General features: G+C 45.4%; 2 protein-coding genes across 2 annotated transcripts; one reads left to right on the top strand and one right to left on the bottom strand.

Moving 5' to 3' along the window:
- The first annotated feature begins 16,377 nt into the window (after positions 1–16,377).
- On the top strand, positions 16,378–18,061 carry LOC123166689 (uncharacterized). Its single transcript, XM_044584488.1, has 2 exons — positions 16,378–16,522; positions 17,463–18,061. The coding sequence occupies exons 1-2, from the start codon at positions 16,408–16,410 to the stop codon at positions 17,663–17,665; spliced, it is 318 nt and encodes a 105-aa protein (XP_044440423.1). The 5' UTR covers positions 16,378–16,407; the 3' UTR covers positions 17,666–18,061.
- A 14,536-nt stretch (positions 18,062–32,597) lies between these two features.
- LOC123166683 (ent-copalyl diphosphate synthase 1, chloroplastic) lies at positions 32,598–47,691 on the bottom strand. Its single transcript, XM_044584480.1, has 14 exons — positions 47,390–47,691; positions 46,361–46,447; positions 36,462–36,860; positions 36,206–36,389; positions 35,885–36,099; positions 35,663–35,783; positions 35,436–35,548; positions 35,075–35,301; positions 34,775–34,890; positions 34,555–34,653; positions 34,226–34,468; positions 33,756–33,882; positions 33,416–33,661; positions 32,598–33,057 (listed from the first exon to the last, which is right to left on the bottom strand). The coding sequence occupies exons 1-14, from the start codon at positions 47,481–47,483 to the stop codon at positions 32,833–32,835; spliced, it is 2,496 nt and encodes an 831-aa protein (XP_044440415.1). The 5' UTR covers positions 47,484–47,691; the 3' UTR covers positions 32,598–32,832.
- Positions 47,692–72,089: the final 24,398 nt, after the last annotated feature.

Below are 72,089 nucleotides of genomic sequence, written 5' to 3'. Positions count from 1 at the left end.
TCGAATCTCGGGCAAGTAACATACCGATGACAAAGGGAACAACGTATGTTGTTATGCGGTTTGACCGATAAAGATCTTCGTAGAATATGTGGGAGCCAATATGGGCATCCAGGTCCCGCTATTGGTTATTGACCGGAGACGTTTCTCGGTCATGTCTACATAGTTCTCGAACCCGTAGGGTCCGCACGCTTAACGTTACGATGACAGTTTTATTATGAATTTTGATGTCCCGAAGGAGTTCGGAGTCCCGGATAAGATCGGGGACATGACGAGGAGTCTCAAAATGGTCGAGTCGTAAAGTTCGATATATTGGACGACTATATTCGGACATCGGAAAGGTTCCGAGTGATTCGGGTATTTTTCGGAGTACCGGAGAGTTACGGAAATTCGTATTGGGCCTTAATGGGCCATACGGGAAAGGAGAGAAAGTCCCGAAAGGGTGGCTGCACCCCTCCCCATGGACTTGTCCAAATTGGACTAGGGAGGGGGGGCGCCCCCTTCCTTCCTTCTCCTTCTCCCTTCCCTTCTCCTACTCCAACAAGGAAAGGAGGAGTCCTACTCCCGGTGGGAGTAGGACTCCCCCCTTGGCGCGCCCTCCTCCTAGGCCGGCCGCCTCCCCCTTGCTCCTTTATATACGGGGGCAGGGGGCACCCCATAGACACAACAATTGATCTATTGATCTCTTAGCCGTGTGCGGTGCCCCCCTCCACCATATTAAACCTCGATAATATCATAGCGGTGCTTAGGCGAAGCCCTGCGTTGGTAGAACATCATCATCGTCACCGCGCCGTCGTGCTGACGAAACTCTCCCTCAACACTCGGCTGGATCGGAGTTTGAGAGACGTCATCGAGCTGAACGTGTGCTGAACTCGGAGGTGCGTGCGTTCGGTACTTGATCGGTTGGATCGTGAAGACGTACGACTACATCAACCGCGTTGTGTTAACGCTTCCGCTTTCGGTCTATGAGGGTACGTGGACGACACTCTCCCCTCTCGTTGCTATGCATCACCAAGATCTTGCGTGTGCATAGAATTTTTTTTGAAATTACTACGTTCCCCAACAAATACTACTTATAATATGGTGGTCTACTAGAAATTTTGATCGGTGGAAGACTCCATGATATCCGCTCCAGCTTCGTCTTCGTAATCATCATCGCTACTGTTGGGGTTGGAGTCGGTGTCGGTGTCGTCGATGATGATGTAGTCCTCGGGATAGTCGTCATCTCCTCCCGGCGCGGGGTCTCCCATGAACACTCCTAGCTTCCTTGTCAGGCCATCATTCTTCTCCACTAGTATTGCGATTTACTCCTCGTATCCGTCGCGTGTAGACTTGAGTTCCTCTTCTAGCTCCGTGTTCCTGGTCATCACCTTCTTCAATTCTATCATGCTTGCGCACATCAGGTTCTCCTGTCGACGAATGTGCTGGTTTAACTCCTGGATGAAAGCTGCAATGGACCTGTCCCTTCTGGTGTTGATCATTTCCCATTGCTCATCTCGGCGCCCACATATCTGGTAGATGGTGTCCTTAAGATCCTTGTGATAAACTTCGCCGATGCGTCCCATGGCAATGTGGGCTGCCATGCTCTTACCTAGACTCCAAGTTGGTGCATCAAAGGAAAACTCTATGGGCTCAGTAACTGGCGTGAATGTCCTTCCCGGAACTTGAACTCGAATCATCCAACACTCCTCTTCTGGTAAAGTGGTGGTGTAGGTCCCGGTGAAGCTTGGTATTCCTATGTTCAGGTACCTAGTGACTTCCTTCAAGTGTCGTCCAAAAGGTGTGTCCACATCTGGTTGTGCAAACTTGTTCCTTGAGTCCGCCATCCTATAGAGTAGAAAATGGAGAGGAGTCAGAAATGAGTAGAGAGGAGTGATCTATGGCTCATCTTAGTGGTCGTGTCCTACAAACAGCATGTGCTCTGATACCATCTTGTAGCGATCCGACCTCAAACGGTCAAATCTCTGTGTATAAGTGGCATCCCTGGATCGGTAATGCTGACACACACAGTACTTGAAGGATTTATAACAGAGTGCAATGACACACTTATTACATCGAATGTCTCAAAAGAGAACTTATTACAATAAATATGGCTTAAGGCCATCTAAATAGGATAACAGCGGAAGGCTTGGAAGATAAAGTGAGTCCATCAACTCCAATGGCATAGCTGAGTGCACGACAATGACCTAGCGCACCTTACTCTTCGTCTGAAAAGTCTGCAACATGATATGTTCAGCCCGAAACGGGTCAGCACATGGAATATGCTGGCAATATAACACAATAGAGCAATGAACAGAATAAATGCTATCACTACATGCGTATTTGGTTGGTGGAGGCTCTATGGTTATAATGTTTTGCGAAAAGCCAATTTTTTCCTACATCAAAGGAATATATTTTGTTTAACTATCATGGTAGTTGTTAAACATTGAGAAGGTTCCTCCAACTCAATCCTAATTAAGCAGTATTAATAACCCAACAAATTAATTTAGAGTGATGAGATCAACATGATAATCCAAGAACCAGATACTCAAGATGTCCATAACCGGGGACACGGCTAACCATGATTAGTTTGTACACTCTGCAGAGGTTTGCGCACTTTTCCCCACAAGACTCGATCTCCTCCATTGGATTTCTCGCACTACATGGTGTTTGACAAACGGATGACTGAGACACAGTCTTTCGGAAGCATTAACTCTTTACTCTGGGTAGACAGTTACACCTACTTTCCCCTACATCTGCTAGCCTACCACTGAAATAGGTCATGCAACATACTCAACTATGCTAGAGCCCATAATAGATTGTGGCTGCACACGGAAGTTTCTAGCATGAATAATCTTATGATCCCTTTGAGCCTGGGTGACGAACCATAGGATGATCACACGGGTACTCCGGGATATCCTAGGACAACACTGGATTCTCCAGGTGCCCGCAACCAATCCACCCAGATGTATTTAAGTAGCCACCTTAAGTTAACCATTAATTAATAATCTCACATCTGTCATGGACACACTCAAACCCAATCCACGTCTACGAGCATAGCATGGCAATATAAGCATAACGTAAAAGTAACTCCCATGGGTTTGATAATAAAAAGACGATAGGTTCTACCTCATCATCTACTTCCCAATACCCACAAGTTAATCACATCCTAATCATGCAATGTTTGAGGATTGTAACTAATGCATAAAACTGGGTAATAAAGGGGTATGATCAATGTGTTACTTGCCTTGCTGATGATCTGCAAACCCAAGAGACTCGTAGTAGCACGCTTCGCACTCCGGAAATTCTATCGCAAACAAACAATAGCATACATAAGAACTCAAGCATATATGCAAGGGTAAAACTCAAATAAAAAGATCCAATCTGAAAGTCCAACTGAAGAACTTCGATTTGCAAAAAAATCGATCAAATCGGAGCTACGGAACTGAAACTACGGTCAAAAGAACTTCGAATTCAAATCTGCTTGAAACCAAAATTTAAATTGTCAAAACCATGTTCAAGTTGATTAACCAGAAAGAGAGGTTCGAGACAAAGATTTTGGCATTGGTTTCACTGGATTTGGACAAACGGTTAAAAAGTTGCGAGGGTTTGAAGATCAGGGGCTAATCTGTGATAAAAATAATCGTGGATAGGTCCCTGGCTGAAAATAAACGGAAAAAGAAAAAATCTGTTGGACGAACGTCCGCTAACAAAGACTAACGAACGAAAACGTTCTTTAAAACGAGTTAACGAATGAACATTCGCGGAATAAGCTGAACCGAGAAAACCGGACCGATCTAATAAAAACCAATCTAGGGTTTAAAAAAAACCCGGCGGTTTTACCTAAATTGAAAAAACACCGAGGCGGCGAGGTCAACGGCGGCGGCTCGGATCTAGCGGGCAGCGGCTCGGTGGGGCGGCGGCGGGCTGCGATGTGCGGCGGCTGCGGCGGCGGCGGGCGGCGCAGGCGGCGGGCGGCGCAGGCGGCGGCGCGGCTCGGAGTGGCGAGAGGGGCCCGGGGCGGCGGCTTAGAAAGGCCCCCTCGTGGTCTCCGACTTGGGAGAGGGGGCAGCGGCGGCGGCGGCGACCCGGACTCCTACCGGAGTCCGGCGCGGAGGCGGCGCCCGAACGGACCGGCTGGGCTGCGGCCCAGTGCAGTCCGGGATTTAAAAAAATAAGTTCCGCCGAAAGAAAAATCCTAAATAAATATATAAAAAATTCTAAAAATGCCAAAAACAATCTTCACCGTCTAAATAAAATATTTAGAACAAAGTGAACATTTTTCTGGCCTAAAAATGCAATTTTGAAAAATGCATATTTTCTAATTCAAATGAAATAGCAATAAAATCTAGAATAAAATTATTATTTGATTTTAACATTTTTCCTCCAATATTTCTTTTAGTTTTGGAGAAGTCATATTATCTCCTCTCGTATATTTTTATATTGGAAATATTTATGGAGAGAAAAATAATTAAAACCAAAATGATCCTCTTTTCAATATTTGAGAAAAATTCAAATATGAAAATAAACGAAATCCCCAACCCTCTCCGTGGGTCCTTGAGTTGCTTAGAATTTCTAGGATCAAAACCAAAATGCAAATAAAATATGATATGCATATGATGACCTATGTATAACATTCCAAATTGAAAATTTGAGATGTTACATGTGTACACTTACAAACACATTAGTCTCTTAACCTATAAGTCTTCAATACACCAAAATCACTAAGGGACACTAGATGCACTTACAAATTTACTTTCAACTATTCAATTGGCCCGTGCTGGTTATGATTCGCATTTCGGTGAATTCCATGTGACCGTCTTTAAGAGAAGCAATCTCAAAGTGGTCTTTGTTGGGCATGTTGAAGACAACCTTTACGTGGTTGATTTCTCAAAAGAGAAAACTCATCTTGCAACATGCCTAATGGCCAAGGCCAATGTGGGGTGGCTATGGCACCATAGGCTAGCCCACGTCGGTATGAGAAATTTACAAGCTCTCTTAAAGGGGGAGCACATCCTTGGACTAACCAATGTGTCTTTTGCCAAAGATCGTCCTTGTAGTGCTTGCATTGCCGGAAAGCTTCATAAAAAAGCTAATAAAGTGAAGACTATCATCACCACCTTGAGGCTCCTTGAGCTTATCCATTTGGATCTTTTTGGGCCTCCAACTTATGATAGTTTGGGAGGGAGGAGGTATTGCCTTGTCATTGTTGATGACTTCACAAGATATACTTGGGTGTTCTTTCTCAAGACCAAAGATGAAACTCAAGAAACCTTCATCAACTTTGCCAAAGAAGCTCAACGTCAACATAATTGTGAGATCAAGGCAATTCGAAGTGACAATGGCACCGAGTTCAAGAACTACACGATGGATGAATTCTTGAGTGAAGAGGGGATAAGGCATCAATATGCCGCACCATATACTCCCCAACAAAATGGTGTTGCGGAGAGGAAGAATCAGACTCTTATTGAGATGGCTAGGACCATGCTTGACGAGTACAAGTCTCCATACAAGCTTTGGGCCGAAGCCATCAACACCGCGTGTCATGCTTCAAACCGGCTTTATCTTCGCAAGCTCGAGAACAAGACCCCATATGAGCTCCTGATCGGGAGAAAGCCTAAAGTCAAATACTTTCGGGTATTCGGTTGTAAGTGTTTCATTTTAAACAAGAAATCCCGGTTAGCTAAGTTTGAGTCTAGAACTTATGAGGGCATATTTGTTGGATATGCATCAAACTCTCATGCTTACCGAGTTCTCAATAAATCCACCGGATGCATTGAGGAAACGGTAAATGTGGAGTTTGATGAAGATAACGGCTCCCGTGTGGAGCAAATTGTTCCTAGTGTAGTAGGTGATGAGGCTCCTTAACAAGCTATAAGGACGATGGGGATAGGCCACATTCTTCCATAAGAAACACCCCAAGTCCAAGTAGAAGAAGAAGGAGTAAGAGCCCCTCTTGTGGAGTCTCCACAAGGGAAGTCATCACCGGCACCTCTTGAACAAGATGCTACGGGAGATCATGTACCTATCCAAGAACAAGATCATGTCCCTCATATTCCCGAGCAAGATCAAGAGCGAGATCTTCAAATGGTGAAGAACCAATTATTGAGGCTCAAGATCAAGCTCATGTTCGTGATTAAGATCAAGATCAACCCCAACCGCAAGTGTCTTCATCATCGTCACTTCCCAATGAGCAAGAACTTGTGGTTGTGAAGAGAAGGGTGTCTCCGAGGCCAAATCAATCTCAAGGTCAAGCTTCTTCATCAAGTCCAAAACCAAGTGAAGAAGAGCTTGCAATTAAGGAGCAAAAAGTGGATGCCAAGCTAAAGCATCTTCAACATCTCACCGAGAACATCTATGGAAGCATCAAAAAGGGGGTAACTACTCGTAGACGTTTGGCAAACTTTTGTGAACATCACTCGTTTGTCTCTTGTGTTGAGCCCCTTAAGGTGGAAGATGCACTTGACGATCCGAATTGGATAGATGCCATGCGTGAAGAACTCAACGACTTTACCCACAACAAAGTGTGGACCCTTGTGAAAAGACCCAAAGAGCATCATAATGTCATTGGAACAAATTGGATCTTCAAGAACAAACAAGATGAACATGGACAAGTAATAAGGAACAAGGCAAGGTTAGTGGCATAAGGTTTCACCCAAGTTGAAGGTTTGGACTTTGGTGAAACCTTTGCCCCCGTTGCCCGTCTCGAATCCATTCGCATCTTTCTTTCTTATGCCTCTCATCATGATTTTAAATTATATCAAATGGATGTGAAGAGTGCATTTCTTAATGGTCCTCTTAAGGAGTTGGTGTATGTCAAGCAACCTCCCGGTTTTGAAGACCCCGATCACCCCTCTCATGTTTATGAACTCCATAAGGCACTCTATGGACTCAAACAAGCACCTCGTGCTTGGTATGATCACCTTACGGCATCCCTAAGCGAGAAAGGGTTCCAAATTGGGGTAATAGATTCCACTCTCTTCACAAAGAGGGTAAAAGGAGAGTTGTTTGTTTGTAAAATTTATGTTGATGATATTATCTTTGGGTCCACTAACCATGCTATTAACATTGAGTTTGAGAATCTTATGACTAAGGAATTTGCTATGAGCATGATGGGAGAGTTGAAGTTCATCCTCGGTTTTCAAGTGAAGCAATTGAGAGGAGGAACCTTCATCAACCAATCTCGCTATATTCAAGACATGCTCAAAAGATTCAAAATGCAAGATGTCAAGACAATGAAGACACCCATGCCCACAAATGGTCAACTTCATCTTGATACCAATGGTAAAGAAGTGGATCAAAAGGTATATCGCTCCATGATCGGTTCCTTGCTTTACCTTTGTGCATCTAGACCGGATATTATGTTGAGTGTGTGTATGTGTGCAAGATTTCAATCCGCTCCTAAGGAGAGCCACTATTCGGCAGTGAAAAGAATCCTTCGATATTTGGCTCATACCCCAAACTTGGGCCTTTGGTATCCCAAAGGATCATCGTTTGAGTTAATGGGATACTCTCATTCGGATTGGGCCGGAGACAAGGTTGACCGCAAGTCCACTTCTGGTTCATGTCAATTCCTAGGGAGATCATTGGTAAGTTGGTCTTCAAAGAAGCAAAATTGTACATCTCTCTCGATGGCCGAAGCCGAGTACATTGCCGCCGGAAGTTGTTGCGCTCAGTTATTATGGATGAGGCAAACTTTGATGGATTATGGTGTCAAATGTGACAAAGTGCCTCTTTGGTGCGACAATGAAAGTGCAATCAAGATCGCCCAGAATCCGGTCCAACACAGCAAGACCAAGCATATTGAGATTCGTCATCACTTCATTAGGGATCATGTGGCCAAGGGAAACATTGAATTACTCCATGTCAACATCGAGAATCAACTAGCCGATAGCTTCACCAAGCCACTTGAAGAAGCAAGATTCCGCGAGTTAAGGCATGAGCTAAATATCATGGATATAAGTAACTTGGGTTGAAAATCTTGCTCATGCACACATACTCATGTAATATCTTGCTTAGATGTAGGGCACATGTCTAGCGGGAGCTAGCTCAACTCATGAGTTATCTTATCCTAGAAGTGCATAAATTGAACAAAATCTTTCACACTAGCCACTTAGGTGGCACTTGTGCTTCAAAGGTGAGTATTGGTCTTGGTCCCAAGGTTCATATCTTCGCGGTGCCATACCAAACAAACTCAAACATGGTGGCCTCGGCCACCGCCCTCCTGTGAGGGTTGTGTCCGTTTTCGTGTGTGTTGTTGTTGTTCTTCTTCTGTTTTTCTCTCTGTTTTTGTGTCTTGGTTGTGTCTTTTTCTCTTCTTGTACAAGTGCTCCACATATTCCCTTCCTGTAGTGATAGGTTTTCTCTCGTGACGTATTCAGAAACATAGATCGAGTTCTTTGCGAAGACATGGTAAGAGTTGGCACTCATCCATCCCTTCAAAAAGTAACTCATGTCAAACTTCATGAATACCCCGTGCCCACGGGCTTGTACTGTGCGCACGGGGCCCCCATGCCCACGGGCATTGTACCGTGTGCACGGGGTTCTCTTAGCCCGTGCGCACGGGGTTTGCGGTTTCTGGACCTGAAGAGGCGGGGCGTGGGGGGCTTGGGATCATTCCCACCCAGTCGCCCCCTCCACTCCCCAGGAAGCCTTCAGCGCCGTCGCCTCCGCTCGCCGGAGCTCCTCCGGGCTCCTTTGAGCTCCTTGCTCCATGGATCTGCTTCGGGATGGGATCCTCCTCCGGTTGGTCCCTTCCCCTCATCCTCCTTTCCTCCATGGATGCCTGTCAAGTTCTCTAAAGTTCTAGGGTTTCTGTTCTTTCTTAGTTTCGTTTGGCTGCTCCTTTACCTTAGGTAGATTTCAGATGCATAGCTCCTTGGGTTCTACTGCCGCACTCACTCCCAAACTTCGATCTGGAAGTGGCTGCCGCTGGGGAACCCCGTGTCCACGGGATGTTTGACCCCCCGTGCGCACGGGACCCCCGTGCCCACAGGGTCTAACCCCTTGTGTGCATGGGGTATCCAGGAGCTTTTCATCTGGTTGTTTGCCTTTCCCTGCCATCTATCAAGCACTTGTACTCATTTGTGTTTCGTGCTTTGTGTTGTTGGGTGTTCGTGTGTGTTTCAGACTCCGCTGACAAGAGGGCCGAGCTTCGTCGCAAGCGCCCAAAGGGAGGATCCAAGGAGTTCACAGTTGCTCGTCGCCAGCCGTCTGAAGGCATGGGGCAGGGGTCTAAGTCTAGGCAGGGCCGTGTTCGCTGTGCTGCCACCAAGCGGCTGTTGTTGAGGCCTCCGATGATTCTGAGGAAGAGTATGACTCGCAAGATGATGCTCACTATGTCAACCCCAATGATGATGCAGAGATAGAAGAAGAGGATGATCATGTTGATGAGGAGGAAGAGGAGTAAGAGGAGCCTAGTCCCGAGCAAGCCATTCCAGGCGGGCGAGACCTCCGGAAGATGCCTCTTGCCAAGTGGACCAAGCCAGAGATTTGGGCTGAGAGACAGAGTCATCCTTATGCAGCTGCCACTGGTTTGGGTGTGGATCCCCGTTTCAAGAACGAGTTTCAGCAAAGAGTTTATCATGAGCTTCTCATGACCAAGTCGAAGAAGTTTGCACCGCACAAGCAAGTGAACACTGAGAGTCTGCGCGACAATGATCATCTATATCCCGGTGTGTATTCAGCTCTTGGGAGGTTGGGCCTCATTCCGTTCATCACATTCAACCACCCATACAATGAGGATCTGGTGATGCAGTTCTTTGCCACTTTGTTTTTCTCCAATGACTCTGCTCGCACGCTCACTTGGATGTCCGGGACTCATCGGTGCTCTGCGTATATGGCAAAGTTTTCTGAGATCATTCTGTATCCATTCATTGATGAATAGGCTGCATCTGATGAGTTTGGCAGGGTTCGTGAAAGTGGGAAGCACACTAAGGATGAGATTGCATTCGCTTACAAGCAGGAGAAGTCATTTGTCACTGGATCCATCAAAGATCTTGTGCCTCTCTATGACACTATGCGCCACATCTTGAGGTATACACTCACTCCTAAGGCCGGTGATTCCCACAACATTCGGAGTTCCATGTTGGATGTTTTGTGTACCTGCATCAGAAGAAGAGGGTGGATGTTCTGGACTTCATGTTCTATGAGCTCCGTCAGTGTGTGCAAGAGAACAAGTCCTTGATCTATGCTCCGTTCATTCAGGCTTTGATTGAGTCCGTCTGCCCAGCCAAGTATATTGCTTCGTACAAGACTTCAATTCCCAAGCGCAACTCCAACTGGACCCCAGCTGCTCCTGCTCCTTATGTGCCTATCAAGAAGGGGCGCAACCCTAGGCCTGAGGATCGTGCCACATTCACTCCGGGCATGTCCTCCCCTGCATGGATCCCTCGTGGTAAGGCCAAGTCCTTTGGTTCTAATGCCGTTTTTGCCAAAGGGGAGAAGAAGTCACTGTTCAAGACCTTGAGCAACATGTTCAAGATGTGCCAGTCTATCCAGCGCCGTCAGATTGAGGAGATCAACAAGGAGAAGCTTTGAGGCGTGAGCAAAAGGCAGCGAGGGCTGCGGCTGGTGAGGAGGTCGGCCCAGGGTCAGAGGACAATGACAGTGTGGCCACAGCTCGGTCCTTTCCGATGGCAGGATGGCGCTTTGATGATGATAATGATGCCTCGAGTGCTCCTCCTCTTGTCTAGTGGGTCTGTGTGTCGCCATTTGTCTCCTTTTTGTTGTCTTGATGACAAAGGGGAAGAAGTGGTGGGTGTTGGTGTTTGTGGCTGTTGGTGTTTTTAGTGTGTGTTGAGATCTCAAGCCTCGTGTTTCTCTTTGTTGGTTGTCTTTAGCCGGCTTGAGATACTCTTTTTTGCTTTCCGCTCGTGTGGTTGTGAGCTACTCGTTTTTGCTTGTGAGACTCTGGCTTTATTATTGGACCTAATGCTATGATCATATCATGCTTATTATGTGTCTCACCATATTTGCTCACCACACCAATTCATGAGATCTAGGCACCGTTATAGGTTTATTATGTTGATCTCATGTCGTGACAATAATGATCTTGGGGGAGCCTTCGATGTGTGTACTTGATGCATTCTCAAGCATTCATTTTATCCGGGCACACATATAGGGCGAGCTACCATGATCATTCTTTGTCTCTTGGCTATTCAAATATTTATATCCTCTATTCCATGCTCTAACCACGTTGTCATCAATGCACCAAAAAGGGGGAGACTGAAAGTGCAAGTGGCACTTATACTATATTTTGGTGTGATGACAATGTGGTTAGTTGAACTAATATCGGTTACTAAAGTTTATCTCAGGATATTGGTTCTAAGTGCTTCGTGATGGAGATGTGCGATCCCCCAATTCAAAAAGGTTAAAGGCGTGGTTTTCCGGCGAACCGAAGGTTTAGTTTTTGGTTTGCTTCGAGTCATAGGAAAGACCGCACTATTAAGAGCGGTTTGTGTGGATGAAAGTTGTGTGGGAATGCCATTGCCAAACCATATACTCTAGCTTACCCATTCCTACCACCTGAAATCCTAGTGTGCGTGATTGTGGTACTCAGAAAGCTTATGACAGAAAGTTAATGGGTACCCCGTGCGCATGGGGTCTTTGGACCCCCGTGCGCACGGGGTACTGCGCAACTCTCTGGTACCCCGTGCACATGGGGTCTTTTGACCCCCGTGGGCACGGGGTACTGTGTAAACTCTCTGAGTACCCCGTGCGCACGGGGTCTTTGGACCCCCGTGCGCACGGGGTGGTGTGATAGTCTCTGAGTACCCCGTGCGCACGGGGTCCAACGGGCAGAAACGGCCACCCCGGGACAAACACTATAAAATCCCCCCTTCTTCTTCCTCCATCCTTAACCCAAATGTCTTGTTGAGCTCCACCATTGCTACACCTCATTTTGCTCACTACTCTCAATCCCTCCACCCAAACTTGTCGAAACTTTGGGGATCGGGAGAGCAAGACCCGATCTACATCTTGACCAAACCAAACCACATTTTCCGCAACATTTCTTCCCCATTGACTTGTTACTCTTGGAGCTTGGGCTCCTAGGCGGCTAGAGGTTCCTCTGGAAGCTTCCTTGCTTGTGGTGTGCTCCGGAGAAGTTTGTAAAGGTGTGGTGGTCGCCTTCAAGACCAACCCCGAGTGATTCGAGGCTCATCCGTTGGGGTGACTCGAAGGAGATTACAGTGAGCCTTCGGTGGCGCTCCGCAAGCTTTGGCTCCGGCACCGCTCCAAACGAAGAGTAGCTCTTCCCCAAGGAAGAGTGATCTTCGGGATAAAATCCGTGTCCTCGTCTCACTTGTGGTTAATCCTTTCCCGCCGAAAGTCATGTTCTGCTCCCGAGCTCATTTGAGCTTGGGATGAACAGTAAAATCGAAAAAAAAGAAAAACATTTCAAAAAATTCTGAAATTTTTGGGTGGAAACATTGACAAAAATTCTCAGTGCTTGCAAATTTTCATTCAAAAATGACATTCATAGAAGTCGTGGCAAAAAAATAAACAAAATCAGTACTCCAAAATGTTTTTGGGAATAACATTTTTGGATCATCAATTTTGTTTTTTTTTGCTGCGACTTCCACGAATGTTATTTTGTGATGAAATTTTGTGAGCATTGAGAACTTTTGTCAATGTTTGCACCCAAAAAAATCAGAATTTTTTCAATTGTTTTTAAATTGTTTTTAGAGTTACTATTCACCCGAGCTCATTTGTGCTCGGGCTCAAATACATCACGTCCCTTTCCCGCACCTTACTTTGCTTTATATGCTTGTTGGCTTGCTACTTGGATTGTTGCCTAGCATATTTAGCTTGGAGCTTGCTTGTCATATAGGTTGCATTCACCTAGTTGCATATCTAGTGAACCCTATTTATCCGCTAAGCCTTAAAATTGACAAGAAAGATTAAAATTTGTAGTCTCCTATTCACCCTCCTCTAGTCGACCGTATCGTCCTTTCACACTTCATACTGGACGATGCACTTTGGGGTTGTTTCAACATCATTCATAATAGGGTGATCATAACGACAACTTATAGGTTCACCGGAAACATATGCCAAGGGACTAGATAGCTCGAGACTGGGATTTGCTCCTCCGACGATGGGAGATATTATTAGAGCCCTCTAAGTGTGATGACATCCATCATTGTCTGGCCAGACACAACGGAAATTTCTCACGGGGATGCCGGAACACAATAATGAGAAAAGAGAACCAAACTGGTAATGGGGAGACTGGTATAGTGAGCACAGGTTGGACTCACGGGGATCCTAACACATCTCACCTTGGATTTTGTAAAGTACTGCAAAGCAAAAGGAATAGCATATGATAACCAAAGGTTCACTCGAATATCATTTATGTGAGTATAGGGGTCAATATGAATGTCCACAGTTCCACTATTGATCATTGAGAAAATATCATCGAAAAAGTTTTAAATATAAAAAATTGTTTCAAGAGAAAATTAGAAGTGTTTCGGGGAAACCGAAAGCATTTCAGAGAAAACCTGGTTAAACCGAAAGCATTTCCCAAAAACTGTGAGAGCTTCCGACTCTTGCGCGACACCAAAGAACTAGCGATGCTCTATATGGACCGGCCCAGTAGCGAAGCTGTGCGTGTCTATGTCTCGTTTAATGGGTGCGAGAGAGAGCGCTCACCTCAAGCGCAGTGAGTGGGCCCGTCCACCAACTTGCATTTTTTATTTTACCGCTTTCTTCTGATTTGCTTTTCTATCTTTCCTTTTTGTTTCTATCTTGGTTTCTTTTTATTATAATTCACCCTTTTGCTTTCGTTTTATAAAAGTATTCATCGCACATTTTTTAAAAAATAATCAAGTATTTAAAAAGTGTCAAACGAGTATAAAAAATGTTCTCGATGTTTTGAAAAAAGTGTTAATCAGGTACTTAATTTTTTTCAAACAAATATAGTAATTTTTTACCGATCTAGCTAGCTTCTACCGGGCTCTTGTATTTTTCTCTTTTTTTCGAGAAAACTTTGGATCTATTCATGCTTAACCATGACAGTACAACGAATATCATAAATAACAAAAATTATATCCAAATCTACCGCGCTCATGTATGTACAAGAGTCTTTGGCTAGACACGCACGTAGTGCTGCAAGTAGAAAAATCAGCCAAGCTGCTTCTATGGTTTGCTAGGTTTGCAGGTATGCGTACAACTTCAGGTGAAGCTGAATTAGTTCTAGTGCTGTAAAACCAACAAAATCATGACAAGATGACATATAGTGAAAAAAAATCTGCAATGGGTGTGCTTACCTGGCACACCCTCTAGGTCCGCCAATGCCTGTAAGTGCTTCACGCCAAAAATGCATATATCACGCTATAAGGGAGATATAGCTCTCGCGACACGGGTGCGCCAATTAGGGAAAACAATAGAAACCAGCGTTGTAAGCGCTAAGAGCAGGTATAATAAGGTGACGCGGGCGGACTCTAAGACGTAAAATATTATACTTTTGTTGAGTTGGAGAAAGTGAATAGAAGAGAGAAGAGCAACGGGCTGCAACACGTTCTCTAGATACTATTACCTCCGTCCGGGTTTAAAACCCCCTTAGACAAGAACTCTTGTACCAAGGTAACTGCAGCGGGTTTAACTCAATATTTAAGCGGCTGCATGCATTGGCCGCATGGTTGCAATTAACATCGGTATTAAAAACAAAAATCTCGGGCTCCGCTGCGCTCGCTAGTGCTGGCTCATGCATGGCCAGTAAAAAGACAACCATAGGACATGCCACTGGCGGGCATGCATCCATACATTAACTAATCTTATTTTATTCTGCTAGTATCAGCAAGCAACTTGAGCCTAGCCGGCCTTGTAAAAATGTATTAGCTCCATCCGTTTAGGGGCCTTTTAAACCCGGATGGAGGTTGTATGTGAGAGAGTGTGGTGGGGCATGTATTAATAATGTAGTATATATTATATATAACTATTGTATTTACCGGCTATAAATTTGGTTATAGATGATATTACAACATCATATGGGAGCACCTAATTGGCGCCTCAAGCGCCAGTTCCCTAAGCTGGTGGCCATGCACCATCACCCGTGGGCTGGCCCACGTAGGCGAGCACCCGATCATTCCATCGATCGCTTGTTCGTTCCATCGATCGCATTTACCGGTCTCTACCCAAAAAAAAATAGTCAACCCTTGATTAATATGAAAAACAAAAATTTTGCAAAAAGTGAAAAACTTTATGAAATAAAATGTTCATGGATTTTCGCAAAAGTTCATGAATTTATAAAAATAGTTCACCGAATTTGAAAAAGAGTTCACTCAATTTGAAAAAAAGTTCATCGATTTTGAAAAAAGTTCATCAAGTTAAAAAGAATTCATCCGATTTGAAAAAATTTCATCATTTTTTAAAATTTGTTCATGAAATTCAAAATTTCTTCATCCATTTTTCAAAAGAAATCTTGAATTCAAATTTTGTTCATCAAGTTAAAAAAATGTTCATCAACTTTAAAATTTGTTCATCAAATACAAAAAAGGTTCAACATTATTAAAAAATGGTCATAAAAATTGTTCATCAAAATATAAAAATGTTCCTTAAAGTTCAAAAAATATTCATTCTTTTGAAATTATGAATATTTTTTAAATTCAAGAACTTTTATGGAATTCGGTAAACATTTTTTTGAATCTGTGAACATTTTTTGAAAGTCAAAACTTTTTGAAATCTTGAAAAAAAACTGGGGCACCTCGCGCCCCACATGGGCCGGCCAAGAAGGAACGTAGAGGAGCAAGTGGGTGCGCACGCCTGTTCCCCGACGTTAGGGTCGCCAAATCAGAGCACCCATCATATAGCCAGCAGCCGATCGAGAGTGGATTTTTGGAACCCACATGTATTAAAGGACCTTATTTTAAATGCTTTAAAATCACACTTAAAGTTTTAAAAATTTCTGATTTTTTTACGTGATCATATGAATGTATATTACATATGTGTAAATTTTGGTTATGAAATAAATAAACATGTAAGCTATACAAAAAGACAAAATAGTGATTTCCAAATGATGAATAATTCATGCACTACTCATCTTTCCGAAAATCATGATTTTGTCTTTTTTATGTAACTCACATGGTTACTTATTTCAGCATCAGAATTTACACATATGTAATATACGTTCATATAAATATGTTGATTTGTTTTCAGAAATTTTTGAAATTTTAAAATATCATTTTGGTACTATTTAAAATATAAGGTTCCAATGCACCCACCCTTCAAAGTGACTTCTCGAGAAGGCCGGCATCGCCAGTTGGTCACGACGATAGAGGCCCACGATTACTTGCGTGGGATTTCTGTCTATGTAAAAGTACCAACGGATTCTCAAACAAAAAAATAATGTAAAAGTACCAACGGGCGCGATAGCTTGTCACTTTCCCATTCCCCCCCCCCCCCCCCTCTTTTGAGGGGTCCATTGCAGAGAGAGAGATGTGTCACTCGCCGTCGGGATCACGCGCGACGGCGCGGTCGGGCAGGGTGGAGGAATTCGCCGACGCTGCAACGGAGGAAGGCGGCGAGTCCAAGCTCTCCGCGCTCCTCTACGGTACGCGCCCCTAAAACCCTAGCCCTCCCGTCTTTGTTGTGGCACTTGGTCGCACGCCTCGCTCTCCAGGTTCGGTCGTCGCAGTCGCGCGAGTTCGTGCTCAGGGCGTGTGGTCCCCTAGGTTTTCCATACCAGTCTGCGATCGAATCGAGGCGATTCGACACTACATTGGGAGCGCAGGACATCCAGCTCTTTTAGATCACGGGGAGTAGTTTGATTTGGGGAAAGGGGATCAAACCCTGTGGCTCGCATTGTTTGAATTGATGGGAGCCATCGGCACCGCCTGTTTAGAATTGAAATTTGGTGCTGATCCATTATTTTGTTTCCCCATTCGGATTCGATATATCCAGACCAGTTTGGTTTGATTATTTCATCCGAGTCATTTCTCTTATTTATTAAGGCAATTCGGATCAGCAGTTTCAGATTCGCGAAATTGGAGTGAGACATCGCCCGTATGAATCGCCTCTACTTCATATGTGTAGGTCGTTTGCTAGATTCCAGAACACATACGCATCATACACATGATTCAGAGAGGCATAGATGAGCGTACATCTGCTCGCCTATTTGTTTGCAAACCAATACTGGAATTTCTAACGGCATGCTGAGAATTGCGATTTGGTCCCAATTCGTTTTTCCTTCTCCAGTTCTCTCGTTTCCTCATTCCAATTTTGACACTTTCACTACTGCATTTATCTTGTAGATTTCAGTTAGCAGCATCTTGGTTCCAAAAAAATGGGAGTGAACCTTCTGTATAGATCAACTCTACTTGATGTGTGATGCGCATATATAACTTGTTAGGTTGATAGATTCCAGTGATGGATATCATATCTGCTCGCTCATTGTTTGCAACCCAACACTAAAATTCTTGACATGTAGCACGTGTCAGGGATGTTACTGATGCTATGAATTTCTAACACGTCCCATGCATTCTTCCCCACAGACGTGTCGCAGCAGGTCCAGGACAGCCTCCAGAGCATGCTGAAGATGACGGGCGAGATCGAGCAGTGCAGTGACGAGATCGAGGTGGAGATCGAGCAGGCCAAGGAGGGCGTGGCTGACAAGTACAGGGTGCTCGAGGAGGAGAAGGAAAGGTTCCAGAAGGTGGCCCTCGCAGCACTCAACATCCTGAGCGGTGGCATCTGAAGCCTGCACCACCTTGATGTCAACAAAGACAATCCTGATAACTGCCCCGCTCTGTAGACCACCGTTCATGTGCAAGCCTAGCAATGAACCGCCAGTTGTACTCCTCCATATGTGACTGTTGCCAGTTGTCAGGTCGTCACAGTGTTAGCCACCATTCTTTTGCTTGGCCTGTCAGCCACTCGGATCAAAGTGTGGTGGCAGTAGCAATAGTAGTACTAGTTTGTTCAGGGTGGCTTTTTCAGTGAAGCAGAGCATAGCCGTATAGTTGGTAGTATGTGCGTTCCTGATTCTTATCGGTGGTATGATAATACGAAATTACTGTTAATTCAGAGAGACTATGCTGTTACAGACAGGAGAGCAGAGAAATTATCTATTCAAAGAGATTATGCTGTTACAGACAGGGTTTTTATAGGGAAATGATTGGTGAAGCTGGGGTTGCCTCGGCTTCCATCAGTAGTGAGGCATGTTTGTTGAACCATGTCCAGATTATAGAGGGAGTACTATGGCTATTCCTGTGGCTTTCAGTTAATTATGTCTCTCATTAGGCCTGGTCCCATCCAGGAAAGTTGTGGACTGTCCAGGCTAATTGTTTGCTATATCAGCAGGAGTTTATGGCAATTTGATGCCATTCTTCACATTTGTGTTTTTCCTATGGCCACTCAAGCTTGGAAAGTACCAAACTGAAAATATCAGAGGCTTAAACTCCCTTGACAAATGGTTGCATATTCATAATAATAAGATGCGCAGCGGCCGGCTACAGGAACTAGAGGGGGCATCCTTTTGCTATGGGACGAAATCCTCCTTGATATCTCTGACATTGTCACCACCACCTACTGCTTGTCAGCCTTGGTGCGAATACACTCATCTGGTATTTGCTTCAAAGCAACATCTGTCTATGGACCCACTGACGCGGCGTGCAAAGATGCGTTCTTTGCGGAGATCATCAGCCAAAAGCCTTTGCCGGAGATGGCATGGCTTGCATTAGGGGACTTCAACCAGATGTACCGAGCGAGGGACAAAAATAAATGTAATGTGAGCCGGAGCAGGATCAACCGTTTCCGCGCCGCGCTGCAATCCGATGAGCTTAAGGAAATACACCTCCAGAATAGGCGCTTCACTTGGAGCAACGAGCGAAACAACCCAACCCTTTGCAAGCTCGACTCCTTCTGCAATGCGGAGTGGGACACTACCTTCAACACCCATATTCTCCATGCCTTATCGTCTTCTCTCTCCGACCACTGCCCTTTGCTCCTAGCAGATGACAAAGGACCAAGGCGACCACGCTCCTTCAAGTTTGAGAACCTATGGGTATCCTTGCCTGGATTCCATGAAGTGGTCCAAAAAGCGTGGAACGAGCCGGTAGCTCACTACGATCCATACCGGAGACTGCATCACAAGCTCAAGAAGACCGCACTTCGACTCTCGGAGTGGAGCGAGAAAATGTTCTCCAAGGCCAAGGTCCATCTCCATGCAGCTCACATGGTGATTCTTCATCTGGACATTGCTCAGGAGGAACGCCTGCTTTCACCTCAGGAGCTTGACCTTCGCTCTAGGCTCAAACGGAAGATGATCAGCCTTGCGATACTGCAGCGGGCTAGGAAACGCCAGTGCGCGAGGATTGCAAACCTAAAAGAGGGTGATGCCAACACAAAATTCTTTCATCGACGAATAAACGCTAGGAGGAGAAAGAATCACATCCACCGGATTAAGGTGGCCCACAGTTGGGTTACGGAGCATCAACAGAAAGAGAAGATCATCCATGACCACTTCACTGGTGTCATGGGTCATGGGACCTCAACCAACTTCGATTTTAATTGGGATGAGCTCAATATCCATGTTAGAATAAATCCGAGGCGCTCCATCGATCATCCGAGGACCAAACAATCACACGAGCATGGCACCGAGATTTGTTAACGAGGCTCACCGATATGGCTAAATCCCCGGGGCCTGACTACGGGCACTCCTCCCCGTGACACCATCACAATACCGCACCCCGCCCGCCCGGGTGCCGGCACACGCCGCCGGCTCCCCCGCGTGCTCGTGCTATTATGTTGGCATAGGTTACATCGTGTGTCTACCCCCGGTATATATGAGAGGTCTAGGATACAAGTGTCCTATTAGGACACAACTTCTACCCTGTCTACACACAGTCCAAAACCAAGTCCAATTGTAACCTACCTTGTAGAATAATATTCGACACAACTCTAACAAACTCCACCTTGGCGAATATTCTCCACCACCTTGGATTCATCCATGAGTCGAACCTTCATGTACATTGGACTTGAGATATGCCATGAGCACCGCTGCTACTCCCAGACTTCATGTGACTCCACTTGCAACTGTAGTCCCTTCTCGCCTTCTTCACAGTCAACACTCGAGCAAAATTAAGTTCCTCGTTACTCTACCCTGTGCTCCCAACTTCCGGAGTATCCGTCCAACGCCATCACACACCGATCACTGTCTGCATGAAAGTGAACAACTCACATATTGGACGCCAGATATAAGAGTTACCTGAACTTAACGTCACCGCTCTTTCTTGACTTCTTGTCTGAAACTTGAAGGAATTTCACTGTCGCCATGTGTCACCCTCAAATTCGCAGTTGTCTCACCCTTCCTCCGGATAGTCTCTAGCATGTTCCACAACTATAGTACTCCGCCCCCTTCTGTATTTGTCATCCGCACTTTGCCATGTGCACTGAACACCACATAATATACGGCCATGTACTCTCTCAGCTTTTGAGAATTTCAGACTTTCCGCCACTTTCTCAGGTTCTCCATGGTCAACTCCTGTCCATCAACCAGCACCGATAGACCTAGTCACCAACTTGAACCTGGTACTCATCAACACTGCTTCAACACCCCTACACACTTTGTCTAACAACATATTTGACCACTAGTGCCCTGGCCTGTCGCTGTGTCCCGTGCTTACCGCACGCCTCGCCGCTATCACCGCGTCGAGTCTTTGCTGTCCTGGTCGAGTCTCCCGGGTCGCGTACCCACACCACTCGAACCCCTACTGCAGAGAACCACCGATCATCACCGACCGATGCCGAGTATCACGTCTGCATCAGACCACTAGGCCCCAGTCCGATCCATGTTTCTCTCGCTTTTTCCGCTGAAATGGGCTTCGACTCTCCATGCATTTACGCCGTAGCCCCTCCATCAGCACAAAGTGTAGTCATCCATCAGACTCCAGCTCCACCTTCAACATGACTCCATGGTAGATGATCAGTCCACCCTCATGCCCCGTTGACTTCAAGCTCCGTGTGTACACAACCTTGAATCAACCCCGCGTTATAGTCTCGTCGAAGCCGCACAAGCCCTTAGGCCTGCACCACGTGTTTCCACGCCCCAGAAGTCGACCACCATCAGCATCACGCTCCTATGTCGTCGTCGCTGAAATCACCGCTGTCTTCTGCTTTGACCAACATCCATGTCGATCCGTCAGACAGTCTAGTCCAACCCAGCCGAAATTATCCGACTGCAACGACGCTCCACTCTGCGCCGTGTCCGCCCCGTACATCAAAATGGGCGAAATTTTACCGGGCCTGGGCGAAATGGGCGAAAATCGGTTTTTCGGATATTTTTCGGAAAAATTCGGATGAAAATGACAAAACAAAATTTGTCCAAAATTTGAAATAAACCAGAGTAAAACATATAGCAGATCTTCACCCAATACACAAGTAAAATCATACAGTCCATGCTTCAAAACATTATAGACCAAACTAGAACAAATAGTTGACCAATCTGTCATCGTCGTGCGGCACGAGCCAAGATCAACTGCTTGTGGACACGCTCAGTGTTGTTGCCGCCTTCGACCTAGTCGATGCACAAGTGCATCCTCGACCTCATGTGGCTGCGCTCTAGGGTACTGTCGCCGTCAACAGGGTCCCGTCGTCACCGCCGCTGTCACAGCCGCGACCTTCACCATCTACGACGAAGAGAAGAAGGGAGGAGTTCTTGAGGAGGTGGTGGGCTAGAGGAGAAGGAGGGTGGGGACAGGTGGAGCGCAGGGGGAGGAAGATGGGTAGAGGTGGAGCGCCAGAGGACGAGGAGGAGCTTGCAGCCGCCACAGGGAGGATTGGAGACGGGGGGAATGAAAGTTAGGGTTGGGAAAGGCTCGGTAGCAGTTTTTATACGACTGGGGGTGTATATGTGGGCTATTGTCGACCATGGGCCGGACTGAAAATTCAAATAAGGCCGAGTTTTTTGGACGGTTTGTACTAATACCGGGCCCAAATGAACTGGGCAAATTTCGGACGAAATTCGGTTTTTTGGACGAAATCCAAATCTCTGGCCGCCACACGCCGCCGGCTCCCCCGCGTGCCCTATTATGTTGGCATAGGTTACATCGTGTGTCTACCCCCGGTATATATGAGAGGTCTAGGATACAAGTGTCCTATTAGGACACAACTCCTACCCTGTCTACACACAATCCAAAACCAAGTCCAGCTGTAACCTACCTTGTACAATAATATTCGACACAACTCTAACAATCCAGACCCACGATCTGCATGATCTTGGTGATGCAATCACAGAGGAAGAGGTTTGGGAGGCAATTAAAGAAATGCCCGGAGACAAGGCCCCCGGGCCGGATGGCTTCACGAGCACTTTTTTCAAGAGATGCTGGAGTTGCATCAAGCATGATATCATGATGGTCATAAACTGCTTCAACTCCCTCCGCACCTCCAACCTCCAATAGCTTAACTCAGCCAATGTGACCCTTTTTCCCAAGAAGGAAGGGGCTGAAGGCATCTCCGACTATAGGCTCATTAGCCTTATTCATGCCATCGCCAAAATCATTGCCAAGATCCTGTCCCTCCGGCTCGCTCCTCACATGGGCGCACTTTTCTCCAATGCTCAAAGCGCATTCATAAAGAAAAGGAGCATACATGATAACTTCATGTATGTTCGCAACTTTGCCCACCGACTACACAAGTGCAAGACCCCCGCTCTCCTATTCAAGCTCGACATCAAAAAAGCCTTCGACTCGGTCAAGTGGGAATACATTCTGGACTTGCTTCAACACAAGGGACTACCGAATAAATTCAGGGACTGGATTGCCGCTTTGCTCTCCTCGTCCTTGTCGCGCTTCCTTCTCAACAGCATTCCCGGCCCCCCATTAAGCACGGTTGTGGCCCGCGACAAGGAGGCCCCGTCTCGCCGTTGTTGTTCGTCCTGGCGATTGACCCTCTTCATCAGATTCTTGAACTTGCGACACGCAAAGGTCTCATTCGCAAGATTCGTGGGCGAGGAGCCATGGTGAGAACCTCCCTCTACGCCGATGATGCGACAGTTTTTATGGATCCAATCAAGAGGGATATTGACAATCTGTCAGTAATACTAAAAGGATTTGGAGAGGTTACAGGCCTCTGCACCAACCTTCAAAAAAGCTCAGTTGTGCCCATTCGGTGCGCTCACCTTTACTTGGAGCGGATCCTCCATAATATGCCGGTGTCCCGGGCCTCCTTCCCCATAAAATATTTGGGGCTGCCCCTCTCGGTTTGGCAACTACGGAAAGCTGACTTCCAGTATCTTGAAGATAAAGCAGCTGGTAAATTGGTCACTTGGGAGGGCCAAAACATCACCACCATTGGTCGCACGACGCTTGTTAGATCAGTCATCACCTCCCAAGTTGTGTACTCCATCACACCCCTTATTGTCCCGCAAGGGACACTGCACAACCTAAACAAGATTGAGAGGGCCTTCCTTTGGCCGGGATCGGACAAGACAACTGGTGCAAAGTGTAAAGTCAACTGGGAGGTGGTCTGTCGTCCTACTGCATACGGAGGCCTAGGAGTCCTCAACACTGACAAGTTTGCCCGCGCCTTGCGATTGAGATGGCTTTGGTATGAATGGAAAGAGCTGAGAAAACTTTGGGTGGGTTTGGGAAACCCATGCACCGTGGAGGACCATGATTTCTTCTATGCCTCCACGACGATCATCTTGGGCAATGGTGCTAAAACACCTTTTTGGGACTCCCCTTGGTTGCTTGGTCGGAAGCCCAAGGATATTGCCCCACTAATCTTTTAGGCCTCGAGGAGAATAAACTGGAAAGTGCGTGAGGCTCTGACTGGGAACAATTGGATGCTAAAGATCAAGCGAGACACCGTCATCACTGGAAACCACGTTCGTGAATTCTTCACGCTTTGGATGCTTGTCCAGGATTTCCATCTTGATGAGTTTGCCGAAGATGACATTGTTTGGAAGCACTCCTTGGACGGGATTTACTCGGCCGCCACCGCCTACAAGGCGCAGTTCCTCAGTTTGACTCTCTCCCCCATGGATTTCATGGTTTGGAAGGTTTGGGCGCCCCCAAAGGTTAAGTTCTTCACATGTCTAGCCTTGCAAGGCCAGATTTGGACCGCCGATCGCTTGGAGCGCCGAGGTTGGCCAAATTGTGGCCTATGCCCTCTTTGCAAAAGAGAACAAGAAACAAGCATCCACCTCTTTGTCAAATGCCGTTTCACCATTAGGCTTTGGAACATGGTCATCGCAAGATATGGGCTTGTGCACATGGACACCACCGTTTGGCATCTTCATGAGTCGCTCTTTGATTGGTGGGATAGGAGAACCGACATGAAAAATCCTAACAGGAGAGCTATGGCCTCTGTCACCATGCTAGTGTCGTCGACTAATGGAACAAGCGGAATGCTAGGATCTTCAGGCACAAGAGCGTGCCGCCCCCAATCCTCCTCAAAATAGTTACCGATGAGGCTAGACTTTGGGTTACTGCCGGTGCTAAGAAACTAGGGAAAATTGTATTAAGCGAGCAATTGTCATGCCGTGTGGGGTGGGGTACTGTAACCGACTTAAACTCTATTCTCCTCTCATTTAATAGACGAGGCAAATCTTTTGCCTCCGTTTCAAAAAAAAGATCAATGAAAGTGGTTGTACTGTATTATGCTTCCAAGAAACAAAAAAAGAGGATATTGACCTCTCTTTTATCAGAAAATTCCGTGTTGCGAGGTTTGATTCCTTTGCTTTTTTGCCATCCATTGGAAGGTTTGGTGGTATACTCACAGTTTGGTGTTCTGCACACTTTAAAGGAGACAATGTTTTTCAAAATGAATATGTTGTGTTTGTGGTTCTGCAGTCAGTCAAATGTGGTAGCTGTTGGACCCTTACACACATTTATGCTCCTTGTCAAGATGACAAAAAACCCGAGTTTCTGTCTTGGTTAAATGGTGTATCTGTTCCAGAGGCTGTTGACAGGCTAATTGTTGGGGATTTTAACTTTCCCAGAAGCTTTTCTAGGACAGAAACAAACCAGGTGGATATATAAATGATATGCTACAATTTAGTTTAATGAAGTGAGCTTGGCTTAGTGAACATACCAAGGGTAAGAATTTCACCTGGAGCAACATGCAATCCAACCCATTGCTAGAAAGATTGGACTGGTTTTTACATCTCCCTCATGGACACTCTCCTATCCAAATACCCTAGCATATCAACTTGCCATGGCTAATATGTCATTCCGATCCAAACATCCATGCTTATGAGTAACATTTTCAGCCAATCTTGAACAATGCTATGAATAGAGATTGCATTCATCCACCCATCAGGTTCAACTCTTGCCCTGATTTCCCCATGGTGCAGTATGCTGATTACACCTTGATAGTCTTGCCAGCTTACTCAGAACAACTATCACATCTCAAAAACCTCATTGATCAGTTTGCTCTAGCATATGGGTTGAAGGTTAATTATCAAAAATCTAATCGGATCCCAATAAATGTGAATGAGGAGGATGACCATGCGCTACCTTTAATTCTTGGCTGCTGAGTTGGAACTTTTCCTTTTACTTACTTAGGGGTACCATTTGGCACCACAAAACCTAGATTGGAGCTTTTCATATATATATATATATATATATATATATTGTTGAGAGAATCCAAAAAAGACCAAGTGTCTGTTTAGAATACCTAAGCTATGATGGCATATTACTCATGGTTAATGTTGTCTTGTCCTCCTTGCCCACTTTTCTTATGAGTTGTCTCCTGTTGTAAGTATTAAGGTATCATTACTCAAATGGACAAATACAGAAGACACTGCTTTTGGAGAGGAAAAGACTCGGAAAAGAAAATCCACCTCTAGTTGCATGGGATCTAATATGCAGGCCAAAGGAGCAGGGTGAGCTGGGTATTATCAAACAACAGTGTGGTGGACTCGCCATCATCGGCGCACGTGCGGCGATTCCTTCTTGAAGGCATAGCCTAGGAGTTGTGTATTTTCGTTTATGTTGTGTCTTGCATCATAGGGATTAGTGGCTATCTGGGGGAGGTACTATCGCGAGGTATACGACCTCAGGGTTTGTTTTTCGATTTATTTCCGGGTCGATGGTGTTCGGCTGCTGGAGTTTGCATTATTAATAATATATGGCTGCATGCATCGTGCTGATGCAGAGGCTGGGGGTTATGCTCCTTTTCAAAAAAAACTTCAGAACAATAGCTTGTTGTTCAAAATGCTTCATGCATTCTTTAATCACCATGATATACCATGGGTAAATCTGGTTTGGGAAGCTTACTACTCCAATAGATAGCTAACTGATCAACTATCACTCTGTTCTTTTTAGTGGAGGGATTGTCTCAAGCTACTGCTTCTATACAAAGAAAATGTTGATTGCTCCCTAGAAAAGGGAAACTCTATCCAATTATGGCATGACACTTGGCATGGATTGCCTCCAATGCTGATTTGGTCACAGCTGCACTCATTTACCAAAGATAGCACTATTTCCATATCTAAGCTTTGGAACATGGAGGAACCATCAAATCATTTCCACTTGACTCTCTCAGAGGAGGCTTTTCTATGGTACTATGAATTGCAATCCCTAATCATTGATATTCAACTTTCTACAGATAATGATACTTGGCACTGCCTTACTGGTGCTCCTAATTTTAAGGTTGCTAAGGTCTACAAACTGTTCATGGGGGAACATAATGTCCTGCCAGCAATTCTTTGGCTATGGAAGACCTACTGTCAACTGAACCATAAGATATTCTTTTGGCTTCTCCTCAATAATCGATTAAACACTAGAGCCCTTTTGCAGCGCAAAAGCTTCTTCATTGAGGACTACTCTTGTGTGTTATGTCACAGATAGGGTTTAGAGACTAGAGACCACATTTTCTTCCATTGCCTCTTTTCCAAGATCTGTTGGCCATATCTATGTCCAACATGGGCTCGTATTCATGAAGGCTTGTAGACATAGATTGAGCACCTAAAAACCTTTTTGGCTCTGCCTTTCCCACTTGAGATCATTATCCCTGTTTGCTGGGCAATCTAGACAACTTGAAATGATTTTGTCTTCAAGGGAATTGCTTCGAGTATTTACACTTGCACGAAGAATTCAAGGATGAACTCAGATGGTTGATTTTGAAGGCTCACAGGCATGGTTACAACAACTTTAAAGTTTGGGTCAATACTCTTGTATAACGGCCCCCTTTTGCTTTGTACATGTTCCTGTTGTTGTTCTATTTACTCTCATGTATAGTATTCTCTTTCCTTTTTCTTATTTTGAGACGTACTCTCTTGTACTATTTTCAAAAGATTAATAAAATATGCAACAGAGTGTCGCTGTTTCCCTAAAAAAGGCATGGAGCGCATTTGTGACTCGTCTTTTACCAGTGGCTAACATGATCATTCATCCTAAACAAACATCGTTCATTCAGGGAAGAAGCATTCTCAATGGGACGGTGGTTCTCCATGAGATTTGGTGTGAGGACGAGAAAACTTTTGTTCTCAAATTATATTATGAAAAAGCATACGACATAGTTGATTGGAGATTCATGTGGGGTCTTGCTTAGCGAGGCTTTGACCCTAGGTGGACTTGCTGGATGATGAACCTAGTTAAAGGTAGCCAGACCACCATCAATATTAATGTATTAATGACCATATTGGGCCGTTTTTAGACAAGGGGATCCTCTTCCCCCTCCCATTAAACATTGTGGTAACTCCCTTGGCCACCATGTTTGATGAGTCCAAGGCCGTTGTTCACATCCATGTCATGTCACATCATATTTATGCTGGCGAGATTACTCACCTCGAGTACGCAAATGATACCTTCATCCTTATTCGAAACGATCGAGTGTGGATCATTAGTCATTAACCCAAGTTCCTTCTCCTGTGTTTCGAGGCGATGCTAAGATTAAAGATCAATTTTCAGAAAGGTCATGCACTTGTCATGAGAAGGGACCTTGGGGTCCAACTTAGGGTGGCCAATATCATGAATTGTAGACTTGGGAAGATGCCCATAAAATACCTAGGTCTTTCGATCTCTGATCGCAACCTTACCATTGCTACCATGGAGCCAATATCTGATCACCCAAACCCTCTTCTTCAGGCGCTCTCCACCTCAATGTCTTATCACTGCCCAATTTTGCTCTTAGTAAACATCATGTTACACTCCAAAAGGTGTTGGGGAACGCAGTAATTTCAAAAAAATTCCTATGATCACGCAAGATCTATCCAGGTGATGCATAGCAACGAGCAGGAGAGTGTTGTCCACGTACCCTCGTAGACCGAAAGCGGAAGCGTTATGACAACGTGGTTGATGTAGTCGTATGCCTTCACGATCCGACCGATCCTAGCACCGAAAGTACGGCACCTCCGCGATCTGCACACGTTCAACTCGGTGATGTCCCACGAACTCTAGATCCAGCTGAGGTCGAGGGAGAGTTTCGTCAGCACGATGGTGTGGCGACGGTGATGATGAAGTTACCAGCGCAGGGCTTCGCCTAAGCACTACGGCGATATGACTGAGGTGGAAATCTGTGGAGGGGGGCACCGCACACGGCTAAAACAATTGTCAACTTGTGTGTTCTAGGGGTGCCCCCCTCCCCCGCATATAAAGGAGCAAGGGGGAGGCCGGCCGTTCCTATGGGCGCGCCAAGGAGGGGAGGAATCCCCCTCCTAGTAGGAGCAGGATTCCTCCTTTCCTAGTCCTACTAGGAGGGGGGAGGAAGGAGAGGGACAGAGGGAGGGAAAGAGGGGGCGCCGCCCCCCCTCCTTGTCCAATTCGGACTCCTCAAGGGGGGGAGGACACGACCAGCCCTAAGGCCCCCTCCTCTCTCACACACACAAGGCCCATGTTGGCCCATTAGTTCCCCCGAGGGTTCCGATAACCCCCCGGCACTCCGATAATTATCCGGTGACCCCGGGAACTCATCCGGTGTCCGAATATAGTCATCCAATATATCAATCTTTATGTCTCGACCATTTCAAGACTCCTCGTCATGTCCGTGATCACATCCGGGACTCCGAACTACCTTCGGTACATAAAAAACACATAAACTCATAATACCAATCGTCGCCGAACGTTAAGCGTGCGGACCCTACAGGTTCGAGAAGTATGTAGACATGACCGATACACATCTCCGGTCAATAACCAATAGCAGAACCTGGATGCTCATATTGGCTCCTACATATTCTACGAAGATCTTTATCGGTCGAACCGCATAAAAACATATGTTGTTCCCTTTGTCATCGGTATGTTACTTGCCCGAGATTCGATCGTCGGTATCTCAATACCTAGTTCAATCTTGTTACCGGCAAGTCTCTTTACTCGTTCCGTAATGCATCATCCCGTAACTAACTCATTAGTTACATTGCTTGCAAGGCTTATAGTGATGTGCATTACCGAGAGGGCCCAGAGATACCTCTCCGATACTCGGAGTGAAAAATCCTAATCTCGATATATGCCAACTCAACAAACACCTTCGGAGACACCTGTAGAGCATCTTTATAATCACCCAGTTACGTTGTGACGTTTGATAGCACACAAAGTGTTCCTCCGGTATTTGGGAGTTGCATAATCTCATAGTCAGAGGAACATGTATAAGTCATGAAGAAAGCAATAGCAATAAAACTTAACGATCATTATGCTAAGCTAATGGATGGGTCTTGTCCATCACATCATTCTCCTAATGATGTGGTCCCGTTCATCAAATGACAACACATGTCTATGGTCAGGAAACTTAACCATCTTTGATTAACGAGCTAGTCTAGTAGAGGCATACTAGGGACACTTTGTTTTGTCTATGTATTCACACATGTATTAAGTTTCCGGTAAATACAATTCTAGCATGAATAATAAACATTTATCATGATATAAGGAAATAAATAATAACTTTATTATTGCCTCTAGGGCATATTTCCTTCAAAAGGCGCTTTCACTTTACGCGGGATGAAATTCTCAGGATTCATTGAGGTGGTTCGGGATGTATCATTCTCGGTCCACCCCAATGTTGATTCTCTCATGTACTTAAATGGTTGTTTACATGCAACAGACAGAGCTCTTACTAGCTAGAGCACTAGAAAAACTGGCAATGTTAAGCGGCAGATTCTTCTTGCCTCTGAAATTATCCTTCAACTGCACATTGCTCAATATTATCGTGCTATTTAAAGCGGAGGAGGCGTGGCTGCGGAATGCCCTTAAGGTCAAAGAGGTCAGTTTGGCCTCCCTTGAGCGTATAATTGCTCGCCAACGGTCAAGGATTAGAATGCTAGCTGAAGGGGACACAAATACCTCTTTCTTCCATCAACACGGAAGCTACCCATGTATTAAGATATACCTTTTCAGGCTAGCTTGGGATGGTTCGAAAGCAATGTAACAAGTGGATAAGGAAGAGCTAAGATGCTATTTTTCCCAAGATATTATTGGAACCCCGACTGAACATGTTCTACTTGAGAGGTTGCAATGACCAGAGTGTAACCTTTGAGACCTCATAGACACTTCAAGACTCAAGAAATTTTGGAGGTTGTTCAATCTTTGCCAGCGGACAAGGCACTGGGGCCCAATGGTTTCATGCATGGTTTCACCAAGTCTGTTGGCCAGTGATCAAGGACTTGGTGGTCAAGGCCTTTGATCAACTCACTTTGGCTGATGGGAGACATTTCCATCTCCTAAACAGGGCTCTGATTACTTTGTTACCAAAAAATATGGGGCAATATACATAAAAGATTTTAGACCCATCATCTTCGACCATACTTTTGCCAAAATCTTTACGAAAGTTCTTGCAAGTTGCCTTGCACCAAATTTGAATGAGCCGATTGGCGAGAATCAGAATGCTTTTATTGACGGGCGTTGCATACAAGACAATTTCTTAATGGTACAACAACCTGTGTGTTCTCTGCATCGTAAGAAGACTTCGACCCTTCTTCTGAAATTAGACATTGCACGTGCTTTTTGACACGGTTGCATGACCTTTCCTGACCGTGATTCTACGTTTTTGGATTTGTTCCAAGATGTTTGCTTTGTATCGCCACTCTTTTATCAATTGTCGGCACAAAAGTTGTTGTAAATGGTGGCACTGACAATTCTATTTTTTCATGCTGGAGGTTTGAGGCAGGGAGATCCGATATCTCCGATGTTGTTCCTAGTTATGGACATTCCGAGTCATATTATCTGAAGCAAAGTGAAAGAAGTTCATGTTTTGGGGTCAATGCGCAATCTTGACATTCGGTATCACATTTCCCTATTCACCAACGATGTGGTCATTTTTCTTAGACATGTGTAGCATGAATGTGTCGCCACTAGAGAGCTTCTTTTCAATTTTGCAGCAGCTTTCTGGAATGCTTGTTAATATGGATAAGAGCCAAGCATCAGGTGCGAGGAGGACAAAGTACACCTTGCTGGCCTTTTGTGAAGCCCCATCGGAACATTCCTGTGCAAATATCTAGGTCTTCCCCTTAGTCCGTGGAGGCTGCGGAAAGCTGATCCTCAGCCGCTGGTCGACAGTGTTGCTCATGCAATTTCCACCTGGAAAACTTTGATGCTTAAGCGTGCTGATCGACTCATCTTAACTAGTTTTGTCCTCTTGTCCACTCCATTTTTTCGTATGCTATCACTTGATCTTCCAACATGGATGATTAAATGCCTCAATAAGCTTTGTCGGGATTTCTATGGAGAGGTGTGATGATGCCAAGGGGGGGGCATTGTCTAGTGGCTTGGGAGGTGGTTTGCAGACCAAAATCCCGAGCTCGGCTTGCCTAATTTCAAATTGATGAATGCGGCCTTGCGTGTTAGATGGTACTGGCTCGCGCGATCTAAGGAGGATCGGCCATGGAAGTACCTCAAAATCAATGCGCCGAGACTACCTAAGGAGCTCTTCTACTACACCAGGACCAAATTTAGTTTGCAGAACGATATGAAAACTGCAATCTGGCAAGATGCATGGATTAATGGGGGTGCAGATTAATATTGCCCCTAATCTTCTTCCCTTCATGTTCCCCAAAGCACTATCTGACAATGTGGTGCTCGCTCTTGAGGAGGGAAAATGGGTCCAAAATTCGTGGTCAATTTTCATTACCGGCAATTGCACAATTCTGCATCTTATGGGAAGAACTCAACCATGTTCAATTGAATAATATGGTTGAGGATCAGTTCACCTAGAATGTTGAAACTAATGGTAATTTCTCATCTCAATTTGCCTACAAAGCCTTGTTTACATGGCTTGAGGAATTCACTAGTCTGGAACAAGTGTGGTCCTCGCATGCGTATCTTCAGGCTAAAGTGTTCGTTTGGTCGATACTGCATAACAACTGCTGGACTACAGATAGGCTAGCCCAGAGGGTATTCCTGCATAAACCATTAGTCCACTTTGCTGCCAGGAACGAGAGAGCATGCATCACCTATTGGTGTAGTGCCCCTTCTCACGACGAGTCTGGTATGATGTTATGCATAATTTTAATCTACAACCTTTGACTCCATCAAGGGATTCGGCTATCTGTGAATGGCTGTTTCATATGGGCATGGTCACCCTTGCCAAAAGGCATGCTATTGTTTTCTCTAAGGCCATCTTAGGCATGCATAAACTATGGCTTGAGCGCAGTAGTAGGATCTTTGATAGAATTGCATCAAGCCTGCGGGTGGTGGTGGACAAAATCTTATACGAAATCAACCTAGGGGAATTCATGTAGAGTACTAGTAGATGTTTGCGATATCTTGTGGGGCCTTTCAGCCATGTAATATCCTCCTACAAATGTAAAACTCTTCTTCACTCTTAATATAAAAGACGCGCAAAGCTTTTGCGGGTTCTAGAAAAAAATATCAACCTAACAACAACTTCCAATAGGAGAACTATCACTTACGCGCCATTCCACTAGCATTCTTACAACATTTCTTTGTATGTACAAATTTCACTTCCATTCCCACCATTGTAAGATTTTTTTTTTCAAAAGACATGTTCAAAAATAACTTTCGAAACATGTCTATGAAATATGTAGGAAGGGCAATTAGCAACATAGTAACAACTTTTCACAACACTCCAGAAGGTCTGCTTCATATTGTTACTTGCTATATCATCATATGTCTGAAGAACATTTTGGGCAAGTTCTTGCATGTCCACCTCAATTTTCTTGTCCATGCGACTTGTTACTGCCTTGTTCTCCTCGGTGTCCTATAAATTGCATCATTAGTACAATGGTTAAAAATGTAGAAGTTGAAAATTTATATTTTAGTCATTAAAGGCAACTTGTAGCTATGAGGTATGAAATATGTGGGCCAGCTTACAATAGTTATCATAAATATATTACATGCCCATGTAATACAGAATTGTAGCTTATATCAAAAACATGTGGCTGTTTTCCCAATAGGAAGTACCTTCTGTAGTTTGTGTATACATGTGAATATTGTATGGAGCAGATAGCAACAAAAGAAAACACCCGTTGCACCGACAAATGAAAAGAAAAATACGACCACCAATGTTTCACATGGTTAACCACAAAAATGTCAAGAAAATTAAGCATAAATGTTACCTGTGAAAGTAACATTCTGTGGTGAAGGCTGTCACAGATAGAGGATGCAAGTTGAATAAACCAAGTATTGTCCTTGCTATTTACCATAGATGATGCTTCACCAATTCGTCCAGCACAAATCTCGATAATTTTAACTAGAAGCAAAGATGTTTGTTTGTCATGAACCATGCATGACCCTGCTTCAATAACGCTCATACCGTTTGTGCCATCATCTCTATTTATCTCTTGCATCATCCATTCGATCCACTAGAAGTTCAAAGATATATATTAGAACTTTTATCTAAGAGAGACCATTGCATTTAATAACTCCCAGACATGCGCAATTGCTCATTTAACTTACAACGCAACGTAACAAATTGTTGATGTGCATGGGTTCTTCACCAACATGTAGCGCCTTTTGTGCCAATAAATCAATAAGCTTCTCAAGTGCGCCCACCAGAATTTCCACTTTTGCATCTCCTTTAAGCCTAGATGCACAATTTGTGTCATACGAAGCATATTTAACATGAAAAGAGTCTATAGCCAAAGACTATGATTTCCTAATAGTACAGTGACGAATTACTACATGGCTGTGCTTAAAGATATTATGTGACATTTTATCAAGTAAAAAGGAATTATTATTCAAGTATGGGGATCTTAATTTCTACAAAAGAAAAATGTATTGCACATATGTATCTTAATTGTTCACTGGTGGAAATCATATACCAAATTACTAGGATTAGTCAAAAGTGGTCCAATTAAGCATGCAAATATTTACCATTTGACGTGATGGTTAGACTGTATATAGGGATGCTCGGTTAATGTACTTACCATGATACACCATTATTTCCTTCATAGAGGCCACCATGCATAAACCGTTCCACCATTTTATTGCCCGACAAATCGCTACGAAGATATTTAGAAATAATGTTGGCCATCACTGATGCTCTGGCCCATGCAAGTCGCTCTGTGGCACGACTTGGTTCAAAAATGCAAGCGGCGGCTAGAAAATAAGCTCTCAATACATCTCTTGGAGCCACCCCAAAAGCCTCGAGGCCATTCTCTGTAAACCACCTACGTACATGGAGATATAAGTTCTCATGCAGGAAAACAAGATATAATTAACAAAATACAGAGTATTACGTAAGTTTGATGCATACTTTTGTAGGCCATGCCACTCAAGCTGATGTTGGACTTGGCAGCGATTGAAATCACGCTTTGCCAGCTCGAGATAGGTGTTGTTGTTCACAAGTGGCATCCTGCCAAAGCCATTCAGCTTATCACATATTGGTAAGTTTTACATTGCTTTTGCTGTGCAACGAACAGACTAAAGTTGTTTAAAATTGATTGATGCACCGTCGTAAACCATTATTGTTTTACCTGTAGAGCGTCTTCCCAATCCAGACATCATCGTCACCGCCATATTGATCTAGGTAGACTCTTGCTTCTACACGCGGCAAGCTTGCATACCAAGGAAAGTCCAGTGCATATTGTACCTATGATCACATACGGAGTTATTTACATTCTTGTGCGTATCCATATAAGGTTATTTTGTTTCGGTGTTTAAAATAGTTATATTAATATCAACTGCAATCCCTCTCTAGGTGTTGAGAGCTACGTTCTTCACTTCCCATTTTCTATCTAAAACGATTGATTAGTAGGATGGAGGTGTTTAATTACCTCGCCTGGTAGATCCTTTGAAATGATCCATTTGTCTCGGATCGTGCCCTGGGCCTCCCTTTCTCTAAGGAACTCATAGGAGAATCTCCCAGCACGTTGCAGCACGTCCTCTCCGGGAAATCTAACCTGAGAGGCCCTGTTCAGGTTGTACATCCCAGTGACCGCCTGTGTTGATTGCCCCACGAAACAGAAGAACCCCCCATCCTTCTCAAAGTTCTCGAACACACCTGCGGATCGGCATCGGTTTTGTTTTGTTTGTCACGCGGCGTAAAAAACTTTACACTCGGGAGATAATATAATGCACCACATGACAACACCAGTATTTTGATTCAGAAGAGGGAGAACTATGGGTCGTACGTACTTGGGGAGACGTTGTATCGGTGCAGCCGCAGCAGCCGGAACGCCATGGCTGTGTCGTCCACGTCTACTACAGCGGAGTTCCTCGCCCAGCATATCCCGCCCTCAGTCCAGTGCCTACAGCATATATGAGCAAAGAGGTTAGAACAAACTTTGGTCATGGAGCGAGAAGAAGTTTAAGGTCAGCACACCGATGTTCAGCAAAACACGGTTATGAAGGAGGAACCAAACCTGTGGACATAGTCCAAGCACTGTTTGATTTCTTGCTTGAAGTAGCGCGAGATCCCAAGACGCTCCAACCGATCGACGGCCCAGATGTGCTCGAAGAGATCGACCGGGTAAACATTGGGAACTGAAGAATGCATGTCAGTCAAAGAGGAACACTGCACTCCAATCCAATATCAGTGCTGCATGCATCGAACGGGGAACGGGTTTCATTAATTGATCTCTTACCCCCTCCGTCGAACTTCTTCACGATCCTATCTATATACTCGAAGCATTTTGTGTCACCGGTCTGCGTGAGGGCAGAGGCTGTAGCCGCCGGAGAAAACAGGAAGGACCCGTCGCTGGACTGGAGCCTGAGGATCTTGCGCCAGTCCACCCCGGGCATCCCTTCAAGGGAGTGCAGGATCGTCGTCGGAATGCTGTGCATCATCTCCATCGGAATCCTACGGATCAAATTAATTAACAATGTAGTTCCAGAAAAGTTAGTGTCCATCGACATGGAAAGAAACTGAAGGCAAAGGTGTTGCACTTGTCTAGGAGGATATATACCTTTTGAGCTTCACTTCTCTGTTGGCATATATGCGCTGCAGAGCATGGTGGTCATAGGGGAAGACAACGTCCAGGCTCTTGGCCGCCTCCAGGAGAGAAGGGAAGGCGATCTCGAAGCCGATGGGCATCGACACCGAGTCCTCCTCGGCCAGCCTCCACATGTTGTCCTCCAGAAAACTCAGCCCTGATCGAGTGAACAAAACACACGTTCAGTTTCACCAAACACATTCCTGGTTCAGTGTGCGTGCATGCGTACCTCTCCTGCAGTTTTCGGGGCCAAGCGACCACTTGGTGAGAGCCACGACGCAGGCGAGGGTGTTGGTGATCCGGTCGTAGGCGGAGAAGAGGGCCGCGTCGCCCCAGGACCCGTCGGGCAGCTGGTTCCCGAGGATCCACCGGAGGGCGGCGGGGAACTGGGCCCCGTCGCCGCCGTCGAGCCTCGGCACCAGGGCCACCCAGGCCGTGTCGTAGGCCGACACGCTGATCTCGCCGTCGCCCATCGACCCGAGCATGGCCTTCACCTGGTCGATCAGCGGCTGCTCGAGCTCTGTCCCAGGAATCACACGGTACTCGTCGATGTCGCGTGCTTCCTCTTCGGGCCGTTCTAGAATCTGGACGTCGTTCCCGGTAGGGTTCGCTTGCAGCCGTGCAGGTACTACATCGAAACAAACGAACGCACGATTACAAATTTACAAGGTTGACATATCAAAAATAATCAAATATGCGTACAGAGCGTCAGAGCCACACGATTGCACACTGAGAACTTTCTAACCTAGAATAATGGTTAAAATGTACTCCCTCTGTTTTTTTACTCTTCATACTAGTTTTGACTGAAGTCAAACTTGTAGAGAACAGTATGAACATTTGGAATAACAAATTTATATGATGTGAAAATATATTCGGTGATGAATCTAATGGTGTTGACTGGGTGATGTATATGTTAATATATTTTTCTGACCCGCAAAAAAAATATTTTTCTACAAATTTGATGAAAGTTTACAAAGTTTGACTTTAGACAAAAAGTAAATAAAAACGGAGTATCAAACTACATGACTTTTAGATGACCGCAAGTCAAACGTGCGTACCACTACCTTTTCACTAGGGCCCCTTGATCGTCCCCTCTAGGGCGACTTGGGCGGCGCCCAAACCCTAGCCACCGGGGGCACGAACTCCCTTTTCCTCTTCCTCCGCCGCCGCCGGGCTAAGCCCCGAGGCCGACGGCGGTGGCGGGGGACTCCCTCTCTCTCCCGTCTTAGGGGGTGATGCGGGGCCCCTAAACGTGTGGTGGCGCGGCTGATCCAGTCCTTGTGGCGCGACGACGATGGCTGCCTGTAACGTCCCGAGACCGACGCTTCAGAAGACTTCCTTATTTCGTGATCGCCGTGTGTTCCTTTTGGTGCTTGCTCTTTTATTTTTGCATTGCTTCATGTCATCATGCCATCATGTCATTAAATCTTTGCATAAAAACCCAACTAAATAAACTGTATGGATCTTCGGTCCATTTAAATCGAGGGATATTCACAATGATGATTTCTCTTTATAACATACCCTCCCAATATAAGGGAGCTATAACAAAATATTCCATTTATTTGGAGGCCCTCGAAACAAACTTGCATTTGAAATCTCTCTCGTTTTCAAATATTCTATGTCTTGATCTTTCTCCAAATACTTAAATTCCAGTTGTGGCACTTTGAAATATGTCAAAGTAGCTCAATGCCAGTTTTCTTCTCAACTTGTATTTATTTTGCCCTCCAAATAGATATTTTCTTCTATCTCTTTTCTGTAAATAGAAAAGGATTTTCCCCTTCTTTTCTTTTAATCCAGCCTGCTAGGCCTCCTGGCCTTTTCCCCCTCCACCGAAATGGCCCAGGCCCACCTAAACCTTCCTAACCCTAGCCCGATGCCTCACCCGATCTCCTCCTCTCCCTCTCGTTTCCCCTCCGCCGCCACTCACACACGCACGCACATCGCTAGCGCCAGGAGGAGCGCTCGCGCTCGATCCCCATGGCGCGCCTCCCCCGCCAGTGACGCCACCCTTCTTCCTCTTCTGCACCGGCGCCGTCCATCCCCGCTGCCCCGAGCTGCTTCGCCTCCCTCCTCCTCGAGCCGGCCTCCCCGCCTCTGGCAACGGCCGCCGCCCGTCGCGCCTCTCCGCCGCCGCCATGAATGCCCGCAGGAGCGCCTACGCCGCCAGGCCGCCGTCCCGCGCCCAAGCTCCTCCGCCCCGAGCTCCATTCGCTTCGGGCGCCGGCCGACTGGATTCACCGTCTTCGCTGTTCCCGGCGCCGCCGGAGCCATGCCCCTTCGCCGTCGTGTCACCTTGCCTCGCCTCCTGCCTCCCGCGTGCCCCGTTGGGCGCGTGTGTGCCCGCGTCCAGCGCCTCCCGCTCGCTCCGCCACGGCCTCCTCGACGTGGTCGAGCCCGACCACGACCCTCTCCACGCGCCACAGAGGTCTCGCCTCCTCCCTGTGGCATCGCGCGCCCGACGTCCATGGCCTCTCCAGCCTCCAGAAGCTCTGCTTCCCTTGCTCCATGCTAAGACCGACGCCGGCCCCACTTCGTCTTGCTGCTGTTCCGCCATCGACCTCCTGTTGCTGCAGGACCCTTCCCATCGTGCACTGTGGCCGTTCTGTTTCTTCTCTCTCAAGGTCGAAAGGACACCAGTTACACGAGACACGAAGAACCGCGACGATCCCGGAGACTGGATAGGTCAAGTACCAGGTCAACGAGGACCGCCAAGTTCATCTACGAAACGTGCACATCTACACCGCCAAGATCGGAACGACAAGTACCTCGACGTTGCGTGTACCACTACCGTCGCCCCAAAGACCTCGGACCCGTCAAGTACCTCTCCGAAAACGAACGTGTGCCACTACTTCCACTACCGTCGCCGAAGACCCGTGTAACGAAACCGTCAAGTTCGACTACCTCCGCGTGTACCGCTACTTCCACTACCGTCGCGAGAACGATTACTTCCATGATGACCTCGTGAACAACTACTTACACTTCGAACGCGATTCGCCCTGAATGCACGCTTCGAAGGTATAATCCCGAGGCGACGTCCGTGGACCGAATGCATGTGTGTTGTATGAGATGCTCGTGGTTGCACCGTTTCCGAGTTGTCATTCCATGTTCCTCCTCGTTGTCATGCCATCGTCCCGTGGGAACCCGGTAACCGGGATCACCCCACCATCTTTTGCATGTTCCGTTCATCCACAGTTTCTTTTGCACCGACATCTCGACGAGTTGTCGGATCACCGTTATGTTGCCGTGGCATCATTTTCGGATTCCTTGCCGTGGCACCCCCTTTCTTCCTCCACGGTAACAAATGCCTCGTATCATTTTATACCAACACTTTCATAAAATTGCATATACCTTGCATATGTCATCCGCATCATGATAACAACATTTAAAATGTCTAAAATTGATGTTTGCATTAAAATTGCTATTTGACATATGGGGATTTTTCGGTATTGTCGTTTGTTATTTCCGGCCTCATTTAAACGTGCCTAGATAGGTTGTTTAATTATGCTTCACCCCTTGCCATGGTTAACAACATTTAATATTGTTGGTTACTTAAACAAGAGCGAACTAAATAATTAAATGTGGTGTTTCGTCAATATGCAAATCGTTGCATATTGAGCTCCACTTAATTTGTAGTGTTGTTTGTTGCACTTTGCTATGCCATGCATATTTAAACCGGACATGCATCATATTTGTTTTTGCATCATGCCATGTGTATGTGGTGGTTGTTTACTATGTTGTTTGTTTCTTTCCGGGTTGCTTCTCTCGTTAGCTTCGGTTTCTTTCCGGAGTTGTGAGGATTCGTTCGACTCCATCCGTTTGTCTTCTTCATGGACTCGTTCTTCTTCCTAGCGGGATCTCAGGCAAGATGACCACCCCTCAAAATCACTTCTATCTTTGCTTTGCTAGTTGCTCGTTCTATTGCCATGCCGCGCTACCTACCACTTGCTATTTCATGCCTCCCATACTGCCATGTCAGCCCCTAACCTTTTCACCCTTCCTAGCAAACCGTTGTTTGGCTATGTTACCGCTTTTGCTCAGCCCCTCTTATAACGTTGTTAGTTGCAGGTGAAGATGAAGTTTGTTCCATGTTGGAACATGGATATGCTGGGATATCACAATATCTCTTATTTAATTAATGCATCTATATATTTTGGTAAAGGGTGGAAGGCTCGGCCTTATGCCTGGTGTTTTGTTCCACTCTTGCCGCCCTAGTTTCCGTCATACCGGTGTTATGTTCCTTGATTTTGCGTTCCTTACGCGGTTGGGTGATTTATGGGACCCCCTTGACAGTTCGCCTTGAATAAAACTCCTCCAGCAAGGCCCAACCTTGGTTTTACCATTTGCCACCTAAGCCTTTTCCCCCAGGTTTTCGCGAGCCCGAGGGTCATCTTTATTTACCCCCCCCCCCCGGGCCAGTTCTCCTTCGAGTGCTGGTCCAAACCGAGCGATGTCCGGCGCCCCCTGGGCAACCAGGGTCTATGCCAACCCGACGTCTGGCTCATCCGGTGTGCCCTGAGAACGATATATGTGCAGCTCCTATCGGGATTTGTCGGCACATTCGGGCGGCTTTGCTGGTCTTGTTTTACCATTGTCGAAATGTCTTGTAACTGGGATTCCGAGACTGATCGGGTCTTCCTGGGAGAAGGAATATCCTTCGTTGACCGTGAGAGCTTATAATGGGCTAAGTTGGGACACCCCTGCAGGGTATTATCTTTCGGAAGCCGTGCCCGCGGTTATGTGGCAGATGGGAATTTGTTAATATCCGGTTGTAGAGAACTTGACACTTGACCCAAGTAAAATACATCAACTGCGTGTGTAGCCGTGATGGTCTCTTCTCGGCGGAGTCCGGAAAGTGAACACGGTTTGAGTTATGTATGACGTAAGTAGGAGTTCAGGATCACTTCTTGGTCATTGCTAGATGACGACCGTTCCGTTGCTTCTCTTCTCGCTCTCTCTTGCGTATGTTAGCCACCCTATATGCTTTTGCCGCTGCAGCTCCACCTCACTACTCCATCATTTCCTACAAGCTTAAATAGTCTTGATATCGCGGGTGTGAGATTGCTGAGTCCTCGTGACTCACAGATTCTACCAAAACAGTTGCAGGTGCCGACGATGCCAGTACAGATGATGGGGTCGATCTCAAGTGGGAGTTCGACGAGGAACGTGGTCGTTACTATGTGTCTTTTCCTGATGATCAGTAGTGGAGCCCAGTTGGGACGATCAGGGATCTAGCAGTTGGGTTGTCTTCTTTTATTTTGGTTCCGTAGTCGGACCTGTGTGTGTATCTCTGAATGATGTATGTTTCATTTATGTATTGTGTGAAGTGGCGATTGTAAGCCAACTCTTTATCCCATTCTTGTTCATTACATGGGATTGCGTGAAGATGACTCTTCTTGCGACAAAACCACTATGCGGTTATGCCTCTAAGTCGTGCCTCGACACGTGGGAGATATAGCCGCATCGTGGGTGTTACACTGCCGCAGGCGATGGCGTGGTGACCAGCCCTGCCTCGAGCCGCGACGGCTGTAGGCATGGCGGACGGCCCGGTCACGGGCTGCGGCGTGGGCTGCGCGCGCGGAGGCCGGCCCTGATCGGGCAGGGGCGGCGACCGGTTATGCTGCAGCGGCGCGCCATCGAGCTTTGGATCGACGGTGGCGGCCTGTAGGGCCTGGAGGACTGGCCTGCGGCGCCTTCGGTCAGATTTGATCTGGCCGGTGCAGTCGGCGGTGGTGGTCATCTCCTCCGACGGAGGTGGTCGGCCTGAGGCTGGGTGGTCAGATCACGAGATCCGCCGTCTAATCCTGGCAGCGAGTCGGGGAGACATAGTTGCCGGTGAAAACCGAGCCAATGGCGGGCAATGGCGGTGTTCTGCGCCGTTACCTTGATGAAGGCATCGTCGTGTAACTACTGTCGGCCCACTCGTGTTGCTCGGGGGGAAACCCTAGTATCTGGTCTTCCAGGTGGGACGACGGCAGCACTGCGGTGCCGTTTCTCTCTTGGGAGCATCGTTTGTGGAGCAGCGCCGGAAGACAGAGGAGGGAGGTGGAGCAGCTTCACCTTGGACGGAGTTTCGGTGGAGATGTCAAGTCATGCCTGGCCGACAGATGCTAAGCTGTGTCATGCCTGTTCAGCAGGTGCTACGCACGACAGATCTTCGAGAGACTTCAAGCTGTGTCGGCTGGTGGTACTTGGCGGCATGGTGCTGCGGTGTACCGGCGACCGCGACATGCTTAGTAGTTTATGCGCAGGGAGGTGGTGCCGTTAGGCGCCATGGTGACTTCGACGGATGTTCGGACTGGCAAGAATGACGCGGATCTCTTTCCTGAAGATGGGCCAACAGTTCGATGATGATGACGGCTTCTAAAACGTGTGCATGTGGTGTACGCTTCAGGTTTGCTGCACCAGTTGTAGGTTTCGATACGTTATGTGGATGGATCGGCGACGACACCGATTTTAGATATGAGGGTGAGAGCACTCCATATTATCGAGTTTGTAGGTGTGCGTGATGGCTTCGAATGGCTTGATGCATGTTTTTATCAGACATTTGTTGAATAATTAATAAAGATGACTGTATACATCGATTGTTGCAGAGGCAGGAGGTTTTAACCTCCTTTAAAAAAATATGACTTTGACTTTGACTTGACTTATAACTACATGACGTTGACTTATAACTCTAGAATAATGATAGGAGTATCAACGCTTCAGCTCCAGGCCCAGTTTGACGTGACCAACAAGGAATTGCAGACGCAAAGTTGGCAGAAGTAACATGGGCGGCCGCAAGCTCGTACCGACTTTCAACCGATAAGAAAGGCAGGGAATTTCATCGTTTTTGCCACAGAGCACAGAGCCTACAGAGCCTCACTGATTTCTGTCACTGGGAGCATGAAGTTGTGTGCTAGCTAAAGGCACCTTATCCAAAGAAATCGAACGAAACTTTTTTCTGATTTTCTCTTTGTGGGCATATGATCTTGGTATAAGCACACCCTCTACTATCCGATCTAATCCTTCCTGACTTTCACGTGCCAGTCTTAGTCGAATCTCTGATCATATTATTCGGTAACCAAATTGGTAGACCGGCCGGATATTCGGCTCAAAAGAACGCCGGGCCCGTACTTACTTAGAGACCAAGTTCGGCGCCAGGAAAGCATGCATCCTACGTAGTACTCCCTCCGTAAACTAATATAAAAACGTTTAAAATATTAAAATAGTGATCTAAATGCTTTTATATTAATTTACGGAGAGAGTACTAAGATAGCGTGAGCTTCACCTAGCTAGGATTTTGTTACAACGATGGTGATGACAGCATCATATCAAATCATAGTACTGACGGTAACAAGAATAATAGTACGTCGAGAACCTTTCTATCATCGGATTGACTTTAAACTGCAGAAGCATTTTTTTTTCCTGGAGTTGCATGCTTTGGGATCTGACGAGAAAGCTACATCCTTTGTTTTTCTGTTTTTGAACGGGAAAAGCTACATTCTTTGTTCAACTGTGGATTTTTCATACAGGTTTTGATTCCTTTGCTTCATGAGGCCGAAAACCATGTAGCCGTTGACGTTGTCTCATCTACTAATTAGCGTGTTGTGCGCTAAAAGTTCTCAACCCTACCCCCTCCCGGCTAAATATCTGATGCTCCGGCAGCACTTTATTAAGCTCGGGTGCTCCCGTGTGAGCTCCACCTTTGGATCTTGATCCGGTGGTCATCTGTGGAGCACTTGGACCTGTGCATAATTGAGGTACTCTTAGAGGTTCTTTCTGCAAATTTTCTAGAGCACCTCGAGTGACCGTTGGATTGAGATCAAATGGCCGAGCTCGCGTGGGAGCACCTAAGCTGATATTCTGTCACCCCCTCCCCCCTTTCCTTCTCACTTGTATATATTCTCTTGTGTTTCTGTCTACTCTGTTGGTATCTTTCCGTCTCCTCTTGGTGAAAATGACATGTTGTGTTGTTTGTGTAAAAAGAACATAGAGCCGTTGACAGAACATTTGTTCTTGTCTCGCCTACTAACTAATGTGTTGTGTGCTCCAGAAATCCGAACCCTGCCTTCTTGGTATTTGTCGGTATCTTCCAAACTCCTCTTGCCGATAATTGACACAATATGTCATTTTGCTAAAAATAGAAATAGTTATATTCGCTTGACGGTTAATTTATTCTTGTCTCACCCTCGACACTAGTACATATTTTTCTCGTGTTTTCTTTGTACTTTGTCATTATATTTCAAACTCCTGTTGGCGATAATTGACACGATATATCATTTTGTTAAAAAAGAAATTCTTAGATTCACTTGACGAGATAATTTGTTCTTGTCTCACTGACCCCACTTTCCCTTTCTACTATGTATTTTTCTCTTTTTTTCTTTGTACTTTGTCGGTATCTTTCAAATCTTGCGATAAATGGCACTATATGTTGTTTTGTCAAAAAGTAAATTTTAGATTTACTTAATGGATAATTTGTTCTTGTCTCGCCGACCCCCTCCCTCTAGTAGGTATATTTCTCGTGTTTTCTTTGTATATTTTGTCTATATCATTCGAATCTTGGTGATAAATGACACTATATGTCGTTTTGTAAAAACAAATCCTTGGATTCACTTAGCAGATAATTTGTTCTTGTCTCGCCGACCCCACCCCCTCTAGTAGGTATATTTGTCATGTTTTCTTTGTATACTTTGTCTGTGTATTTCGAATCTTGGTCATGAATGACACCATATGTTGTTTTGTAAAAATAAATCCTTAGATTCACTTAACAGATAATTTGTTATGGTCTCACCGACACCCCCACCTTCTAGTAGGTATTTTTTTCTCGCGTTTCCTTTGTACTTTTGTCGCTGTCTTTCAAATCTTGGAGATAAATGTCACTACAAGTCGTCTTGTAAAAAAAAGGAAAAATCCGTTTCAAAAAAATAAAAAAGGAAACCCTTAGATTCACTTAACGGATAATTTGTTCTTGTCTCATCCCCCCTCTAGTAGGTATTTTTCTCGTGTTTTCCTATAGGTTGTCGGTGTCTTTAGAACCTTGGCGATAAATGACACTATATGCCGTCTTGTAAAAAAAGAATTCCTCGTATTGACTTAACGGACAATTTGTTCTTGTCTCACCCCCCCCCCCCCCCTCTAGTAGGTTTTTTCTCGTGTTCTCTTTGTACTTTGTCGGTATCTTTCGAATCTTGACGGAGCATTTGTTTGTGTCTCATCCACTAACTTGAGTGTCTGTTAAGTACTTGAGAGAGGTTAGAAAAAAAATGTGTTTTACCCCCTCCCCCCCCCCCCCCCCCCCCCAAATTCATATTTGGTGGTTCTTTTTAGAGGCCTTAGATTAGAAAAAAAAAACATTTTGCTCCACAGCTGGTATAAGACGCACGTATGAACTCACCGGAGGCCTTTTTTGTTGACAGACACCGGAGGCTCCTTGGATGAACTAATACGAGCACGTGTGGTAATGTGTGAGTATGGCAATAAAAAGGAACATAATGAGATGAGAAAGAAAAAGGGAAAAAAACATCATTAACTGCCTATTTCGTGGAGCGTGTAGGCTGGCATATATATATGACAGATAGGGAAACAAGACACGAAAACGGGAGCCGGCTAAGATTAGCAAGTACTCTCTCTGTTCCTAAATATTCGTCTTTCTAGAGATTTCAACAAGTGACTACATACGGAATAAAATGAGTGAATCTACACTTTAAAATATGTCTATATACAATTAAATGTGGTAGTTCATTTGAAATCTTAAAAAAAAACAAATATTTAGAAACGGAGTGAGTAATTGGCATATGCTATGACGCTTGTGCCGGCCAAGTATAATAACGTACAAGACACTTGCGGTGCTAGCTCCTAGCTGTAGATAGATACTCCTAATCCCTTCGTCTCAAAATAAGTGACTCAATTTTGTACTAAAGTTAGTATAAAAATGAATCACTTATTTTAAGACGGAGGGAGTACATGGTGCGCTAAGCTTTTTTTTTCTTAGGGAAAGATGGTAACGCTAAGCAAAAAAGGACAGTAGTAGTAGGGGTAAAAGCGATCGATCGAGCGATGGAGAAGAGCGGCGGGCATAAAGCAAAGTGAGAGACAAGACACAAGATTACCGGGCCCCAGCCCAAGTCAAGGCAATGATACGATACGTACCTTTGGTAGGAGTACTGGATACGCTGCTGGTCCGTCGAGCGACGCGCGTGCCGCCGGCATCTCCTTTGCCGCGCAAACGGCATGGACCTGATTGTTCAAAGCCAAAGTGATCAGACCCAATCCAATCTTTCTCAACACAAGTACTTCCCCTGTTCCTAAATATAAGTCTTTTTAGAGATTTCACTACAGACTACCTACAGAACAAAATGAGTGAATCTATACTCTAAAATATGTCTATATACATCCGTATATAGTTTGTATTGAAATCCTAGAAAGACTTATATTTAGAAACGGAGGGAGTATATATCATCCCCAAAAGAAAAGAAAAGAAAAGGCACAAGCTACAAAGACAGATACACACGTAACCCCGTAAAAAGGAAAAATTGAAAAAAATAATCACGAACTCTCGTTTTGCCAGCTTCGTTTCAAGCTCAATACGGCACGGCCGGCACTCGTACGCAGCACGTACGTGAACAGGGAGAAACGGCTGTCAGCTGCAGGCAGCGAACTGCAACTGCAGCAGCCATCCCAATCTGTCGGCGAGTGACAGACAAGAACTCGTGCCACAGAACGTGAGAGTTGGATCGGAGCTGTGCTGGCGCGCACGAAAAAATTGCGAGGTCGATCTTACCGGAGAAGAAGAGATTGGCGAAACCGTAGAAAGGAGTACTAGCAGAATCGGGCGAAAATTAATCCGTACGTTGAGCATGCAGCGATCTGACCCGTTTGTACATGCGTATATACGCTGCACCCGTAAAATTAATGGCGGGGACGAAGCTAGAAAAAAAAAGCTTGATGGATCATTTATATGACGGTGAGGAGTGATCAGTAGTAAGCCAGCGAACCCTAAAAAAAAAGTAGTAAGCCAGCGAAGGATTTTCTACTTTCCACATTTTTAATGGCCGTACACACAGAAAAGAAAAAATCGTATAGCAGAAGAAATTAAACCAGCGTTCCGTTTGAAGAAACTAGGAAGAAACCAGCGCCCGCGGCAAAGCGAAAAGCATGGCAGGAACGGACATCCATCACCTTTGGCGAGAGCACGCGGCAGCAGCCGGGGTTGGAAGGGCGCCCCCGCCGGCGGAGAGAGGCGGAGCTGCATGCTGGGCGGGCTGCAATGCATGCACGTGCCTCAATTCCACCCCATACGGGTCGCTCTATTATAACCGTCGATCCAGCCCCGACGAGGAGCTAAGGACGATGATGAGCTGATGGTGATGGCGATCAAGCGAGGGGATAAGGATCGGAGCGCGCTGGTTTGGGCAAGTGATTAACAGGGGCAGTTAATGAGCAAAAGGCAGGAAAAACACGAGGTTTATTTGGAGGGATACCTCTGTGTTGGTGGGTGCATATATATACAAGGGGTAGCGAGAGAGTGGGCTGGGCTGGGCAGGGTTGGAGATGGTTAGCGAGGAAGGAGGAGACAGAGGGCTTGTGGGAGAGGGGAATGATTCCGGTGCGGGGAAAGCTCCTAGTAGTGGACAAAAACCTTAAAACGTCTCCCTTGTGAACGGGTGGTGCGAGGGCGACATTCTCTCCCCACACACGATGATGCCCCTCTATAATCAGTCCAGAGACTTTTCTTTTTTGCGGGATGACTTCTTTTTTCTTTAAGTGTTGTTGATCTGTTTTGGAGTGAATAGAGGGTAAACGTAATCTATATATGTATGGGAATATGATGTTACTGTCCACCGTGTGGTATCTCCCGATCAATCATCGTCCTTGCCAAAACACTCATTTCACATCTTGGTAAAGCCGAATCCACATAAACAAGGAATTAGTAGAAGCTAGGCGTGGAACTTCATTTTCAGTACCTATCATGCATGCATGGAAGCAGTGGCGGAGCTACAAACAGAAGACTGGACGGGCCGGGCTGAATTTGATGCTAAATCTAGCCTGCTGCCTTGTAGCGTTGTGTATTCATGGGTTGGGCCTTGGTGAATTTTTATAATTTTTCTTAAAAGATGGGCGGGCCACGGCCCATTCGGTCACAACGTAGCTCCGCCAATGCATGGACGGTAGTTAGGCTAACTCCAACGGGCCACTCCATTTGGTCCGGCCGCGTCCGTTTGGGGCTAAACAGACACAAATCGCGGCCCAACGCGTGCCCGCAAACGGACTGGCATCCGCTTTTCGCCTGCCTTCGACCCATTTCCGGCCCAAACTTGAGCCGCGTTTGCATCGAAACGGACAGGGCGCGGATGCACGCGGGCGATCTCTTTGTCCTCCCCCTGGCCCGCCCCCCGCCATAGCCGTCGCCGCCTGGCCGCTCCATCGCTGTCCAAGCCAGCCGTCCAACATCCTCGCCGCTCGACACAAATCCCCCGCCCCTTAGCCCACTTTCAGAGGAGTTCTTGCCGGCGTTTGTGGGCTTTCTTCGCCGCCTCCAATACTACAGAAACCACGGCCACCGGCGACGCCCATCGGTCCCAACACCACCCCCTAGCGCCACAAGGCCGCCTCCCGCACTCATCTCCTCTACTACACGTCGGCTGCCTATACGGGGAGGCCGAGGTGCTCTTCACCGTCCGCCTCTCCACCACGATCGCAAGGTGTTCGACACTTTTCTCGCGAGGTACCATGGATAGTGGGGACGAGTATTTTTTCAACAACTTCATTTGTTCATCAGATGACTCATCGTTGGACGACGAGTAGCTTGTGGTTCCTGCATTGGTGGTCAATGACCACATTGCTAGGCAACTGCCTAGGTTCAGGGGATCAATCCCGGGCCATGCTCCAGCGTTGAACCACAATAGAGAAAGCGGTCATTCCCTACTCTATGCCGATTACTTTGAGAATTCCCCGCTCTTCAAACCCCATCTTTTCCGGCGCCGCTTCTGGATTGCAAGGCATATGTTCAATCTTATTCGGGAGGGAGTGGTAGCATATGACAATTACTTTGAGTGCAAGGAGGATGCCTTTGGTAAGGTTGACTTCTCCTCTTATCATAAATGCACAACAGCTATTCGTATGCTTGCATACGGAATTCATGGTGATCTTGTGGATGAGTACGTCCGCATGAGTGGGTCCACATGTCTCGCATGAATATATAGGTTCAGCAGGGCAGTGGTGGCAGTGTTTGGCCTGAGTATCTGAGAGACCCAAATGTCGCAGATACATCCCGGTTGTTGGCGATCAATGCAGATAGAGGCTTTCCAGGAATGCTTGGCAGCATAGATTGCATGCACTGGAAGTGGTAGAACTGTGCATTAGCTTGGTATGGGTAGTACAAGGGGCATGTCAAATGTTGCACTATCATACTTGAAGCGGTGGCTTCACAAGATCTTTGGATACGCCACTCTTTCTTCGGCATGGATGGTTTTGATACATCATCGTGCTTCAGCGTTCTCCAGTGTCCGCAAGGCTTGCAGAAGGCCACTGTTCAGAGGTCAACTTTGAGATCAATGGCCACCATTACAACAAGGGATACTTGAAGGAAATATGCCCTAGAGGCAATAATAAAGTTGTTATTTTATATTTCCTTATATCACGATAAATGTTTATTATCCATGCTAGAATTGAATTAACCGGAAACTTGATACATGTGTGGGTACATAGACAAAACACCGTGTCCCTAGTAAGCCTCTACTAGACTAGCTCGTTAATCAAAGATGGTTAAGTTTCCTAACCATAGACATGTGTTGTCATTTGATGAACGGGGTCACATCATTAGAAGAATGATGTGATGGACATGACCCATCCGTTAGCTTAGCATTTTGATCGTTTAGTTTTATTGCTATAGCTTTCTTCATGTCATATACATATTCCTTTGACTATGAGATTGTGCAACTCCCGGATACCGGAGGTATACCTTGTGTGCTATCAAACGTCACAACGTAACTGGGTGATTATAAAGATGCTCTACAGGTATCTCCGAAGGTGTTTTTTGGGTTGGCATAGATCGAGATTAGGATTTGTCACTCCGAGTATCGGAGAGGTATCTCTGGGCCCTCTCGGTAATGCACATCATAATAAGCCTTGCAAGCAATGTGACTAATGAGTTATTTGTGGGATGATGTATTACAGAACGAGTAAAGAGACTTGCCGGTAATGAGATTGAACTAGGTATGAAGATACCGACGATCAAATCTCGGGCAAGTAACATATCGATGACAAAGGGAATAACGTATGTTGTCATTACGGTTCGACCGATAAAGATCTTCGTAGAATATGTGGGAACCAATATGAGCATCCAGGTTCTGCTATTGGTTATTGACCGGAGAGGTGTCTCGGTCATGTCTACATAGTTCTCAAACCCGTAGGGTCCGCACGCTTAACGTTCGATGATGATTTTGTATTATATGAGTTATGTGATTTGGTGACCGAATGTTGTTCGGAGTCCCGGATGAGATCACAGACATGACGAGGAGTCTAGAAATGGTCGAGAGGTAAATATTGATATATAGGACGATGGTATTCGGACACCGGAAGTGTTTCGGGATGCACCGGGTACTTATCGGGTCACCGGAAGGGGTTCCGGACACCCCCGGCAAAAGATATGGGCCTTATGGGCCAAGAGGGGAAACACCCCAGCCACAAATGGGCTGGTGCACCTCGCCCCCCCCTCCCAAATGGGCTGGCCAAATTGGTGTAGAAAAGGGGAAGGAGGAAAGGAAAAAGGGAATAGGATTCCCCCTTCCCCCTCTTCCCTTCCTACTTTGAATAGGAATAGGAAAGGGGGGAGGCCGAATTGGGAGGACCCCAAGTAGGATTCCTCCTACTTGGGGCGCCCCTTGGCTGCCTCTCCTCCCCTCTAACCTATATATATGGGGAGGGTGCACCGCTAGAACACACACCAACAATTGTTAGCCGTGTGCGGCACCCCCCTCCACAGTTTACACCTCTGGTCATATCTTCGTAGTGCTTAGGCGAAGCCCTGCGTGGATCACTTCACCATCACCGTCACCACGCCGTCGTGCTGACGGAACTCATCTACTCTCTCGACACTTTGCTCGATCAAGAGTTCGAGGGACGTCATCGAGCTGAACGTGTGCAGAACTCGGAGGTGCCGTACGTTCGGTGCTTGATCGGTTGGAACGAGAAGAAGTTCGACTACATCAACCGCGTTGTCAAACGCTTCCGCTTTCGGTCTACGATGGTACATAGACAAACTCTCCCATCTCCTTGCTATGCATCTCCTAGATAGATCTTGCGTGAGCGTAGGAATTGTTTTGAAATTGCATGCTACATTTCCCAACAGTGGCATCCGAGCCAGGTCTATGCGTAGATGATATGCACGAGTAGAACACAAAGAGTTGTGGGCGGTGATTGTCATACTACTTACCACCAACGTCTTATTTTGATTCGGCAATATTGTTGGATGAAGCGGCCCGGACCAACCTTACATGACCACGTTCATGAGATCGGTTCCACCGACAAACATGCAACTTGTTTTGCATAAAGGTGGCTGGCGGGTGTCTTTTTCTCCAAATTTAGTTGAATTGAATTTGACTGCGGCCGGTCCTTGTTGAAGGTTAAAACAGCAAACTTGATGAAACACAGTTGTGGTTTTGATGCGTAGGTAAGAACGGTTCTTACTAGAAGCCCGTAGCAGCCACGTAAAACTTGCAACAACAAAGTAGAGGACGTCTAACTTGTTTTTGCAGGGCATGTTGTGATGTGATATGGTCAAGACATGATGTGATATACGTTGTTGTATGAGATGATCATGTTTTGTAGAAGTTATCGGCAACTGGCAGGAGCCTTATGGTTGTCGTTTCATTGTATGAAATGCAAACGCCATGTAATTTCTTTACTTTATCACTATGCGTTAGCGATAGTTGTAGAAGCAATGTTGGCGAGACGACCACGACGCTTCGATGGAGATCAAGGTGTCAAGCCGGTGACAATGGATATCATGACGGTTCTTTGGAGATGGAGATCAAAGGCACAAGATGATGATGGCCATATCATGTCACATATTTTGATTGCATGTGATGTTTATCTTTTATGCATCTTATTTTGCTTAGTACGGCGGTAGCATTATAAGATGATCCCTTACTAAAATTTCAATGTATAAGTGTTCTTCCTGAGTATGCACCGTTGCAACAGTTCGTCGTGCTGAGACACCACGTGATGATCAGGTGTGATAAGCTCTACGTTCACATACAACGGGTGTAAGACAGTTTTGCACATGCGGAATACTCGGGTTAAACTTGACGAGCCTAGCATGTATAGACATGGCCTCGAAACACTGGAGACCGAAAGGTCGAATGTGAATCAAATAGTAGATATGATCAACATAGAGATGTTCACCATTGAAGACTACTCCATCTCACGTGATGATCGGACATGGTTTAGATGATTTGGATCACGTAATCATCTAGATGACTCGAGGGATGTCTATCTAAGTGGGAGTTCTTAAGTAATATGATTGATTGAACTTAATTTATCATGAACTTAGTCCTGATAGTATTTGCATATCTATGTTGTAGATCAATAGCTCGCGTATAGCTCCCCTGTTTTATTTTTGATATGTTCCTAGAGAAAACTAAGTTGAAAGATGATAGTAGCAATAATGCGGACTGAGTCCGTGATCTAAGGATTATCCTCATTGCTGCACAGAAGAATTATGTCCTTGATGCACCGCTAGGTGACAAACCTATTGTAGGAGCAGATGCAGACGTTATGAACGTTTGACAAGCTCAGTATGATAACTACTTGATAGTTTAGTGCACCATGCTTTACGGCTTAGAATCGGGACTTCAAAAATGTTTTGAACGCCATGGAGCATATGAGATGTTCCAAGAGCTGAAAATGATATTTCAGACTCATGGCCGTGTTAAGAGGTATGAGACCTCTGACAAGTACTTTGCCTACAAGATGGAGGAGAATAGCTCAGCCAGTGAGCATGTGCTCAGAATGTCTGGGTACTACAATCGCTTGAATAATGTGGGAGTTAATCTTCCAGATAAGATAGTGATTGACAGAGTTCTCTAGTCACTATCTCCAAGCTACTAGAACTTCGTGATGAACTATAATATGCAAGGGATGACGAAAATGATTTCCGAGCTCTTCGCGATGCTAAAATCAGCGAAGGTAGAAATCAAGAAAGAGCATCAAGTGTTGATGGTTAACAAGACCGCTAGTTTCAAGAAAAAGGGCAAGGGAAAGAAAGGTAACTTCAAGAAGAATGGCAAGCAAGTTGCCACTCCCGTGAAGAAGCCCAAAGCTAAACCCAAAACCTGAAACTGAGTACTTCTACTGCAAAGGAAATGGTCACTGGAAGCGGAACTGCCGCAAATACTTGGCGGATAAGAAGGATGGCAAAGTGAACAAAGGTATATTTGATATACAATGTTATTGATGTGTACTTTACTAGTGTTCATAGTAACCCTAGGGTATTTGATACCGGTTTAGTTGCTAAGATTAGTAACTCAAAAACATGAGTTGCAAAATGAACAGAGACTAGTTAAGGACGAGGTGACGATGTATGTTGGAACTGATTCCAAGGTTGATAAGATCAACATCGCACACTCCCTCTACCTTCAGGATTAGTGTTGGACCTAAATAAATATTATTTGGTGTTTGCGTTGAGCATGAATGTGATTGGATCATGTTTATTGCGATACAATTATTCATTTAAGTCAGAGAATAATGTTTGTTCTGTTTACATGAATAAAGCCTTCTATGGTCATACACCCAATGTAAATGGTTTATTGAATCTCAATCATAGTGATACACATATTTGTAATATTGATGCCAAAAGATGCAAAGTTAATAATGATAGTGCAACATACTTGTGGCACTGCCGTTTAGGTCATATTGGTGTAAAGCGCATGAAGAAACTCCATGCAGATGGGCTTTAGGAATCACTTGATTATGAATCATTTGATACTTACGAACCATGCCTCATGGGCAAGATGACTAAAACTCCATTCTCCGGAACAATGGAGCAAGCCAATGACTTACTGGGAATAATACATACCGATGTATGCGGTCCAAAGAGTGTTGAGGACGCGACGGGTATCGTTATTTTTTGACCTTCACAGATGATTTGAGCAGATATGGGTATATCTATTTGATGAAACACAAGTCTGAAACATTTGAAAAGTTCAAAGAATTTCAGAGTGAAGTGGAGAATCATCATAACAAGAAAATAAAGTTTCTACGATCTGATCGCCGAGGCGAATATTTGAGTTACGAGTTTGGCCTTCGTTTAAAACAATGTGGAATAGTTTCACAACTCATTCCACCCGGAACACCACATCGTAATGGTGTGTCCGAACGTCGTAACCGTACTTTATTAGATATGGTGCGATCTATGATGTCTCTTACCGATTTACCACTATCGTTTTGGGGTTATGCATTAGAGACAGCTGCATTCACGTTAAATAGGGCACCATCTAAATCCGTTGAGACGACACCGTATGAACTTTGGTTTGGCAAGAAACGTAAGCTGCCGTTTCTTAAAGTTTGGGGTTGCGACACTTATGTCAAAAGGCTTCAGCCTAATAAGCTCGAACCCAAATCGGAGAAGTGCGTCTTCATAGGATACCCTAAAGAAACAATTGGGTATACCTTCTACCACAGATCCGAAGGCAAGATCTTTATTGCTAAGAATGGATCCTTTCTAGAGAAGGAGTTTCTCTCGAAAGAAGTGAGTGGGAGGAAAGTAGAACTTGGTGAGGTAATTGTACCTTCTCTCGAATTGGAAAATAGCTCATCATAGAAAACCGTTCCCGTGATGCCTACACCAACTAGAGAAGAAGCTAATGATGATGATCATGAAACTACAGATCAAGTTACTACCAAACCTCGTAGGTCAACCAGAGCACGTTCCGCACCAGAGTGGTACGGTAATCCTGTTCTGGAAGTCATGTTACTAGACAATGACGAACCTACGAACTATGAAGAAGGTATGATGAGCTCAGATTCCGACAGATGGCTTGAGGCCATGAAATCTGAGATAGGATCCATGTATGAGAACAAAGTGTGGACTTTGGTGGACTTTTCCAACGATCGGCAAACCATTGAGAACAAATGGATCTTCAAGAGGAAGACGAACACTGATGGTAGTGTTACTATCTACAAAGCTCGACTTGTCACAAAAGGTTTTCGACAAGTTCAAGGTGTTGACTACAATGAGATTTTTTCACTCATAGCGATGCTTAAGTCTGTCCTAATCATGTTAGCAATTGCCGCATTTTATGAAATCTGGCAAAAGGATATCAAAACTGCATTCCTTAATGGGTTTATTAAAGAAGAGTTGTATATGATGCAACCAGAAGGTTTTGTCAATCCTAAAGTTTCTGACAAAATGTGCAAGCTCCAGCGATCCATCTATGGACTGGTGCAGGCATCTCGGAGTTGGAATATACGCTTTGATGAATTGATCAAAGCATATAGTTTTATACAGACTTGAGATGAAGCCTGTATTTACAAGAAAGTGAGTGGGAGCACTACAGCCTTTCTGATAAGTATATGTGAATGACATATTGTTGATCGGAAATGATGTAGAATTTTCTGGAAAGCATAAAGGAGAGTTTGAAAGGAGTTTTTCAAAGGAAGACCTCGGTGAAGCTGCTTACATATTGGGCATCAAGATCTATAGAGATAGATCAAGACGCTTGATAAGATTTTTCAATGAGTACATACCTTGACAAGAATTTGAAGTAGTTCAAAATGGAACAGTCAAAGAAGGAGTTCTTGCCTATGTTGCAAGGTGTAAAGTTGAGTAAGACTCAAAACCCGACCACGGCAGAAGATAGAGAGAGAATGGAAGTCATTCCCTATGCCTCAGCCATAGTTCTATAAAGTATGCCATGTTGTATACCAGACCTATTGTGTGCCTTGCCATGAGTTTGGCAAGGGGGTACAATAGTGATCCAGGAGTAGATCACTGGACAACGGTCAAAATTATCCTTAGGTACCTAAAGAGGACTAAGGAAATGTTTCTCTGTTATGGAGGTGACAAAGAGTTCGTCGTAAAGGGTTACGTCGATGCAAGCTTTGACACTGATCCGGATGACTCTGATTCTCAATCTGGATACGTATTGAAAGTGGGAGCAATTAGCTAGAGTAGCTCCGTGCAGAGCATTGTAAACATAGAGATTTGCAAAATACATACGGATCTGAATGTAACAGACCCGTTGACTAAACTTCTCTCACAAGAAAAACATGATCACACCTTATTACTCTTTGGATCCTAATCACATGGCGATGTGAACTAGATTATTTACTCTAGTAAACCCTTTGGGTATTGGTCACATGGCGATGTGAACTATGGGTGTTAATCACATGGTGATGTGAACTATTCGTGTTAATCACATGGCGATGTGAACTAGATTATTGACTCTAGTGCAAATGGGAGACTGAAGGAAATATGCCCTAGAGGCCATAATAAAGTTGTTATTTTGTATTTCCTTATATCATGATAAAAGTTTATTATCCATGCTAGAATTGTATTAACCGGAAACTTGATACATGTGTGGGTACATAGACAAAACACCGTGTCCCTAGTAAGCCTCTACTAGACTAGCTCATTAATCAAAGATGGTTAAGTTTCCTAGCCATAGACATGTGTTGTCATTTGATTAACTGTATCACATCATTAGGAGAATAATGTGATGGACATGACCCATCCGTTAGCTTAGCATTTTGATCGTTCAGTTTTATTGCTATAGCTTTCTTCATGTCATATACATACTCCTTTGACTATGAGATTATGCAACTCCCGGATACCGGAGGAATACCTTGTGTGCTATCAAACGTCACAACCTAACTAGGTGATTATAAAGATGCTCTACAGGTATCTCCGAAGGTGTTTTTGGGTTGGCATAGATTGAGATTAGGATTTGTCACTCCGAGTATCGGAGAGGTATCTCTGGGCCCTCTCGGTAATGCACATCATAATAAGCCTTGCAAGCAATGTGAAAAATGAGTTAGTTGCAGGATTATGTATTATGGAACGAGTAAAGAGACTTTCCGGTAATGAGATTGAACTAGGTATGAAGATACCGACGATCGAATCTCGGGCAAGTAACATACCGATGACAAAGGGAATAATGTATGTTGTCATTACGGTTCGACCGATAAAGATCTTCGTAGAATATGTGGGAACCAATATGAGCATCCAGGTTCCGCTATTGTTTATTGACCGGAGAGGTGTCTCGTTCATGTCTACATAGTTCTCGAACCCATAGGGTCCGCACGCTTAACGTTTGATGACGATTTTGTATTATATGTGTTATGTGATTTGGTGACCGAATGTTGTTCGGAGTCCCAGATGAGATCACGGACATGACGAGGAGTCTTGAAATGGTCGAGAGGTGAAGATTGATATATAGGACGATGGTATTCGGACACCGGAAGTGTTTCGGGATGCACCGGGTACTTATCGGGCCACCGGAAGGGGTTCCGGGCACCCCCGGCAAAAGATATGGGCCTTATGGGCCAAGAGGGGAAACATACCTGCCACAAAGGGGCTGGTGCCCCCCCCCCCCCGCCAAATGGGCTGGTCAAATTGGAGTAGAAAAGGGGAAGGAGGAAAGGAAAAAGGGAATAGGATTCCCCCTTCCCCCTCTTCCCTTCCTACTCCGAATAGGAATATGAAAGGGGAGGCCGAATTGGGAGGACCCCAAGTAGGATTCCTTATATATATATATATATATATATATATATATATATATATATATATATATATATATATATATATGTGTGTGTGTGTGTGTGTGTGGGGGGGGGGGGGGGCACCGCTAGAACACACACCAACAATTGTTAGCCGTGTGCGGCACCCCCCTCCACCGTTTACAGCTCCGATCATATCTTCGTAGTGCTTAGTGAAAGATCGTGGATGTCTCCTAGAGGGGGGGGGTGAATAGGCGCTTTAAAATAATTACGGTTTAGGCTTGAACAAATGCGGAATAAACCTAGCGGTTAATTTGACAAGCACAAAACCTACAACAACTAGGCTCACCTATGTGCACCAACAACTTATGCTAAGCTAGATAAACAACTAAGTGATAGCAAGATATATGACAAGAAACAATATGGCTATCACAAAGTAAAGTGCATAAGTAAAGGGTTCGGGTAAGAGATAACCGAGGCACGCGGAGACGACGATGTATCCCGAAGTTCACACCCTTGCGGATGCTAATCTCCGTTTGGAGCGGTGTGGAGGCACAATGCTCCCCAAGAAGCCACTAGGGCCACCGTAATCTCCTCACGCCCTCGCACAATGCAAGATGCCGTGATTCCACTAAGGGACCCTTGAGGGCGGTCACCGAACCCGTACAAATGGCAACCCTTGGGGGCGGTCACCGAACCCGTACACTTTGGCAACCCTTGGGGGCGGTCACCTGTACCCGTCAAATTGCTCGGGGCGATCTCCACAACCTAATTGGAGACCCCGACGCTTGCCCGGAGCTTTACACCACAATGATTGAGCTCCGAACACCACCAACCGTCTAGGGCGCCCAAGCACCCAAGAGGAACAAGCTCAAGGGCACCAAGCACCCAAGAGTAATAAGCTTCTCAACTTGTAACTTCCACGTATCACCGTGGAGAACTCAAACCGATGCACCAAATGCAATGGCAAGGGCACACGGAGTGCCCAAGTCCTTCTCTCTCAAATCCCACCGAAGCAACTAATGCTAGGGAGGAAAATGGGAGGAAGAACAAGAAGGAGAACACCAAGAACTCCAAGATCTAGATCCAAGGGGTTCCCCTCACATAGAGGAGAAAGTGATTGGTGGAAATGTGGATCTAGATCTCCTCTCTCTTTTCCCTCAAAAACTAGCAAGAATCCATGGAGGGATTGAGAGTTAGCAAGCTCGAAGAAGGTCAACAATGGGGGAAGAACACGAGCTCAAAAGATAAGATTCATTGGGGAAGAAGACCCCCTTTTATAGGAGGGGGAAAATCCAACCGTTATGTGCTCAGCCCGCACACGAGCGGTACTACCGCTCCACGAGCGGTACTACCGCTCAGGCGGAAGAAGCAGGGAAACGGATCAACAAAACATGAACCTTGGGGCGGTAGTACCGCTTATAAGCGGTACTACCGCGCACCCCAGTGGTACTACCGCTGGAGGAGCAGAACACCGGACCAAAAATGCAGTAGCGGTACTACCGCCCGACCGGAGCGGTACTACCGCTTACAGGCGGTACTACCGCCCATCGGGGCGGTACTACCGCTTATAGGCAGAACTGCCGTGCCTTACTGCCGTGCAACTACTGCAAAACTCGACACGAAAAATGCAAGACCCAAAATCGAGGCGGTACCAGCGCGGAACCGTAGCCGTACTACCGCTTATGGCCATAGGCGGTACTACCGCTTTGGACAGCGGTACTACCGCTTGGGGCGATAAGCGGTACTGCCGCTCTGGCCGCGGTACTACCGCAGGGAGAAAACCAGAACTGCCATAACTTCTTCATATGAGCTCCGAATTGAGCAAACTCAAGCTTGTTGGATTGAGAAAGACGAGTAGCATCAAAACAGCGGTGAGGTATGCCAACAAATAGAGGAGTGAAACCTCCAACCGAGAAGAACCGGCATAACCTCCAACATCGAAAACATCATAGAAGATGCGAGTGAACTCTGTTTTCGATGAACTCGAGCTTGTCATCAAGATGACCATAAGCTCCAAAACTCACAAAGAGAAGAACCAAACAAGAACCAATAAAGATGATGCAAGGATGCAATGGTTTGAGCTCTCTATGAACGATACGATCAAGCTACTCATCGAGAGCCCCCCTTGATAGTACGGCAATCGATCCTATAACCCGGTCTCCCAACTACCATCATGAGACCGGTAAAATAGAAAACCTATCAAGAGCAAACCTTTGCCTTGCATATGGTCCACTTGAGCTAGATGATGACGATCTTGACTCCCTCAAGTTGGACCACCTTTCTTGGTTGTGTTGGCTCGATGAAGACTAGTTGATTGCTCCCCCATGCTCCACTATGGGTGAGCCACTCTTCCGCACATCTTCACAAGTCAATTGTCACCACAATGGACGGAAAGCTTCAAGCATTTGATCTCTTCATGATGCTTCACTTGAACTTGCACACCGCAACATCTTCACAAGTCCATTGTCACCACAATGGACGGCAAGCTTCAAGCATTTGATCTCTTCATGATGCTTCACTTGAACTTCCACACCGCAACCTAACCCCACAAAGAACTCTCACGAAGACCATGGGTTAGTACACAAAGCGTAATTGACAATGCTTACCATACCATGGGATCGCTTGATCCCTCGGTACATCTTGTGCGCTTTGTGTGTTGATCAACTTGATTCACTCTTGACTTAGTCTTGATCAACCTTGACTCTTTCCAACTCTCTTCATTTGGATGATGTCTTGAAGGTAAACATGAACGATCACACAATCTTCTTCTTCAAGACATGCTTGCAATAAGCTCTACTCTCACATGACCAATCTTTGGATAATTCCTTAATAACACCTTGGTCACCACATAAACTCCTTGAAACCAACACGTGGACTTCAAGAAATGCCTATGGAAAAATCCTTCAAATATAACTCAAGGCAACCATTAGTCCATAGAGATTGTCATCAATTACCAAAACCAAATATGGGGGCACCGCATGTTCTTTCACTTAGGCGAAGCCCTACGCGAATCACTTCACCATCACCATCACCACACCGTCGTGCTGTCAGAACTCATCTACTCCCTCGACACTTTGCTGGTGTTGGGGAACGTAGCATGCAATTTCAAAAAAAATCCTATGCTCACGCAAGATCTATCTAGGAGATGCATAGCAACGAGAGGGGGAGAGTGTGTCCACGTACCCTCGTATACCGAAAGCGGAAGCGTTAGTTTAACGCGGTTGATGTAGTCAAACGTCTTCGCGATCCAACCGATCAAGTACCGAACGTACGGGACCTCCGAGTTCAGCACATGTTCAGCTCGATGATGTCTCTCGAACTGTTGATCCAGCAGAGGGTCGAGGGAGAGTTTCGTCAGCACGATGGCGTGGTGACGGTGATGGTGATGTGACCCGCGCAAGGCTTCACCTAAGCACTACGACGATATGACCGGAGGAGTAAACTGTGGAGGGGGGCACCGCACACGGCTAAGGAACAACTGGTGTGTTTTGGAGTTCCCCGTTGCCCCCGTATATAAAGGAGGAGAGGGAGGAGGCCGGCCCCCCTAGGGGCACGCCAAGTGTGGGGAGTCCTACTAGGACTCCTAGTCCTAGTAGGATTCCCCCTTCCTTTTTCCGGAGTGGGAAAGGGGGAAAGGGAGAGGGAGTAGGACAGGGAAAGGGGGGCGCCGCCCCCTCCCCTTTTCCAATTTGGACTCCCATGGGGGCGCGTGGCCACCCCTTGTGGGCTGTCCCCTCTCTTCCCTATGGCCCATGAGGCCCATTACGTCTCCCGGGGGGTTCCGGTAACCTCCCGGTACTCCGAAAAATATCCGAAGTGATCCGAAACTATTCCGGTGTCCGAATATTATCATCCAATATATCAATATTTACCTCTCGGCCATTTCGAGACTGCTCTTCATGTCCGTGATCTCATCCGGGACTCCGAACAATCTTCAGTCACTAAAAACACATAACTCATAATACAAATCGCCATCGAACGTTAAGCGTGCGGACCCTACGGGTTCAAGAACTATGTAGACATGACCGAGACACATCTCCGGTCAATAACCAACAGCGGAACCTGGATGCTCATATTGGTTCCTCCATATTCTACGAAGATCTTTATCGGTCAAACCATAATGACAACATACGTCATTCCCTTTGTCATCGGTATGTTACTTGCCCGAGATTCGATCGCCGGTATCCTCATACCTAGTTCAATCTCGTTATAGAAAAGTCTCTTTACTTGTTCCGTAATGCATCATCCCGCAACTAACTCATTAGTCACATTGCTTGCAAGGCTTATCATGATGTGCATTACCGAGAGGGCCCAGAGATACATTTCCGATACTCGGAGTGACAAATCCTAATCTCGATCTATGCCAACCCAACAAACACCTTCGGAGACACCTGTAGAGCATCTTTATAATCACCCAGTTACGTTGTGACATTTGATAGCACACAAGGTGTTCCTCAGGTATTCGGGAGTTGTATAATGTCATAGGCAGAGGAACATGTATAAGTCATGAAGAAAGCAATAGCAATAAAACTTAACGATCATTATGCTAAGCTAACGGATGGGTCTTGTTCATCACATCATTCTCCTAATGATGTGATCCCGTTCATCAAATGACAACACATGTCTATGGTCAGGAAACTTAACCATCTTTGATTAACTAGCTAGTCTAGTAGAGGCATACTAGGGACACTTTGTTTTGTCTATGTATTCACACATGTATCAAGTTTTCGGTTAATACAATTCTAGCATGAATAATAAACATTTATCATGATATAAGGAAATATAAATAACAACTTTATTATTGCCTCTAGGGCATATTTCCTTCAGTCTCCCACTTGCACTAGAGTCAATGATCTAGATTACATTGTAATGATTCTAACACCCATGGAGTCTTGGTGCTGATCATGTTTTGCTCGTGGAAGAGGCTTAGTCAACGGGTCTGCAACATTCGGATCCGTATGTATTTTGCAAATCTCTATGTATCCCTCCTTGACTTGATCGTGGATGGAGTTGAAGCGTCTCTTGATGTGTTTGGTTCTCTTGTGAAATCTGGATTCCTTCGCTAAGGCAATTGCTCCAGTATTGTCACAAAAGATTTTCATTGGACCCGATGCACTAGGTATTACACCTAGATCAGATATGAACTCCTTCATCCAGACTCCTTCATTTGCTGCTTCCGAACCAGCTATGTACTCCGCTTCACACGTAGATCCCACCACGACGCTCTGCTTGGAACTGCACCAACTGACAGCTCCACCATTCAATATAAATACGTATCCGGTTTGCGACTTAGAGTCATCCGGACCAGTGTCAAAGCTAGCATCGACGTAACCATTTACGACAAGCTCTTTGTCACCTCCATAAATGAGAAACATATCCTTAGTCCTCTTCAGGTATTTCAGGATGTTCTTGACCGCTGTCTAGTGATCCACTCCTGGATTATTTTGGTACCTCCCTGCTAAACGTATAGCAAGGCACACATCAGGTCTGGTACATAGCATTGCATACGTGATAGAACCTATGGCTGAGGCATAGGGAATGACTTTCATTTTCTCTCTATCTTCTACAGTGGTCGGGCATTGAGTCTGACTCAACTTCACACCTTGTAACACATGCAAGAACCCTTTCTTTGACTGATCCATTTTTAACTTCTTCAAAACTTTATTAAGGTATGTGCTTTGTGAAAGTCCAATTAAGCGTCTTGATCTATCTCTATAGATCTTGATGCCCAATATATAGCAGCTTCACCGAGGTCTTTCATTGAAAAATTCTTATTCAAGTATCCTTTTATGCTATCCAGAAATTCTATATCGTTTCCAATCAACAATATGTCATCCACATATAATATTAGAAATGCTACAGAGCTCCCACTCACTTTCTTGTAAATACAGGCTTCTCCAAAAGTATGTATAAAACCATATGCTTTGATCACACTATCAAAGCGTATATTCCAACTCCGAGAGGCTTGCACCAGTCCATAAATGGATCGCTGGAGCTTGCACACTTTGTTAGCACCTTTAGGATCGACAAAACCTTCTGGTTGCATCATATACAACTCTTTTTTAAGAAATCCATTAAGGAATGCAGTTTTGACATCCATTTGCCAAATTTCATAATCATAAAATGCGGCAAATGCTAACATGATTTGGACAGACTTAAGCATCGCTACGGGTGAGAAGGTCTCATCATAGTCAACTCCTTGAACTTGTCGAAAACCTTTCGCAACAAGTCGAGCTTTGTAGACAGTAACATTACCGTCAGCGTCAGTCTTCTTCTTGAAGATCCATTTATTCTCTATGGCTTGCCGATCATCGGGCAAGTCAACCAAAGTCCACACTTTGTTCTCATACATAGATCCCATCTCAGATTTCATGGCCTCAAGCCATTTTACGGAATCTGGGCTCATCATCGCTTCCTCATAGTTCATAGGTTCGTCATGGTCTAGTAACATGACTTCCAGAACAGGATTACCGTACCACTCTGGTGCGGACCGTACTCTGGTTGACCTACGAGGTTCGGTAGTAACTTGATCTGAAGTTTCATGATCATCATCATTAGCTTCCTCATTAATTGGTGTAGGCATCACTGGAACTGATTTATGTGATGAACCATTTTCCAATTTGAGAGAAGGTACAACTACCTCATTAAGTTCTACTTTCCTCCCACTCGCTTCTTTCGAGAGAAACTCCTTCTCTAGAAAGGATCCATTCTTGGCAACAAATGTCTTGCCTTCGGATCTGTGATAGAAGGTGTACCCAACAGTTTCTTTTGGGTATCCTATGAAGACGCATTTCTTCGATTTGGGTTTGAGCTTATCAGGCTGAAGCTTTTTCAGATAAGCATCGCAACCCCAAACTTTAAGAAACGACAGCTTAGTTTTCTTGCCAAACCACGGTTCATATGGTGTCGTCTCAACGGATTTAGATGGTGCCCTATTTAACGTGAATGCAGCCGTCTCTAAAGCATAACCCCAAAACAATAGTGGTAAATCGGTAAGAGACATCATAGATCGCACATATCTAATAAAGTACGGTTACGACGTTCGGACACACCATTACATTGTGGTGTTCCAGGTGGCGTGAGTTGCGAAACTATCCAACAATGTTTCAAATGAAGACCAAACTCGTAACTCAAATATTCGCCTCCACGATCAGATCATAGAAACTTTATTTTATTGTTACGATGATTTTCTACTTCACTCTGAAATTCTTTGAACTTCTCAAATGTTTCGTACTTATGTTTCATTAAGTAGATATACCTATATCTGCTCAAATCATCTGTGAAGGTCAGAAAATAACGATGCCCGCCGCTAGCCTCAACACTCATCGGACCGCATACATCAGTATGTATTATTTCCAATAAGTCAGTATCTCGCTCCATTGTTTCGGAGAACGGAGTCTTAGTCATCTTGCCCATGAGGCATGGTTCGCAAGCATCAAGTGATTCCAAAAGCCCACCTGCATGGAGTTTCTTCATGCTCTTTACACCAATATGACCTAAACGACAGTGCCACAAATAAGTTGCACTATCATTATTAACTTTGCATCTTTTTGCTTCAATATTATGAATATGTGTATCACTACGATTGAGATTCAATAAAAATAGACCACTCATCAAGGGTGCATGACCATAAAAGATATTACTCATATAAATATAACAACCATTATTCTCTGATTTAAATGAATAACCGTCTCGCATCAAACAAGATCCAGATATAATGTTCATGCTCAACACTGGTACCAAATAACAATTATTCAGGTCTAAAACTAATCCCGAAGGTAGATGTAGATGTAGCGTGCCGACGGCGATCACATCGACCTTGGAACCATTTCCGACGCGCATCGTCACCTCGTCCTTGGCCAATCTTCCTTTAATATGTAGCCCCTATTTTGAGTTGCAAATATGAGCAACAGAACCAGTATCAAATACCCAGGCGCTACTACGAGCATTAGTAAGGTACACATCAATAACATGTATATCAAATATACCTTTCACTTTGTCATCCTTCTTATCCGCCAAATACTTGGGGCAGTTCCGCTTCCAGTGACTAGTCCCTTTGCAGTAGAAGCACCCAGTTTCAGGCTTAGGTCCAAATTTGGGATTCTTCCCTTGAGCAGCAACTTGCTTGCTATTCTTCTTGAAGTTCCCCTTCTTCCCCTTGCCCTTTTTCTTAAAACTAGTGGTCTTGTTAACCATCAACACTTGATGCTCCTTCTTGATTTCTACCTCCGCAGCCTTTAGCATTGCGAAGAGCTCGGGAATCGTCTTGTTCATCCCTTGCATACTATAGTTCATCACGAAGCCTTTATAGCTTGGTGACAGTGATTGAATAACTCTGTGAATGAAAGTATCATCAGGAAGATTAAATCCCAATTGAGTCAAGTGGTTATGGTACCCAGACATTCTGAGTATGTGTTCACTGATAGAACTATTCTCCTCCATCTTGCAGCTATAGAACTTGTTGGAGACTTCATATCTCTCAACTCGGGCATTTGCTTGAAATATTATCTTCAACTCTTGGAACATCTCATATGCTCCATGACGTTCAAAACGTCTTTGAAGTGCCGATTCTAAGCCGTAAAGCATGGCACACTGAACTATCGAGTAGTCATTAGCTTTAGCTTGCCAGACGTTCATAACGTCCGGAGTTGCTCCTGCAGCAGGCCTTGCACCTAGCGGTGCTTCCGGGACGTAATTCTTCTGTGCAGCAATGAGGATAATCCTCAAGTTACGGAGCCAGTCTGTGTAGTTGCTACCATCATCTTTCAACTTAGGTTTCTCTAGGAACCTATCAAAAACATAAGGGAGCTACAACGCGAGCTATTGATATACAACATAATTTGCAAATACTATCAGGACTAAGTTCATGATAAATTAAAGTTCAATTAATCAAAGTACTTAAGAACTCCCACTTAGGTAGACATCCCTCAGGTCATCTAAATGATAGGTGATCCAAATCAACTAAACCATGTCCGATTATCACGTGAGATGGAGTAGTCTTCAATGGTGAACATCTCTATGTTGATCATATCTACTATATGATTCACGTTCGACCTTTCGGTCTCCAGTGTTTTGAGGCCATGTCTGTACATGCTAGGCTCGTCAAGTTTAACCCGAGTATTCCGCATGTGCAAAACTGTCTTGCATCCGTTGTATGTGAACGTAGAGCCTATCACACCCGATCATCACGTGGTGTCTCAACATGATGAACTGTAGCAATGGTGCATACTCAGGGAGAACCCTTATACCTTGAAATTTAGTGAGGGATCATCTTATAATGCTACCGCAAGCAAAATAAGATGCATAAAAGATAAACATCACATGCAATCAAAATATGTGACATCATATGGCCGTCATCATCTTGTGCCTTTGATCTCCATCTCCAAAGCACTGTCATGATCTCCATCGTCACCGGCTTGACACCTTGATCTCCATCGTAGCGTCGTTGTCGTCTCGCCAACTATTGCTTCTACAACTATCGCTACCGCATAGTGATAAAGTAAAGCAATTACATGGCGATTGCATTTCATACAATAAAGCGACAACCATAAGGCTCCTGCCAGTTGCCGATAACTTTTACAAAACATGATCATCTCATACAATAACTTATATCACATCATGTCTTGACCATATCACATCACAACATGCCCTGCAAAAACAAGTTAGACGTCCTCTCCTTTGTTGTTGCAAGTTTTACGTGGCTGCTACGGGCTTCTAGCAAGAATCGTTCTTACCTATGCATCAAAACCACAATGATTTTTCGTCAAGTGTGCTGTTTTAACCTTCAACAAGGACCGGCCGTAGTCAAATTCGATTCAACTAAAGTTGGAGAAACAGACACCCACCAGCCACCTTTATGCAAAACAAGTTGCATGTCTGTCGGTGGAACCGGTCTCATGAACATGGTCATGTAAGGTTGGTCCGGGCCGCTTCATCCAACAATACCGCCGAATCAAAATAAGACGTCGGTGGTAAGCAGTATGACTATTATCGCCCACAACTCTTTGTGTTCTACTTGTGCATATCATCTACGCATAGACCTGGCACGGATGCCACTGTTGGGGAACGTAGCATGCAATTTCAAAAAAATTCCTACGCTCATGCAAGATCTATCTAGGGGATGCATAGCAACGAGAGGGGGAGAATGCCCTGGGTCAAAGAAGATAGGGGGTTTAGGAGTTATCAATTTGAAAGTTCATAATGAGGCCCTGCTCCTAAAATTTCTGCACAAGTTCTACAACAAACTTGATGTGCCCTGGGTCAGCCTAATCTGGGACAATCACTATGATGGCAAAATTCCACATGCTGTTGACCCTGTTGGTTCGTTCTGGTGGAAGGACGTTCTCAAACTGGCCCACATCTACCGAGGCATTTCTCGAGTCCAAATAGTAGATGGTGTGTCGACCCTCTTTTGGAAAGATCTCTGGCAGGAAGAGGTGCTACAAATCTCACATCCTCGTGCTTTCTCTTTTGCCGTGCATGAGGATCTTTCTGTTGCCGAGGTGATGGACACTATGGACATGCATGAAACCTTTCACCTTCCTGTCTCGCCTCTGGCCCTTGATGAGATCCAAGAAATCCAAAGACAAACAACGTGGATCTCTCCATCGACATCTCTGCATGATGTTTGGCACTATTCCTGGGGGCACGCTTTACAAACCAAGGGACTACTACAACAATTACTTCAGGGATGGGGGGTCTCATCAAGCATTCCGCCAACTTTGGAGGTCTAAATGCACTATGAAAATCAAAGTTTTTGGTTGGCTCATGTTCCATGATCGCCTCAACACACGCAACATGTTGAAGAGAAGGCATTATAATATTGGCAACAATTTTAATTGCAGCCTCTGCAACCACCATGTCGAGGAGACAATGGATCACATGATCTTCTCATGCCCTTTTAGTCAAAGCTGCCGGACGAGACTCAACATAGCTTGGCCGACTTTCTCCTGCCGCCTCGATCTTCTGCAAAACACAAAGGAAAGCTGGCCGAACCCGTTCTTCTATGAAACATTTCTAACATCAGCGTGCAGTATTTGGAAGGAGAGAAACAATCAGCACTTCAGAGGTCTGGCCCCCAGTATTGGATCTTGGCTCACACGGTTCAAAGAAGACTTGTCTCTCTTGCAACATAGGGTTAAAGCAGCACATAGAGCTGCTCTGATCCCCTTTTGTACTTCTATTGTATAGCATTCTTCTCTTTCTTCAACTGGTTGAGCAGCCACACATTAGGTTTGGTTGCAACAAAATGTGATGTAAAAAGAAAACTGATATGTCTATGTAAACTCCCCATTTATATAGATATATGATATTACAGTAGGGGTTTTCCTCCTACTGTCTTCCCTATCAAAAAAACGAGAGGGGGAGAGTGTGTCCATGTAAACTCGTAGACCAAAAGTGGAAGCGTTAGTTTAACGCGGTTGATGTAGTCGAACGTCTTCGCGATCCAACCGATCAAGTACTGAACGTACGGCACCTCCGAGTTCAGCACACGTTCAGCTCGATGACGTCCCTTGAACTGTTGATCCAACAGAGGGTCGAGGGAGAGTTTCGTTAGCACAACGGCGTGGTGACGGTGATGGTGATGTGATCCGCGCAGGGCTTCGCCTAAGCACTACGACGATATGACCGGAGGAGTAAACTGTGGAGAGGGGCACCGCACACGGCTAAGGAATAACTGGTGTGCTTCAGGGTGCCCCCTTGCCCCCGTATATAAAGGTGGAGAGGGAGGAGTCCGGCCCCCTAGGGGCGCGCCAAGTGTGGGGAGTCCTACTAGGACTCCCAGTCCTAGTAGGATTCCCCCTTCCTTTTTCCGGAGTGGGAAAGGGGGAAAGGGAGAGGGAGTAGGAGAGGGAAAGGGGGGCGCCGCCCCCTCCCCTTGTCCAATTCGGACTCCCATGGGGGGCGCGGCCGCCCCTTGTGGGCTGTCCCCTCTCTTCCCTATGGCCCATGAGGCCCATTACCTCTCCCGGGGGGTTCCGGTAACCTCCCGGTACTCCGAAACATATCCGGAACTATTCCGGTGTCCGAATATTATCATCCAATATATCAATCTTTACCTCTCGGCCATTTCGAGACTCCTCGTCTTGTCTGTGATCTCATCCGGGACTCCGAACAATCTTCGGTCACCAAAAACACATAACTCATAATACAAATCGTCATCGAACGTTAAGCGAGCGGACCCTACGGGTTCGAGAACTATGTAGACATGACCGAGAGACATCTCCGGTCAATAACCAATAGCGGAACCTAGATGCTCATATTAGTTCCTGCATATTCTACGAAGATCTTTATCAGTCAAACTGTAATGACAACATACAACATTCCCTTTGTCATTGGTATGTTACTTGCCCGAGATTCGATCTTCAGTATCCTCATACCAAGTTCAATTTCGTTACAGGCAAGTATCTTTACTCGTTCTGTAATGCATCATCCCGCAACTAACTCATTAGTCACATTGCCTGCAAGGCTTATCATGATGTGCATTACCGAGAGGGCCCAGAGATACCTCTCCGATACTCGGAGTGACAAATCCTAATCTCGATCTATGCCAACCCAACAAACACCTTCGGAGACACCTGTAGAGCATCTTTATAATCAACCAGTTACGTTGTGATGTTTGATAGCACACAATGTGTTCCTCCGGTATTCGGGAGTTGTATAATCTCATAGTCAGAGGAACATGTATAAGTCATGAAGAAAGCAATTGCAATAAAACTTAATGTTCATTATGCTAAGCTAACGGATGGGTCTTGTCCATCACATCATTCTCCTAATGATGTGATCCCATTCATCAAATGACAACACATGTCTATGGCCAGGAAACTTAACCATCTTTGATTAACGAGCTAGTGTAGTAGAGGCATACTAGGGACACTTTGTTTTGTCTATGTATTCACACATGTATCAAGTTTCCGGTTAATAGAATTCTAGTATGAATAATAAACATTTATCATGATATAAGGAAATATAAATAACAACTTTATTATTGCGTCTAGGGCATATTTCCTTCCGCTGGATCAAGAGTTCGAGGGACGTGATCGAGCTGAACGTGTGCAGAACTCGGAGGTGCCGTACGTTCGGTGCTTGATCGGTCGGAATGAGAAGAAGTTTGACTACATCAACCGCGTTGTCGTACGTATGTAGACACACTCTCCCCCTCTCATTGCTATGCATCTCCTAGATAGATCTTGCGTGAGAGTAGGAATTTTTTTGAAATTGCATGCTAAGTTTCCCAACAATACTACCTAGCTAATGGTATTTATCCCCAGTGGTTAACTCTTGTGAATACAATATCCAATCTGGAAGGAGAGAAGAAACCGAGATTTGCTCAAGCACAAGAGAGTGCTAGGAAGGACGTGGAGCGTGCTTTTGGTGTTCTTCAATCTTGAAGGGCTATCATTCGACACCCTGCACTGACATGGAGCACCGAGAAGCTTTGGGAGGTGATGAATTCTTGTTTGATCATGCACAACATGATCGTGGAGGATGAGCGTGATAACAACATCAACACCCAAGGGTTTGAATACCAGGGTAAAAATATTGTGCATGAACACCAAGAACTGGCAACTTTTGAACAGTTCACTCACTTTCACCATGAAATGCGTGATTGGCATACTCATATGCAAGTCCAAATTGACTTGGTTGAGCACATGTGGATTCACATTGGCAACCGGTAGATGTATCGGTTCACTTTCTTTTGATGTATTCGTGACAATTTAAATGTAGTTGTAGACTTTGTGTTTTTATTCAGTGGTGAAACTATTATGGTACTGTGTGATTTATTTGGTTGTAAGACTATATGCATTGTTTCTTTTTAGTTAAAAAATTGTCTACAATTGGCTGCCGGCCGGACCAAATGCGTCGGCCATGTTGAGCACACTAGTAATGCATCTCAAAAGAGGCAGCATGACGCCCCTTTGCCCGACTCAAATGGACAAAATTCAGACAAAATGGATGATCGTTTGGGGTCGCCCGTTGGAGTTGGCCTTAGTACGAGGTGTGGATATGGATTACTTTGTAAGAAAGAATACAATGATGCGTACACAAGTATGTGAACCTCCAATTCCGATGGAACTCTACCCCGCTACTCCCAAACCGCCTCTTCTCAAAACCCTAGCCACTTCCAGCCCCCACCTCTGGCACCCCATCTTCCGCC

Source organism: Triticum aestivum, chromosome 1D, assembly GCF_018294505.1.
Source record: "Triticum aestivum cultivar Chinese Spring chromosome 1D, IWGSC CS RefSeq v2.1, whole genome shotgun sequence".
Classification (NCBI taxonomy): domain Eukaryota; kingdom Viridiplantae; phylum Streptophyta; class Magnoliopsida; order Poales; family Poaceae; genus Triticum; species Triticum aestivum.
The sequence above is the reverse complement of the archived record's forward strand: the minus strand, read 5'-3'. Positions and strand labels throughout refer to the sequence as shown.

Coding starts and splice junctions, on each gene's coding strand:
- LOC123166689 (XM_044584488.1), top strand. CDS start 16,408: ATGTGTCACTCGCCGTCGGGATCACGCGCGACGGCGCGGTCGGGCAGG. Junction 16,523..17,462: donor GCTCTCCGCGCTCCTCTACG/GTACGCGCCCCT, acceptor TCTTCCCCACAG/ACGTGTCGCAGCAGGTCCAG.
- LOC123166683 (XM_044584480.1), bottom strand. CDS start 47,483: ATGCATTGCAGCCCGCCCAGCATGCAGCTCCGCCTCTCTCCGCCGGCG. Junction 35,784..35,884: donor GAAGAAGTTCGACGGAGGGG/GTAAGAGATCAA, acceptor TGCATTCTTCAG/TTCCCAATGTTTACCCGGTC. Junction 33,883..34,225: donor GGAAATAATGGTGTATCATG/GTAAGTACATTA, acceptor TTGTGCATCTAG/GCTTAAAGGAGATGCAAAAG.